Here is a 72,089-nt window from a genome sequence, read left to right as displayed (position 1 = left end):
ACAAGAGAACTGTGCTTCCTACACAAACCGGGCATATCTAGGTCAACTCAGTATTGGAAACTAAGTAAAACAGGAGCTTCTCTTCAGTCCAATACACTGTATTTGCTGGGAACAGACGCGAGTGCTATTTGCACTGTTTATGGCCAGAATAGCACAATAGTGGTGTTCTTACCCTGAATTAACACTTAATGCTAGAACTTGAAACTGAATGTGATTCGACTCCGTTTAGGAAGTTGTTTTGAACCCTTGTATGCTATACAAGAAAAACACTCTGCTTTTGAGAAACAGGCACTCTTGCACTCTACTGTGTTTCGTATAGGGCCAGTACAGTGAGCTAGCTCAGAACAAAACAACTGTGCTTCCTACACAAACGAGGCATATCTAGGTCAACTCAGTATTGGAAACTAAGTAAAACAGGAGCTTCTCTTCAGTCCAATACACTGTACCTGCTGGGAACAGACGCGAATTCCATTTGCACTAGTATGACCAGAATAGCAAAAGAGTAGTGTTCTTACCCTAAATTCAAACTTGCTGCTGGAACTTGAAACTGAATGTGATTCAACTCTGTTTAGGAATCTTAATTGAACCCTAGTTTGCCATACAGGAAAAATACTCTTTTTTGAGAAAAGGGCATTCTTGCACTATACTGTGTTTCCTATAGGGCCAGTAGAGTGAGATAGCTCAAAACAAAAGAACTGTGCTTCCTACACAAACGGGGCATATCTAGTTCAACTCAGGATTGGAAACTAAGTAAAACAGGAGCTTCTCTTCAGTCCAATACACTGTATTTGCTGCGAAGAGACGCGAGTGCTATTTGCACTGTTTATGGCCAGAATAGCACAATCATGGTGTTCTTACCCTGAATTAACACTTAATGCTAGAACTTGAACCTGAATGTGATTCAACTACGTTTAGGAAGTTGTATAGAACCCTAGTTGGCCTTACAAGAAAAACACACTGCTTTTGAGAAATCGGCACTCTTGCACTCTCTTGTGTTTCCTATAGGGCTAGTACAGTGAGCTAGGTCAGAACAAGAGAACTGTGCTTCCTACACAAACGAGGCATATCTAGACAACTCAGTATTGGAAACTAAGTAAAACAGGAGCTTCTCTTCTGTCCAATACACTGTACTTCCTGGGAACAGACGCGAAATCTATTTGTACTAGTATGGCCAGAATAGCACAAGAGTGGTGTTCTTACCCTAAATTCAAACATGCTGCTAGAACTTGAAACTTAATGTGATTCAATTCTGTTTAGGAATCTTAATTGAACCCTAGTTGGCCTCACAAGAAAAACACTCTGCTTTTGAGAAACAGGCACTCTTGCACTCTCTTGTGTTTCCTATAGGGCCAGTACAGTGAGCTAGCTCAGAACAAAAGAACTGTGCTTCCTACACAAACGGGGCATACCTAGTTCAACTCAGTATTGGAAACTAAGTAAAACAGGAGCTTCTCTTCAGTCCAATACACTGTACTTGCTGGGAACAGACGCGAATTCTATTTGCACTAGTATGGCCAGAGTAGCACAAGAGTGGTGTTCTTACCCTAAATTCAAACATGCTGCTAGAACTTGAAACTGAATGTGATTCAACTCTGTTTAGGAATCGTAATTGAACCCTAGTTGGCCTTACAAGAAAAACACTCTGCTTCTGAGAAACAGGCACTCTTGCACTCTCTTGTGTTTCCTATAGGGCCAGTACAGTGAGCTAGCTCAGAAGAAAAGAACTGTGGTTCCTACACAAACGGGGCATATCTAGGTCAACTCAGTATTGGAAACTAAGTAAAACAGGAGCTTCTCTTCAGTCCAATACACTGTACTTGCAGGGGAACAGAAGCGAATTCTATTTGCACTAGTATGGCCAGAATAGCACAAGAGTGGTGTTCTTACCCTAAATTCAAACTTGCTGCTAGAACTTGAAACTGAATGTGATTCAACTCTCTTTAGGAATCTTAATTGAACCCTAGTTTGCCATACAAGAAAAGCACTCTGCTTTTGAAAAAGGGCATTCTTGCACTATACTGTGTTTCCTATAGGGCCAGTACAGTGAGCTAGCTCAGAACAAAAGAACTGTGCTTCCTACACAAACGGGGCATATCTAGTTCAACTCAGTATTGGAAACTAAGTAAAACAGGAGCTTCTCTTCAGTCCAATACACTGTATTTGCTGGAAACAGACGCGAGTGCTATTTGCACTGTGTATGGCCAGAATAGCACAATAGTGGTGTTCTTACCCTGAACTAACACTTAATGCTAGAACTTGAATCTGAATGTGATTCAACTCCGTTTAGGAATTTGTAATGAACCCTAGTTGGCCTTACAAGAAAAACACACTGCTTTTGAGAAACAGGCACTCTTGCACTCTCTTGAGTTTCCAATAGGGCCAGTACAGTGAGCTAGCTCAGAACAAAAGAACTGTGCTTCCTACACAAACGAGGCATATCTAGGTCAACTCAGTATTGGAAACTAAGTAAAACAGGAGCTTCTCTTCATTCCAATACACTGTTCTTGCTGGGAACAGACGCGAATTCTATTTGCACTACTATGGCCAGAATAGCACAAGAGTGGTGTTCTTACCCTAAATTCAAACTTGCTGCTAGAACTTGAAACTAATGTGATTCAACTCTGTTTAGGAATCTTAATTGAACCCTAGTTTGCCATACAAGAAAAGCACTCTGCTTTTGAGAAAAGGGCATTCTTGCACTATACTGTGTTTCCTATAGGGCCAGTACAGTGAGATAGCTCAAAACAAACGAACTGTGCTTCCTACACAAACGGGACATATCTAGTTCAACTCAGAATTGGAAACTAAGTAAAACAGGAGCTTCTCTTCTGTCCAATACACTGCATTTGCTGGGAACAGACGCGAGTGCTATATCCACTGTATATGGCCAGAATAGCACAATAGTGGTGTTCTTACCCTGAATTAACACTTAATGCTAGAACTTGACTGAATGTGATTCAACTCCGTTTAGGAAGTTGTATTGAACCCTAGTTGGCCTTACAAGAAAAACACACTGCTTTTGAGAAACAGGCACTCTTGCACTCTCTTGTGTTTCCTATAGGGCCAGTACAGTGAGCTAGCTCAGAACAAAAGAACTGTGCTTCCTACACAAACGGGGCATATCTAGATCAACTCAGTATTGGAAACTAAGTAAAACAGGAGCTTCTCTTCAGTCCAATACACTGTACTAGCTGGGAACAGACGCAAAATCTATTTGCACTAGTATGGCCAGAATAGCACAATAGTGGTGTTCTTACCCTAAATTCAAACATGCTGCTAGAACTTGAAACTGAATGTGATTCAACTCTGTTTAGGAATCTTAATTGAACCATAATTGGCCTTACAAGAAAAAGACTCTGCTTTTGAGAAACAGGCACTCTTGCACTCTCTTCTGTTTCCTATAGGTCTAGTACAGTGAGCTAGCTCAGAACAAAAGAACTGTGCTTCCTACGCAAACGAGGCATATCTAGGTCAACTCAGTATTGGAAACTAAGTAAAACAGGAGCTTCTCTTCAGTCCAATACACTGTTCTTGCTGGGAACAGACGCGAATTCTATTTGCACTAGTATGGCCAGAATAGCACAAGAGTGGTGTTCTTACCCTAAATTCAAACATGCTGCTAGAACTTGAAACTAATGTGATTCAACTCTGTTTAGGAATCTTAATTGAACCCTAGTTGGCCTTACAAGAAAAACACTCTGCTTTTGAGAAACAGGCACTCTTGCACTCTCTTGTGTTTCCTATAGGGCCAGTACAGTGAGCTAGCTCAGAACAAAAGAACTGTGCTTCCTACACAAACGGGGCATATCTAGTTCAACTCAGTATTGGAAACTAAGTAAAACAGGAGCTTCTCTTCAGTCCAATACACTGTACCTGCTGGGAACAGTCGCGAATTCTATTTGCACTACTATGGCCAGAATAGCACAAGAGTGGTGTTCTTACCCTAAATTCAAACTTGCTGCTGGAACTTGAAACTGAATGGGATTCAACTCTGTTTAGGAATCTTAATTGAACCCTAGTTTGCCATACAAGAAAAACACACTTCTTTTGAGAAAAGGGCATTCTTGCACTATACTGTGTTTCCTATAGGGCCAGTACAGTGAGATAGCTCAAAACAAAAGAACTGTGCTTCCTACACAAACGGGGCATATCTAGTTCAACTCAGGATTGGAAACTATGTAAAACAGGAGCTTCTCTTCAGTCCAATACACTGTATTTGCTGGGAACAGACGCGAGTGCTATTTGCACTGTGCATGGCCCGAATAGCACAATAGTGGTGTTCTTACCCTGAATTAACACTTAATGCTAGAACTTGAAACTGAATGTGATTCAACTCCGTTTAGGAAGTTGTATTGAACCCTAGTTGGCCTTACAAGAAAAACACACTGCTTTTGAGAAACAGGCACTCTTGCACTCTCTTGTGTTTCCTCTAGGGCCAGTACAGTGAGCTAGCTCAGAACAAAAGAACTGTGCTTCCTACACAAACGGGGCATATCTAGTTCAACTCAGTATTGGAAACTAAGTAAAACAGGAGCTTCTCTTCTGTCCAATACACTGTACTTGCTGGAAACAGACGCGAAATCTATTTGAACTAGTATGGCCAGAATAGCACAAGAGTGGTGTTCTTACCCTAAATTCAAACATGCTGCTAGAACTTGAAACTGAATGTGATTCAACTCTGTTTAGGAATCGTAATTGAACCCTAGTTGGCCTTACAAGAAAAACACTCTGCTTCTGAGAAACAGGCACTCTTGCACTCTCTTGTGTTTCCTATAGGGCCAGTACAGTGAGCTAGCTCAGAAGAAAAGAACTGTGGTTCCTACACAAACGGGGCATATCTAGGTCAACTCAGTATTGGAAACTAAGTAAAACAGGAGCTTCTCTTCAGTCCAATACACTGTACTTGCAGGGGAACAGAAGCGAATTCTATTTGCACTAGTATGGCCAGAATAGCACAAGAGTGGTGTTCTTACCCTAAATTCAAACTTGCTGCTAGAACTTGAAACTGAATGTGATTCAACTCTCTTTAGGAATCTTAATTGAACCCTAGTTTGCCATACAAGAAAAGCACTCTGCTTTTGAAAAAGGGCATTCTTGCACTATACTGTGTTTCCTATAGGGCCAGTACAGTGAGCTAGCTCAGAACAAAAGAACTGTGCTTCCTACACAAACGGGGCATATCTAGTTCAACTCAGTATTGGAAACTAAGTAAAACAGGAGCTTCTCTTCAGTCCAATACACTGTACCTGCTGGGAACAGACGCGAATTCTATTTGCACTACTATGGCCAGAATAGCACAAGAGTGGTGTTCTTACCCTGAATTAACACTTAATGCTAGAACTTGAAACTGAATGTGATTCAACTCCGTTTAGGAAGTTGTATTGAACCCTAGTTGGCCTTACAAGAAAAACACACTGCTTTTGAGAAACAGGCACTCTTGCACTCTCTTGTGTTTCCTCTAGGGCCAGTACAGTGAGATAGCTCAGAACAAAAGAACTGTGCTTCCTACACAAACGGGGCATATCTAGTTCAACTCAGTATTGGAAACTAAGTAAAACAGGAGCTTCTCTTCTGTCCAATACACTGTACTTGCTGGAAACAGACGCGAAATCTATTTGAACTAGTATGGCCAGAATAGCACAACAGTGGTGTTCTTACCCTAAATTCAAACATGCTGCTAGAACTTGAAACTTAATGTGATTCAACTCTGTTTAGGAATCTTAATTGAACCCTAGTTGGCCTTACAAGAAAAACACTCTGCTTTTGAGAAACAGGCAACTTGCACTCTCTTGTGTTTCCTATAGGGCCAGTACAGTGAGCTAGCTCAGAACAAAAGAACTGTGCTTCCTACACAAACGGGGCATATCTAGTTCAACTCAGTATTGGAAACTAAGTAAAACAGGAGCTTCTCTTCAGTCCAATACACTGTACTTGCTGCGAACAGACGCGAAATCTATTTGCACTAGTATGGCCAGAATAGCACAAGAGTGGTGTTCTTACCCTAAATTCAAACATGCTGCTAGAACTTGAAACTGAATGTGATTCAACTCTGTTTAGGAATCTTAATTGAACCCTAGTTGGCCTTAAAAGAAAAACACTCTGCTTTTGAGAAACAGGCACTCTTGCACTCTCTTGTGTTTCCTATAGGGCCAGTACAGTGAACTAGCTCATAACAAAAGAACTGTGCTTCCTACACAAACGGGGCATATCTAGTTCAACTCAGTATTGGAAACTAAGTAAAAGAGGAGCTTCTCTTCAGTCAAATACACTGTACTTGCTGGGAACAGACGCGAATTCTATTTGCACTAGTATGGCCAGAGTAGCACAAGAGTGGTGTTCTTACCCTAAATTCAAACATGCTGCTAGAACTTGAAACTGAATGTGATTCAACTCTGTTTAGGAATCGTAATTGAACCCTAGTTGGCCTTACAAGAAAAACACTCTGCTTCTGAGAAACAGGCACTCTTGCACTCTCTTGTGTTTCCTATAGGGCCAGTACAGTGAGCTAGCTCAGAAGAAAAGAACTGTGGTTCCTACACAAACGGGGCATATCTAGGTCAACTTAGTATTGGAAACTAAGTAAAACAGGAGCTTCTCTTCAGTCCAATACACTGTACTTGCAGGGGAACAGAAGCGAATTCTATTTGCACTAGTATGGCCAGAATAGCACAAGAGTGGTGTTCTTACCCTAAATTCAAACTTGCTGCTAGAACTTGAAACTGAATGTGATTCAACTCTCTTTAGGAATCTTAATTGAACCCAAGTTTGCCATACAAGAAAAGCACTCTGCTTTTGAAAAAGGGCATTCTTGCACTATACTGTGTTTCCTATAGGGCCAGTACAGTGAGCTAGCTCAGAACAAAAGAACTGTGCTTCCTACACAAACGGGGCATATCTAGTTCAACTCAGTATTGGAAACTAAGTAAAACAGGAGCTTCTCTTCAGTCCAATACACTGTACTTGCTGGGAACAGACGCGAATTCTATTTGCACTAGTATGGCCACAATAGCACAAGAGTGGTGTTCTTACCCTAAATTCAAACTTGCTGACAGAACTTGAAACTGAATGTGATTGAACTCTGTTTAGGAATCTTAATTGAACCCTAGTTTGCCATACAAGAAAAACACTCTGCTTTTGAGAAAAGGGCATTCTTGCACTATACTGTGTTTCCTATAGGGCCAGTACAGTGAGATAGCTCAAAACAAAAGAACTGTGCTTCCTACTCAAACGGGACATATCTAGTTCAACTCAGGATTGGAAACTAAGTAAAACAGGAGCTTCTCATCAGTCCAATACACTGTAGTTGCTGGGAACAGACGCGAGTGCTATTTGCACTGTGTATTGCCAGAATAGCACAATAGGGGTGTTCCTACCCTGAATTAACACTTAATGCTAGAACTTGAAACTGAATGTGATTCGACTCCGTTTAGGAAGTTGTATTGAACCCTAGTTGGCCTTACAAGAAAAACACTCTGCTTTTGAGAAACAGGCACTCTTGCACTCTCTTGTGTTTCCTATAGGGCCAGTACAGTGAGCTAGCTCAGAACAAAAGAACTCTGCTTCCTACACAAACGGGGCATATCTAGTTCAACTCAGTATTGGAAACTAAGTAAAACAGGAGCTTCTCTTCAGTCCAATACACTGTTCTTGCTGGGAACAGACGCGAATTCTATTTGCACTAGTATGGCCAGAATATCACAAGAGTGGTGTTCTTACCCTCAATTCAAATTTGCTGCTGGAACTTGAAACTGAATGTGATTCAACTCTGTTTAGGAATCTTAATTGAACCCTAGTTTGCAATACAAGAAAAACACTCTTCTTTTGAGAAAAGGGCATTCTTGCACTATACTGTGTTTCCGATAGGGCCAGTAGAGTGAGATAGCTCAAAACAAAAGAACTGTGCTTCCTACACAAACGGGGCATATCTAGTACAACTCAGGATTGGAAACTAAGTAAAACAGGAGCTTCTCTTCAGTCCAATACACTGTATTTGCTGGGAACAGACGCGAGTGCTATTTGCACTGTATATGGCCAGAATAGCACAATAGTGGTGTTCTTACCCTGAATAAACACTTAATGCTAGAACTTGAAACTGAATGTGATTCAACTCCGTTTAAGAAATTGTAATGAACCCTAGTTGGCCTTACAAGAAAAACACACTGCTTTTGAGAAACAGGCACTCTTGCACTCTCTTGTGTTTCCAATGGGCCAGTACAGTGAGCTAGCTCAGAACAAAAGAACTGTGCTTCCTACACAAACTGGGCATATCTAGTTCAACTCAGTATTGGAAACTAAGTAAAACAGGAGCTTCTCTTCAGTCCAATACACTGTACTTGCTGGGAACAGACGCGAAATCTCTTTGCAATAGTATTGCCAGAATAGCACACGAGTAGAGTTCTTCCCCTAAATTCAGACATGCTGCTAGAACTTGAAACTGAATGTGATTCAACTCTGTTTAGGAATCTTAATTGAACCCTAGTTGGCCTTACAAGAAAAACACTCTGCTTTTGAAAAACAGGCACTCTTGTACTCTCTTGTGTTTCCTATAGGGCCAGTACAGTGAGCTAGCTCAGAACAAAAGAACTGTGCTTCCTACACAAACGGGGCATATCTAGTTCAACTCAGTATTGGAAACTAAGTAAAACAGGAGCTTCTCTTCAGTCCAATACACTGTACTTGCTGGGAACAGACGCGAATTCTATTTGCACTAGTATGGCCAGAATAGCACAAGAGTGGTGTTCTTACCCTAAATTCAAACATGCTGCTAGAAATTGAAACTGAATGTGATTCAACTCTGTTTAGGAATCTTAATTGAACCCTAGTTGGCCTTACAAGAAAAACACTCTGCTTCTGAGAAACAGGCACTCTTGCACTCTCTTGTGTTTCCTATAGGGCCAGTACAGTGAGCTAGCTCAGAACAAAAGAACTGTGCTTCCTACACAAACGGGGCATATCTAGTTCAACTCAGTATTGGAAACTAAGTAAAACAGGAGCTTCTCTTCAGTCCAATACACTGTACCTGCTGGGAACAGACGCGAATTCTATTTGCACTAGTATGGCCAGAATAGCACAAGAGTGGTGTTCTTACCCTAAATTCAAACTTGCTGCTGGAACTTGAAACTGAATGTGATTCAACTCTGTTTAGGAATCTTAATTGAACCCTAGTTTGCCATACAAGAAAAACACTCTTCTTTTGAGAAAAGGGCATTCTTGCACTATACTGAGTTTCCTATAGGGCCAGTACAGTGAGATAGCTCAAAACAAAAGAACTGTGCTTCCTACACAAACAGGGCATTCCTAGTTCAACTCAGGATTGGAAACTAAGTAAAACAGGAGCTTCTCATCAGTACAATACACTGTATTTGCTGGGAACAGACGCGAGTGCTATTTGCACTGTGTATGGCCAGAATAGCACAATAGTGGTGTTCTTACCCTGAATTAACACTTAATGCTAGAACTTGAAACTCAATGTGATTCAACTCCGTTTAGGAAGTTGTATTGAACCCTAGTTGGCCTTACAAGAAAAACACACTGCTTTTGAGAAACAGGCACTCTTGCACTCTCTGGTGTTTCCTATAGGGCCAGTACAGTGAGCTAGCTCAGAACAAAAGAACTGTGCTTCCTACACAAACGGGGCATATCTAGTTCTACTCAGTATTGGAAACTAAGTAAAACAGGAGCTTCTCTTCAGTCCAATACACTGTACTTGCTGGGAACAGACGCGAGTGCTATTTGTATTGTGTATGGCCAGAATAGAACAACAGTGGTGTTCTTACGCTGAATTAACACTTAATGCTAGAACTTGAAACTGAATATGATTCAACTCCGTTTAGGAAGTTGTATTGAACCCTTCTTTGCTATACAAAAAACACTCTGCTTCTGAGAAACAGGCACTCTTGCACTCTCTTGTGTTTCCTATAGGGCCAGTACAGTGAGCCAGCTCAGAACAAAAGAACTGTGCTTCCTACACAAACGGGGCATATCTAGGTCAACTCAGTATTGGAAACTAAGTAAAACAGGAGCTTCTCTTCAGTCCAATACACTGTACTTGAAGGGGAACAGAAGCGAATTCTATTTGCACTAGTATGGCCAGAATAGCACAAGAGTGGTGTTCTTACCCTAAATTCAAACTTGCTGCTAGAACTTGAAACTGAATGTGATTCAACTCTGTTTAGGAATCTTAATTGAACCCTAGTTTGCCATACAAGAAAAGCACTCTGCTTTTGAGAAAAGGGCATTCTTGCACTATACTGTGTTTCCTATAGGGCCAGTAGAGTGAGATAGCTCAAAACAAAAGAACTGTGCTTCCTACACAAACGGGGCATATCTAGTTCAACTCAGGATTGGAAACTAAGTAAAACAGGAGCTTCTCTTCAGTCCAATACACTGTATTTGCTGGGAACAGACGCGAGTGCGATTTGAACTGTGTTTGGCCAGAATAGCACAATAGTTGTGTTCTTACCCTGAATTAACACTTAATGCTAGAACTTGAAACTGAATGTGATTCGACTCCGTTTAGGAAGTTGTATTCAAACCTAGTTGGCCTTACAAGAAAAACATTCTGCTTTTGAGTACAGGCACTCTTGCACTCTCTTGTGTTTTCAATAGGGCCAGTACAAGGAGCTATCTCAGAACAAAAGAACTGTGCTTCCTACACAAACTGGGCATATCTAGTTCAACTCAGTATTGGAAACTAAGTAAAACAGGAGCTTCTCTTCAGTCCAATACACTGTACTTGCTGGGAACAGACGCGAATTCTATTTGCACTAGTATGGCCAGAATAGCACAAGAGTGGTGTTCTTACCCTAAATTCAAACTTGCTGCCAGAACTTGAAACTGAATGTGATTGAACTCTGTTTAGGAATCTTAATTGAACCCTAGTTTGCCATACAAGAAAAACACTCTGCTTTTGAGAAAAGGGCATTCTTGCACTATACTGTGTTTCCTATAGGGCCAGTACAGTGAGATAGCTCAGAACAAAAGAACTGTGCTTCCTACACAAACGGGGCACATCTAGTTCAACTCAGGATTGAAAACCAAGTAAAACAGGAGCTTCTCTTCTGTCCAATACACTGTATTTGCTGGGAACAGACGCGAGTGCTATTTGTACTGTGTATGGCCAGAATAGCACAATAGTGGTGTTCTTACCCTGAATTAACACTTAATGCTAGAACTTGAAACTGAATATGATTAAACTCCGTTTAGGAAGTTGTATTGAACCCTTGTTTGCTATACAAGAAAAACACTCTACTTTTGAGAAACAGGCACTCTTACACTCTACTGTGTTTCCTATAGGGCCAGTACAGTGAGCTAGCTCAGAACAAAAGAACTGTGCTTCCTACACAAACGGGGCATAATTAGTTCAACTCAGTCTTGGAAACTAAGTAAAACAGGAGCTTCTCTTCAGTCCAATACACTGTACTTGCTGGGAACAGACGCGAATTCTATTTGCACTAGTATGGCCAGAATAGCACAAGAGTGGTGTCCTTACCCTAAATTCAAACTTGCTGCTAGAACTTGAAACTGAATGTGATTCAACTCTGTTTAGGAATCTTAATTGAACCCTAGTTTGCCATACAAGAAAAGCACTCTGCTTTTGAGAAAAGGGCATTCTTGCACTATACTGTGTTTCCTATAGGGCCAGTACAGTGAGATAGCTCAAAACAAAAGAACTGTGCTTCCTACACAAACGGGGCATATCTAGTTCAACTCAGGATTGGAAACTAAGTAAAACAGGAGCTTCTCTTCAGTCCAATACACTGTATATGCTGGGAACAGACGCGAGTGCGATTTGAACTGTGTTTGCCCAGAATAGCACAATAGTTGTGTTCTTACCCTGAATTAACACTTAATGCTAGAACTTGAAACTGAATGTGATTCGACTCCGTTTAGGAAGTTGTATTCAAACCTAGTTGGCCTTACAAGAAAAACACTCTGCTTTTGAGAAACAGGCACTCTTGCACTCTCTTGTGTTTTCTATCGGGCCAGTACAAGGAGCTATCTCAGAACAAAAGAACTGTGCTTCCTACACAAACGGGGCATATCTAGTTCAACTAAGTATTGGAAACTAAGTAAAACAGGAGCTTCTCTTCAGTCCAATACACTGTACTTGCTGGGAACAGATGCGAATTCTATTTGCACTAGTATGGCCAGAATAGCACAAGAGTGGTGTTCTTACCCTAAATTCAAACTTGCTGCCAGAACTTGAAACTGAATGTGATTCAACTCTATTTAGGAATCTTAATTGAACCCTAGTTTGCCATACAAGAAAAGCACTCTGCTTTTGAGAAAAGGGCATTCTTGCACTATACTGTGTTTCCTATAGGGCCAGTAGAGTGAGATAGCTCAAAACAAAAGAACTGTGCTTCCTACACAAACGGGGCATATCTAGTTCAACTCAGGATTGGAAACTAAGTAAAACAGGAGCTTCTCTTCAGTCCAATACACTGTATTTGCTGGGAACAGACGCGAGTGCGATTTGAACTGTGTTTGGCCAGAATAGCACAATAGTTGTGTTCTTACCCTGAATTAACACTTAATGCTAGAACTTGAAACTGAATGTGATTCGACTCCGTTTAGGAAGTTGTATTCAAACCTAGTTGGCCTTACAAGAAAAACATTCTGCTTTTGAGTACAGGCACTCTTGCACTCTCTTGTGTTTTCAATAGGGCCAGTACAAGGAGCTATCTCAGAACAAAAGAACTGTGCTTCCTACACAAACTGGGCATATCTAGTTCAACTCAGTATTGGAAACTAAGTAAAACAGGAGCTTCTCTTCAGTCCAATACACTGTACTTGCTGGGAACAGACGCGAATTCTATTTGCACTAGTATGGCCAGAATAGCACAAGAGTGGTGTTCTTACCCTAAATTCAAACTTGCTGCCAGAACTTGAAACTGAATGTGATTGAACTCTGTTTAGGAATCTTAATTGAACCCTAGTTTGCCATACAAGAAAAACACTCTGCTTTTGAGAAAAGGGCATTCTTGCACTATACTGTGTTTCCTATAGGGCCAGTACAGTGAGATAGCTCAGAACAAAAGAACTGTGCTTCCTACACAAACGGGGCACATCTAGTTCAACTCAGGATTGAAAACCAAGTAAAACAGGAGCTTCTCTTCTGTCCAATACACTGTATTTGCTGGGAACAGACGCGAGTGCTATTTGTACTGTGTATGGCCAGAATAGCACAATAGTGGTGTTCTTACCCTGAATTAACACTTAATGCTAGAACTTGAAACTGAATATGATTAAACTCCGTTTAGGAAGTTGTATTGAACCCTTGTTTGCTATACAAGAAAAACACTCTACTTTTGAGAAACAGGCACTCTTACACTCTACTGTGTTTCCTATAGGGCCAGTACAGTGAGCTAGCTCAGAACAAAAGAACTGTGCTTCCTACACAAACGGGGCATAATTAGTTCAACTCAGTCTTGGAAACTAAGTAAAACAGGAGCTTCTCTTCAGTCCAATACACTGTACTTGCTGGGAACAGACGCGAATTCTATTTGCACTAGTATGGCCAGAATAGCACAAGAGTGGTGTCCTTACCCTAAATTCAAACTTGCTGCTAGAACTTGAAACTGAATGTGATTCAACTCTGTTTAGGAATCTTAATTGAACCCTAGTTTGCCATACAAGAAAAGCACTCTGCTTTTGAGAAAAGGGCATTCTTGCACTATACTGTGTTTCCTATAGGGCCAGTACAGTGAGATAGCTCAAAACAAAAGAACTGTGCTTCCTACACAAACGGGGCATATCTAGTTCAACTCAGGATTGGAAACTAAGTAAAACAGGAGCTTCTCTTCAGTCCAATACACTGTATATGCTGGGAACAGACGCGAGTGCGATTTGAACTGTGTTTGCCCAGAATAGCACAATAGTTGTGTTCTTACCCTGAATTAACACTTAATGCTAGAACTTGAAACTGAATGTGATTCGACTCCGTTTAGGAAGTTGTATTCAAACCTAGTTGGCCTTACAAGAAAAACACTCTGCTTTTGAGAAACAGGCACTCTTGCACTCTCTTGTGTTTTCTATCGGGCCAGTACAAGGAGCTATCTCAGAACAAAAGAACTGTGCTTCCTACACAAACGGGGCATATCTAGTTCAACTAAGTATTGGAAACTAAGTAAAACAGGAGCTTCTCTTCAGTCCAATACACTGTACTTGCTGGGAACAGATGCGAATTCTATTTGCACTAGTATGGCCAGAATAGCACAAGAGTGGTGTTCTTACCCTAAATTCAAACTTGCTGCCAGAACTTGAAACTGAATGTGATTCAACTCTATTTAGGAATCTTAATTGAACCCTAGTTTGCCATACAAGAAAAACACTCTGCTTTTGAGAAAAGGGCATTCTTGCACTATACTGTGTTTCCTATAGGGCCAGTACAGTGAGATAGCTCAGAACAAAAGAACTGTGCTTCCTACACAAACGGGGCATATCTAGTTCAACTCAGGATTGGAAACCAAGTAAAACAGGAGCTTCTCTTCAGTCCAATACACTGTATTTGCTGGGAACAGACGCGAGTGCTATTTGTACTGTGTATGGCCAGAATAGCACAATAGGGGTGTTCTTACCCTGAATTAACACTTAATGCTAGAACTTGAAAATGAATATGATTCAACTCCATTTAGGAAGTTGTATTGAACCCTTCTTTGCTATACAAGAAAAACACTCTACTTTTGAGAAACAGGCACTCTTGCACTCTACTGTGTTTCCTATAGGGCCAGTACAGGAGCTAGCTCAGAACAAAAGAACTGTGCTTCCTACACAAACGGGGCATATCTAGGTCAACTCAGTATTGGAAACTAAGTAAAACAGGAGCTTCTCTTCAGTCCAATACACTGTACTTGCAGGGGAACAGAAGCGAATTCTATTTGCACTAGTATGGCCAGAATAGCACAACAGTGGTGTTCTTACCCTAAATTCAAACTTGCTGCTAGAACTTGAAACTTAATGTGATTCAACTCTGTTTAGGAATCTTAATTGAACCCTAGTTTGCCATACAAGAAAAGCACTCTGCTTTTGCAAAAGGGCATTCTTGCACTATATTGTGTTTCCTATAGGGCCAGTACAGTGAGATAGCTCAAAACAAAAGAACTGTGCTTCCTACACAAACGGGGCATATCTAGTTCAACTCAGTATTGGAAACTAAGTAAAACAGGAGCTTCTCTTCAGTCCAATACACTGTACCTGCTGGGAACAGACGCGAATTCTATTTGCACTAGTATGGCCAGAATAGCACAAGAGTGGTGTTCTTACCCTAAATTCAAACTTGCTGCTGGAACTTGAAACTGAATGTGATTCAACTCTGTTTAGGAATCTTAATTGAACCCTAGTTTGCCATACAAGAAAAACACTCTTCTTTTGAGAAAAGGGCATTCTTGCACTATACTGTGTTTCCTATAGGGCCAGTACAGTGAGATAGCTCAAAACAAAAGAACTGTGCTTCCTACACAAACAGGGCATTCCTAGTTCAACTCAGGATTGGAAACTAAGTAAAACAGGAGCTTCTCTTCAGTCCAATACACTGTATTTGCTGGGAACAGACGCGAGTGCTATTTGCACTGTGTATGGCCAGAATAGCACAATAGTGGTGTTCTTACCCTGAATTAACACTTAATACTAGAACTTGAAACTGAATGTGATTCAACTCCGTTTAGGAAGTTGTATTGAACCCTAGTTGGCCTTACAAGAAAAACACACTGCTTTTGAGAAACAGGCACTCTTGCACTCTCTGGTGTTTCCTATAGGGCCAGTACAGTGAGCTAGCTCAGAACAAAAGAACTGTGCTTCCTACACAAACGGGGCATATCTAGTTCAACTCAGTATTGGAAACTAAGTAAAACAGGAGCTTCTCTTCAGTCCAATACACTGTACTTGCTGGGAACAGACGCGAGTGCTATTTGTATTGTGTATGGCCAGAATAGAACAACAGTGGTGTTCTTACCCTGAATTAACACTTAATGCTAGAACTTGAAACTGAATATGATTCAACTCCGTTTAGGAAGTTGTATTGAACCCTTGTTTGCTATACAAGAAAAACACTCTGCTTCTGAGAAACAGGCACTCTTGCACTCTCTTGTGTTTCCTATAGGGCCAGTACAGTGAGCCAGCTCAGAACAAAAGAACTGTGCTTCCTACACAAACGGGGCATATCTAGGTCAACTCAGTATTGGAAACTAAGTAAAACAGGAGCTTCTCTTCAGTCCAATACACTGTACTTGAAGGGGAACAGAAGCGAATTCTATTTGCACTAGTATGGCCAGAATAGCACAAGAGTGGTGTTCTTACCCTAAATTCAAACTTGCTGCTAGAACTTGAAACTGAATGTGATTCAACTCTGTTTAGGAATCTTAATTGAACCCTAGTTTGCCATACAAGAAATGCACTCTGCTTTTGAGAAAAGGGCATTCTTGCACTATACTGTGTTTCCTATAGGGCCAGTAGAGTGAGATAGCTCAAAACAAAAGAACTGTGCTTCCTACACAAACGGGGCATATCTAGTTCAACTCAGGATTGGAAACTAAGTAAAACAGGAGCTTCTCTTCAGTCCAATACACTGTATATGCTGGGAACAGACGCGAGTGCGATTTGAACTGTGTTTGCCCAGAATAGCACAATAGTTGTGTTCTTACCCTGAATTAACACTTAATGCTAGAACTTGAAACTGAATGTGATTCGACTCCATTTAGGAAGTTGTATTCAAACCTAGTTGGCCTTACAAGAAAAACACTCTGCTTTTGAGAAACAGGCACTCTTGCACTCTCTTGTGTTTTCTATCGGGCCAGTACAAGGAGCTATCTCAGAACAAAAGAACTGTGCTTCCTACACAAACGGGGCATATCTAGTTCAACTCAGTATTGGAAACTAAGTAAAACAGGAGCTTCTCTTCAGTCCAATACACTGTACTTGCTGGGAACAGATGCGAATTCTATTTGCACTAGTATGGCCAGAATAGCACAAGAGTGGTGTTCTTACCCTAAATTCAAACTTGCTGCCAGAACTTGAAACTGAATGTGATTCAACTCTATTTAGGAATCTTAATTGAACCCTAGTTTGCCATACAAGAAAAACACTCTGCTTTTGAGAAAAGGGCATTCTTGCACTATACTGTGTTTCCTATAGGGCCAGTACAGTGAGATAGCTCAGAACAAAAGAACTGTGCTTCCTACACAAACGGGGCATATCTAGTTCAACTCAGGATTGGAAACCAAGTAAAACAGGAGCTTCTCTTCAGTCCAATACACTGTATTGGCTGGGAGAGACGCGAGTGCTATTTGTACTGTGTATGGCCAGAATAGCACAATAGGGGTGTTCTTAACCTGAATTAACACTTAATGCTAGAACTTGAAAATGAATATGATTCAACTCCATTTAGGAAGTTGTATTGAACCCTTCTTTGCTATACAAGAAAAACAGTCTACTTTTGAGAAACAGGCACTCTTGCACTCTACTGTGTTTCCTATAGGGCCAGTACAGGAGCTAGCTCAGAACAAAAGAACTGTGCTTCCTACACAAACGGGGCATATCTAGGTCAACTCAGTATTGGAAACTAAGTAAAACAGGAGCTTCTCTTCAGTCCAATACACTGTACTTGCTGGGAACAGAAGCGAATTCTATTTGCACTAGTATGGCCAGAATAGCACAAGAGTGGTGTTCTTACCCTAAATTCAAACTTGCTGCTAGAACTTGAAACTTAATGTGATTCAACTCTGTTTAGGAATCTTAATTGAACCCTAGTTTGCCATACAAGAAAAACACTGTTCTTTTGAGAAAAGGGCATTCTTGCACTATACTGTGTTTCCGATAGGGCCAGTACAGTGAGATAGCTCAAAACAAAAGAACTGTGCTTCCTACACAAACGGGGCATATCTAGTTCAACTCAGGATTGGAAACTAAGTAAAACAGGAGCTTCTCTTCAGTCCAATACACTGTATTTGCTTGGAACAGACGCGAGTGCTATTTGCACTGTCTATGGCCAGAATAGCACAATAGTGGTGTTCTTACCCTGAATTAACACTTAATACTAGAACTTGAAACTGAATGTGATTCAACTCCGTTTAGGAAGTTGTATTGAACCCTAGTTGGCCTTACAAGAAAAACACACTGCTTTTGAGAAACAGGCACTCTTGCACTCTCTTGTGTTTCCTATAGGGCCAGTACAGTAAGCTAGCTCAGAACAAAAGAACTGTGCTTCCTACACAAACGGGGCATATCTAGTTCAACTCAGTATTGGAAACTAAGTAAAACAGGAGCTTCTCTTCAGTCCAATAAACTTTACTTTCTGGGAACAGACGCGAATTCTATTTGCACTAGTATGGCCAGAATAGCACAATAATGGTGTTCTTACCCTGAATTAACACTTAATGCTAGAACTTGAAACTCAGTGTGAATCAACTCCGTTTAGGAAGTTGTATTGAACCCCAGTCGGCCTTACAAGAAAAACACTCTGCTTTTGAGAAACAGGCACTCTTGCACTCTACTGTGTTTCCTATGGGGCCAGTACTGTGAGCTAGCTCAGAACAAGAGAACTGTGCTTCCTACACAAACGGGTCATATCTAGGTCAACTCAGTATTGGAAACTAAGTAAAACAGGAGCTTCTCTTCAGTCCAATACACTGTACTTGCTGGGAACAGACGCGAATTCTATTTGCACTAGTATGGCCAGAATAGCACAAGAGTGGTGTTCTTACCCTAAATTCAAACTTGCTGCCAGAACTTGAAACTGAATGTGATTCAACTCTGTTTAGGAATCTTAATTGAACCCTAGTTTGCCATACAAGAAAAACACTCTGCTTTTGAGAAAAGGGCATTCGTGCTCTATACTGTGTTTCCTATATGGCCAGTACAGTGAGATAGCTCAGAACAAAAGAACTGTGCTTCCTACACAAACGGGGCATATCTAGTTCAACTCAGTATTGGAAACTAAGTAAAACAGGAGCTTCTCTTCAGTCCAATAAACTGTACTTGCTGGGAACAGACGCGAATTCTATTTGCACTAGTATGGCCAGAATAGCACAAGAGTGGTGTTCTTACCCTAAATTCAAACTTGCTGCCAGAACTTGAAACTGAATGTGATTCAACTCTGTTTAGGAATCTTAACTGAACCCTAGTTTGCCATACAAGAAAAACACTCTGCTTTTGAGAAAAGGGCATTCTTGCACTATACTGTGTTTCCTATAGGGCCAGTACAGTGAGATAGCTCAGAACAAAAGAACTGTGCTTCCTACACAAACGGGGCATATCTAGTTCAACTCAGTATTGGAAACTAAGTAAAACAGGAGCTTCTCTTCAGTCCAATACACTGTATTTGCTGGGAACAACGCGAGTGCTATTTGTACTGTGTATGGCCAGAATAGCACAATAGTGGTGTTCTTACACTGAATTAACACTTAATGCTAGAACTTGAAACTGAATGTGATTCGAATACGTTTAGGAAGTTGTATTGAACCCTAGTTGGCCTTACAAGAAAAACACTCTGCTTTTGAGAAAAGGGCATTCTTGCACTATACTGTGCTTCCTATAGGGCCAGTACAGTGAGATAGCTCAGAACAAAAGAACTGTTCATCCTACACAAACGGGGCATATCTAGTTCAACTCAGGATTGGAAACCAAGTAAAACAGGAGCTTCTCTTCAGTCCAATACACTGTATTTGCTTCGAACAGATGCGAGTGCTATTTGTACTGTGTATGGCCAGAGTAGCACAATAGTGGTGTTCTTACCCTGAATTAACACTTAATGCTAGAACTTGAAACTGAATGTGATTCAACTCTGTTTAGGAATCTTAATTGAACCCTAGTTTGCCATACAAGAAAAACACTCTTCTTTTGAGAAAAGAGCATTCTTGCACTATACTGTGTTTCCTATAGGGCCAGTACAGTGAGATAGCTCAAAACAAAAGAACTGTGCTTCCTACACAAACGGGGCATATCTAGTTCAACTCAGTATTGGAAACTAAGTAAAACAGGAGCTTCTCTTCAGTCCAATACACTGTATTTGCTGGGAACAGACGCGAGTGCTATTTGCACTGTTTATGGCCAGAATAGCACAATAGTGGTGTTCTTACCCTGAATTAACACTTAATGCTAGAACTTGAAACTCAATGTGAATCAACTCCGTTTAGGAAGTTGTATTGAACCCCAGTCGGCCTTACAAGAAAAACACTCTGCTTTTGAGAAACAGGCACTCTTGCACTCTACTGTGTTTCCTATAGGGCCAGTACAGTGAGCTAGTTCAGAACAAGAGAACTGTGCTTCCTACACAAACGGGGCATATCTAGTTCAACTCAGTATTGGAAACTAAGTAAAACAGGAGCTTCTCTTCAGTCCAATACACTGTACTTGCTGGGAACAGACGCGAAATCTATTTGCACTAGTATGGCCAGAATAGCACAAGAGTGGTGTTCTTACCCTAAATTCAAACATGCTGCTAGAACTTGAAACTTAATGTGATTCAACTCTGTTTAGGAATCTTAATTGAACACTAGATGGCCTTACAAGAAAAACACTCTGCTTCTGAGAAACAGGCACTCTTGCACTCTCTTGTGTTTCCTATAGGGCCAAGACAGTGAGCTAGCTCAGAACAAAAGAACTGTGCTTCCTACACAAACAGGGCATATCTAGGTCAACTCAGTATTGGAAACTAAGTAAAACAGGAGCTTCCCTTCAGTCCAATACACTGTACTTGCGGGGGAACAGAAGCGAATTCTATTTGCACTAGTATGGCCAGAATAGCACAAGAGTGATGTTCTTACCCTAAATTCAAACTTGCTGCTAGAACTTGAAAATGAATGTATTTCAACTCTGTGTAGGAATCTTAATTGAACCCTAGTTTGCCATACAAGAAAAACACTCTGCTTTTGAGAAAAGGGCATTCTTGCACTATACTGTGTTTCCTATAGGGCCAGTACAGTGAGATAGCTCAAAACAAAAGAACTGTGCTTCCTACACAAACGGGGCATATCTAGTTCAACTCAGGATTGGAAACCAAGTAAAACAGGAGCTTCTCTTCAGTCCAATACACTGTATTTGCTGGGAACAGACGCGAGTGCTATTTGCACTGTTTATGCCCAGAATAGCAGAATAGTGGTGTTCTTACCCTGATTTAACACTTAATGCTAGAACTTGAAACTCAATGTGAATCAACTCCGTTTAGGAAGTTGTATTGAACCCCAGTCGGCCTTACAAGAAAAACACTCTGCTTTTGAGAAACAGGCACTCTTGCACTCTACTGTGTTTCCTATAGGGCCAGTACAGTGAGCTATCTCAGAACAAGAGAACTGTGCTTCCTACACAAACGGGGCATATCTAGTTCAACTCAGTATTGGAAACTAAGTAAAACAGGAGCTTCTCTTCAGTCCAATACACTGTACTTGCTGGGAACAGACGCGAATTCTATTTGCACTAGTATGGCCAGAATAGCACAAGAGTGGTGTTCTTACCCTAAATTCAAACTTGCTGCCAGAACTTGAAACTGAATGTGATTCAACTCTGTTTAGGAATCTTAATTGAACCCTAGTTTGCCATACAAGAAAAACACTCTGCTTTTGAGAAAAGGGCATTCTTGCACTATACTGTGTTTCCTATAGGGCCAGTACAGTGAGATAGCTCAGAACAAAAGAACTGTGCTTCCTACACAAACGGGGCATATCTAGTTCAACTCAGGATTGGAAACCAAGTAAAACAGGAGCTTCTCTACAGTCCAATACACTGTATTTGCTGAAAACAGACGCGAGTGCTATTTGCACTATTTATGGCCAGAATAGCACAATAGTGGTGTTCTTAACCTGAATTAACACTTAATGCTAGAACTTGAAACTGAATATGATTCAACTCCGTTTAGGAAGTTGTATTGAACCCTTGTATGCTATACAAGAAAAACACTCTACTTTTGAGAAACTGGCACTCTTGTACTCTACTGTGTTTCCTATAGGGCCAGTACAGTGAGCTAGCTCAGAACAAAAGAACTGTGCTTCCTACACAAACGGGGCATATCTAAGTCAACTCAGTATTGGAAACTAAGTAAAACAGGAGCTTCTCTTCAGTCCAATACACTGTTCTTGCTGGGAACAGACGCGAATTCTATTTGCACTAGTATGGCCAGAATAGCACAAGAGTGGTGTTCTTACACTAAATTCAAACTTGCTGCTAGAACCTGAAACTGAATGTGATTCAACTCTGTTTAGGAATCTTAATTGAACCCTAGTTTGCCATACAAGAAAAGCACTCTGCTTTTGAGAAAAGGGCATTCTTGCACTATACTGTGTTTCCTATAGGGCCAGTAGAGTGAGATAGCTCAAAACAAAAGAACTGTGCTTCCTACACAAACGGGGCTTATCTAGTTCAACTCAGGATTGGAAACTAAGTAAAACAGGAGCTTCTCTTCAGTCCAATACACTGTATTTGCTGGGAACAGACGCCAATTCTATTTGAACTAGTATGGCCAGAATAGCACAATAGTGGTGTTCTTACCTGAATTAACACTTAATACTAGAACTTGATCTGAAAGTGATTCAACTCCGTTTAGGAAGTTGTATTGAACCCTAGTTGGCCTTACAAGAAAAACACACTGCTTTTGAGAAACAGGCACTCTTGCACTCGCTTGTGTTTCCTATAGGGCCAGTACAGTAAGCTAGCTCAGAACAAAAGAACTGTGCTTACTACACAAACGGGGCATATCTAGTTCAACTCAGTATTGGAAACTAAGTAAAACAGGAGCTTCTCTTCAGTCCAATACACTGTACTTGCTGGGAACAGACGCTAAATCTATTTGCACTAGTATGGCCAGAGTAGCACAAGAGTGGTGTTCTTACCCTAAATTCAAACATGCTGCTAGAACTTGAAACTGAATGTGATTCACCTCTGTTTAGGAATCTTAATTGAACCCTAGTTGGCCTTACAAGAAAAACACTCTGCTTCTGAGGAAGAGGCACTCTTGCACTCTCTTGTGTTTCCTATAGGGCCAGTACAGTGAGCTAGCTCAGAACAAAAGAACTGTGCTTCCTACACAAACGGGGCATATCTAGGTCCACTCAGTATTGGAAACTAAGTAAAACAGGAGCTTCCCTTCAGTCCAATACACTGTACTTGCTGGGAACAGACGCGAATTCTATTTGCACTAGTATGGCCAGAATAGCACAAGAGTGGTGTTCTTAACCTAAATTCAAACATGCTGCTAGAACTTGAAACTTAATGTGATTCAACTCTGTTTAGGAATCTTAATTGAACCCTAGTTTGCCATACAAGAAAAGCACTCTGATTTTGAGAAAAGGGCATTCTTGCACTATACTGTGTTTCCTATAGGGCCAGTACAGTGAGATAGCTCAAAACAAAAGAACTGTGCTTCCTACACAAACGGGACATATCTAGTTCAACTCATGATTGGAAACTAAGTAAAACAGGAGCTTCTCTTCAGTCCAATACACTGTATTTGCTGGGAACAGACGCGAGTGCTATTTGTATTGTGTATGGCCAGAATAGCACAATAGTGGTGTTCTTTCCCTGAATTAACACTTAATGCTAGAACTTGAAACTCAGTGTGAATCAACTCCGTTTAGGAAGTTGTATTGAACCCCAGTCGGCCTTACAAGAAAAACACTCTGCTTTTGAGAAACAGGCACTCTTGCACTCTACTGTGTTTCCTATAGGGCCAGTACTGTGATCTAGCTCAGAACAAGAGAACTGTGCTTCCTACACAAACGGGGCATATCTAGGTCAACTCAGTATTGGAAACTAAGTAAAACAGGAGCTTCTCTTCAGTCCAATACACTGTACTTGCTGGGAACAGACGCGAATTCTATTTGCACTAGTATGGCCAGAATAGCACAAGAGTGGTGTTCTTACCCTAAATTCAAACTTGCTGCCAGAACTTGAAACTGAATGTGATTCAACTCTGTTTAGGAATCTTAATTGAACCCTAGTTTGCCATACAAGAAAAACACTCTTCTTTTGAGAAAAGGGCATTCTTGCACTATACTGTGTTTCCTATAGGGCCAGTACAGTGAGATAGCTGAAAACAAAAGAACTGTGCTTCCTACACAAACGGGACATATCTAGTTCAACTCAGGATTGGAAACTAAGTAAAACAGGAGCTTCTCTTCAGTCCAATACACTGTATTTGCTAGGAACAGACGCGAGTGCAATTTGCACTGTGTATGGCCAGAATAGCACAATAGTTGTGTTCTTACCCTGAATTAACACTTAATGCTAGAACTTGAAACTGAATGTGATTCGACTACGTTTAGGAAGTTGTATTGAACCCTAGTTGGCCTTACAAGAAAAACACTCTGCTTTTGAGAAACAGGCACTCTTGCACTCGCTTGTGTTTCCTATAGGGCAAGTACAGTAAGCTAGCTCAGAACAAGAGAACTGTGCTTCCTACACAAACGGGGCATATCTAGTTCAACTCAGTATTGGAAACTAAGTAAAACAGGAGCTTCTCTTCAGTCCAATACACTGTACTTGCTGGGAACAGACGCGAATTCTTTTTGAACTAGTATGGCCAGAATAGCACAAGAGAAGTGTTCTTACCCTAAATTCAAACATGCTGCTACAACTTGAAACTGAATGTGATTCAACTCTGTTTAGGAATCTTAATTGAACCCTAGTTGGCCTTACAAGAAAAACACTCTGCTTCTGAGAAACAGGCACTCTTGCACTCTCTTGTGTTTCCTATAGGGCCAGTACAGTGAGCTAGCTCAGAACAAAAGAACTGTGCTTCCTACACAAACAGGGCAAATCTAGGTCAACTCAGTATTGGAAACTAAGTAAAACAGGAGCTTCCCTTCAGTCCAATACACTGTACTTGCAGGGGAACAGAAGCGAATTCTATTTGCACTAGTATGGCCAGAATAGCACAAGAGTGGTGTTCTTACCCTAAATTCAAACTTGCTGCTAGAACTTGAAACTGAATGTATTTCAACTCTGTTTAGGAATCTTAATTGAACCCTAGTTTGCCATACAAGAAAAACACTCTGCCTTTGAGAAAAGAGCATTCTTGCACTATACTGTGTTTCCTACAGGGCCAGTAGAGTGAGATAGCTCAAAACAAAAGAACTGTGCTTCCTACACAAACGGGGCATATCTAGTTCAACTCAGGATTGGAAACTAAGTAAAACAGGAGCTTCTCTTCAGTCCAATACACTGTATTTGCTGGGAACAGACGCGAGTGCTATTTGTATTGTGTATGGCCAGAATAGCACAATAGTGGTGTTCTTACCCTGAATTAACACTTAATGCTAGAACTTGAAACTGAATGTGATTCGACTCCGTTTAGGAAGTTGTATTGAAACCTAGTTGGCCTTACAAGAAAAACACTCTGCTTTTGAGAAACAGGCACTCTTGCTCTCTACTGTGTTTCCTATAGGGCCAGTACAGTGAGCTATCTCAGAACAAAAGAACTGTGCTTCCTACACAAACGGGGCATATCTAGTTCAACTCAGTATTGGAAACTAAGTAAAACAGGAGCTTCTCTTCAGTCCAATAAACTGTACTTGCTGGGAACAGACGCGAATTCTATTTGCACTAGTATGGCCAGAATAGCACAAGAGTGGTGTTCTTACCCTAAATTCAAACTTGCTGCCAGAACTTGAAACTGAATGTGATTCAACTCTGTTTAGGAATCTTAATTGAACCCTAGTTTGCCATACAAGAAAAACACTCTGCTTTTGAGAAAAGGGCATTCGTGCACTATACTGTGTTTCCAATAGGGCCAGTACAGTGAGATAGCTCAGAACAAAAGAACTGTGCTTCCTACACAAACGGGGCATATCTAGTTCAACTCAGTATTGGAAACTAAGTAAAACAGGAGCTTCTCTTCAGTCCAATACACTGTATTTGCTGGGAACAGACGCGAGTGCTCTTTGTACTGTGTATGGCCAGAATAGCACAATAGTGGTGTTCTTACCCTGAATTAACACTTAATGCTAGAACTTGAAACTGAATATGATTCAACTCCGTTTAGGAAGTTGTATTGAACCCTTGTTTGCTATACAAGAAAAACACTCTACTTTTGAGAAACAGGCACTCTTGCACTCTACTGTGTTTCCTATAGGGCCAGTACAGTGAGCTAGCTCAGAACAAAAGAACTGTGCTTCCTACACAAACGGGGCATATCTAGGTCAACTCAGTATTGGAAACTAAGTAAAACAGGAGCTTCTCTTCAGTCCAATACACTGCACTTGCTGGGAACAGACACGAATTCTATTTGCACTAGTATGGCCAGAACAGCACAAAGTGGTGTTCTTACCCTAAATTCAAACTTGCTGCTAGAACTTGAAACTGAATGTGATTCAACTCTGTTTAGGAATCTTAATTGAACCCTAGTTTGCCATACAAGAAAAGCACTCTGCTTTTGAGAAAAGGGCATTCTTGCACTATACTGTGTTTCCTATAGGGCCAGTACAGTGAGATAGCTCAAAACAAAAGAACTGTGCTTCCTACACAAACGGGACATATCTAGTTCACCTCAGGATTGGAAACTAAGTAAAACAGGAGCTTCTCTTCAGTCCAATACACTGTATTTGCTGGGAACAGACAAGAGTGCTATTTGCACTGTGTATGGCCAGAATAGCACAGTAGTTGTGTTCTTACCCTGAATTAACACTTAATGCTAGAACTTGAAACTGAATGTGATTCGACTACGTTTAGGAAGTTGTATTGAACCCTAGTTGGCCTTACAAGAAAAACACTCTGCTTTTAAAAAACAGGCACTCTTGCACTCTCTTGTTTTTCCTATAGGGCCAGTACAGTGAGCTAGCTCAGAACAAAAGAACTGTGCTTCCTACACAAACGGGGCATATCTAGTTCAACTCAGTATTGGAAACTAAGTAAAACAGGAGCTTCTCTTCAGTCCAATACACTGTACCTGCTGGGAACAGACGCGAATTCTATTTGCACTAGTATGGCCAGAATAGCACAAGAGTGGTGTTCTTGCCCTAATTTCAAACTTGCTGCCAGAACTTGAAACTGAATGTGATTCAACTCTGTTTAGGAATCTTAATTGAACCCTAGTTTGCCATACAAGAAAAACACTCTGCTTTTGAGAAAAGGGCATTCTTGCACTATACTGTGTTTCCTATAGGGCCAGTACAGTGAGATAGCTCAGAACAAAAGAACTGTGCTTCCTACACAAACGGGGCATATCTAGTTCAACTCAGGATTGGAAACCAAGTAAAACAGGAGCTTCTCTTCAGTCCAATACACTGTATTTGCTGAAAACAGACGCGAGTGCTATTTGTACTATTTATGGCCAGAATAGCACAATAGTGGTGTTCTTAACCTGAATTAACACTTAATGCTAGAACTTGAAACTGAATATGATTCAACTCCGTTTAGGAAGTTGTATTGAACCCTTGTTTGCGATACAAGAAAAACACTCTACTTTTGAGAAACTGGCACTCTTGCACTCTACTGTGTTTCCTATAGGGCCAGTACAGTGAGCTAGCTCAGAACAAAAGAACTGTGCTTCCTACACAAACGGGGCATATCTAAGTCAACTCAGTATTGGAAACTAAGTAAAACAGGAGCTTCTCTTCAGTCCAATACACTGTTCTTGCTGGGAACAGACGCGAATTCTATTTGCACTAGTATGGCCAGAATAGCACAAGAGTGGTGTTCTTACCTGAATTAACACTTAATACTAGAACTTGAAACTGAAAGTGATTCAACTCCGTTTAGGAAGTTGTATTGAACCCTAGTTGGCCTTACAAGAAAAACACACTGCTTTTGACAAACAGGCACTCTTGCACTCGCTTGTGTTTCCTATAGGGCCAGTACAGTAAGCTAGCTCAGAACAAAAGAACTGTGCTTAATACACAAACGGGGCATATCTAGTTCAACTCAGTATTGGAAACTAAGTAAAACAGGAGCTTCTCTTCAGTCCAATACACTGTACTTGCTGGGAACAGACGCGAAATCTATTTGCACTAGTATGGCCAGAGTAGCACAAGAGTGGTGTTCTTACCCTAAATTCAAACATGCTGCTAGAACTTGAAACTGAATGTGATTCACCTCTGTTTAGGAATCTTAATTGAACCCTAGTTGGCCTTACAAGAAAAACACTCTGCTTCTGAGGAAGAGGCACTCTTGCACTCTCTTGTGTTTCCTATAGGGCCAGTACAGTGAGCTAGCTCAGAACAAAAGAACTGTGCTTCCTACACAAACGGGGCATATCTAGGTCCACTCAGTATTGGAAACTAAGTAAAACAGGAGCTTCCCTTCAGTCCAATACACTGTACTTGCAGGGGAACAGAAGCGAATTCTATTTGCACTAGTATGGCCAGAATAGCACAAGAGTGGTGTTCTTACCCTAAATTCAAACTTGCTGCTAGAACTTGAAACTGAATGTATTTCAACTCTGTTTAGGAATCTTAATTGAACCCTAGTTTGCCATACAAGAAAAGCACTCTGCTTTTGAGAAAAGGGCATTCTTGCACTATACTGTGTTTCCAATAGGGCCAGTATAGTGAGATAGCTCAAAACAAAAGAACTGTGCTTCCTACTCAAACGGGGCTTATCTAGTTCAACTCAGGATTGGAAACTAAGTAAAACAGGAGCTTCTCTTCAGTCCAGTACACTGTATTTGCTGGGAACAGACGCGAGTGCTATTTGAACTGTGTATGGCCAGAATAGCACAATAGTTGTGTTCTTACCCTGAATTAACACTTAATGCTAGAACTTGAAACTGAATGTGATTCGACTCCGTTTAGGAAGTTGTATTGAACCCTAGTTGGCCTTACAAGAAAAACACTCTGCTTTTGAGAAACAGGCACTCTTGCTCTCTACTGTGTTTCCTATAGGGCCAGTACAGTGAGCTATCTCAGAACAAAAGAACTGTGCTTCCTACACAAACGGGGAATATCTAGTTCAACTCAGTATTGGAAACTAAGTAAAACAGGAGCTTCTCTTCAGTCCAATAAACTGTACTTGCTGGGAACAGACGCGAATTCTATTTGCACTAGTATGGCCAGAATAGCACAAGAGTGGTGTTCTTACCCTAAATTCAAACATGCTGCTAGAAATTGAAACTGAATGTGATTCAACTCTGTTTAGGAATCTTAATTGAACCCTAGTTTGCCATACAAGAAAAACACTCTGCTTTTGAGAAAAGGGCATTCTTGCACTATACTGTGTTTCCTATAGGGCCAGTACAGTGAGATAGCTCAGAACAAAAGAACTGTGCTTCCTACACAAACGGGGCATATCTAGTTCAACTCAGGATTGGAAACCAAGTAAAACAGGAGCTTCTCTTCAGTCCAATACACTGTATTGGCTGGGAACAGACGCGAGTGCTATTTGTACTGTGTATGGCCAGAATAGCACAATAGTGGTGTTCTTACCCTGAATTAACACTTAATGCTAGAACTTGAAACTGAATATGATTCAACTCCATTTAGGAAGTTGTATTGAACCCTTCTTTGCTATACAAGAAAAACACTCTACTTTTGAGAAACAGGCACTCTTGCACTCTACTGTGTTTCCTATAGGGCCAGTACAGGAGCTAGCTCAGAACAAAAGAACTGTGCTTCCTACACAAACGGGGCATATCTAGGTCAACTCAGTATTGGAAACTAAGTAAAACAGGAGCTTCTCTTCAGTCCAATACACTGTACTTGCTGGGAACAGAAGCGAATTCTATTTGCACTAGTATGGCCAGAATAGCACAAGAGTGGTGTTCTTACCCTAAATTCAAACTTGCTGCTAGAACTTGAAACTTAATGTGATTCAACTCTGTTTAGGAATCTTAATTGAACCCTAGTTTGCCATACAAGAAAAACACTCTTCTTTTGAGAAAAGGGCATTCTTGCACTATACTGTGTTTCCTATAGGGCCAGTACAGTGAGATAGCTCAAAACAAAAGAACTGTGCTTCCTACACAAACGGGGCATATCTAGTTCAACTCAGGATTGGAAACTAAGTAAAACAGGAGCTTCTCTTCAGTCCAATACACTGTATTTGCTTGGAACAGACGCGAGTGCTATTTGCACTGTGTATGGCCAGAATAGCACAATAGTGGTGTTCTTACCTGAATTAACACTTAATACTAGAACTTGAAACTGAAAGTGATTCAACTCCGTTTAGGAAGTTGTATTGAACCCTAGTTGGCCTTACAAGAAAAACACACTGCTTTTGAGAAACAGGCACTCTTGCACTCGCTTATGTTTCCTATAGGGCCAGTACAGTAAGCTAGCTCAGAAAAAAAGAACTGTGCTTACTACACAAACGGGGCATATCTAGTTCAACTCAGTATTGGAAACTAAGTAAAACAGGAGCTTCTCTTCAGTACAATACACTGTACTTGCTGGGAACAGACGCGAAATCTATTTGCACTTATATGGCCAGAGTAGCACAAGAGTGGTGTTCTTACCCTAAATTCAAACATGCTGCTAGAACTTGAAACTGAATGTGATTCACCTCTGTTTAGGAATCTTAATTGAACCCTAGTTGGCCTTACAAGAAAAACACTCTGCTTCTGAGGAAGAGGCACTCTTGCACTCTCTTGTGTTTCCTATAGGGCCAGTACAGTGAGCTAGCTCAGAACAAAAGAACTGTGCTTCCTACACAAACGGGGCATATCTAGGTCCACTCAGTATTGGAAACTAAGTAAAACAGGAGCTTCCCTTCAGTCCAATACACTGTACTTGCAGGGGAACAGAAGCGAATTCTATTTGCACTAGTATGGCCAGAATAGCACAAGAGTGGTGTTCTTACCCTAAATTCAAACTTGCTGCTAGAACTTGAAACTGAATGTATTTCAACTCTGTTTAGGAATCTTAATTGAACCCTAGTTTGCCATACAAGAAAAGCACTCTGCTTTTGAGAAAAGGGCATTCTTGCACTATACTGTGTTTCCAATAGGGCCAGTATAGTGAGATAGCTCAAAACAAAAGAACTGTGCTTCCTACTCAAACGGGGCTTATCTAGTTCAACTCAGGATTGGAAACTAAGTAAAACAGGAGCTTCTCTTCAGTCCAGTACACTGTATTTGCTGGGAACAGACGCGAGTGCTATTTGAACTGTGTATGGCCAGAATAGCACAATAGTTGTGTTCTTACCCTGAATTAACACTTAATGCTAGAACTTGAAACTGAATGTGATTCGACTCCGTTTAGGAAGTTGTATTGACACCTAGTTGGCCTTACAAGAAAAACACTCTGCTTTTGAGAAACAGGCACTCTTGCACTTGCTTGTGTTTCCTATAGGGCAAGTACAGTGAGCTATCTCAGAACAAGAGAACTGTGCTTCCTACACAAACGGGGCATATCTAGTTCAACTCAGTATTGGAAACTAAGTAAAACAGGAGCTTCTCTTCAGTCCAATAAACTGTACTTGCTGGGAACAGACGCGAATTCTATTTGCACTAGTATGGCCAGAATAGCACAGGAGTGGTGTTCTTACCCTAAATTCAAACTTGCTGCCAGAACTTGAAACTGAATGTGATTCAACTCTGTTTAGGAATCTTAATTGAACCCTAGTTTGTCATACAAGAAAAACACTCTGCTTTTGAGAAAAGGGCATTCGTGCACTATACTGTGTTTCCTATATGGCCAGTACAGTGAGATAGCTCAGAACAAAAGAACTGTGCTTCCTACACAAACGGGGCATATCTAGTTCAACTCAGTATTGGAAACTAAGTAAAACAGGAGCTTCTCTTCAGTCCAATAAACTGTACTTGCTGGGAACAGACGCGAATTCTATTTGCACTAGTATGGCCAGAATAGCACAAGAGTGGTGTTCTTACCCTAAATTCAAACTTGCTGCCCAAACTTGAAACTGAATGTGATTCATCTCTGTTTAGGAATCTTAACTGAACCCTAGTTTGCCATACAAGAAAAACACTCTGCTTTTGAGAAAAGGGCATTCGTGCACTATACTGTGTTTCCTATAGGGCCAGTACAGTGAGATAGCTCAGAACAAAAGAACTGTGCTTCCTACACAAACGGGGCATATCTAGTTCAACTCAGTATTGGAAACTAAGTAAAACAGGAGCTTCTCTTCAGTCCAATACACTGTATTTGCTGGGAACAACGCGAGTGCTATTTGTACTGTGTATGGCCAGAATAGCACAATAGTGGTGTTCTTACCCTGAATTAACACTTAATGCTAGAACTTGAAAATGAATATGATTCAACTCCGTTTAGGAAGTTGTATTGAACCCTTGTTTGCTATACAAGAAAAACACTCTACTTTTGAGAAACAGGCACTCTTGCACTCTACTGTGTTTCCTATAGGGCCAGTACAGTGAGCTAGCTCAGAACAAAAGAACTGTGCTTCCTACACAAACGGGGCATATCTAGGTCAACTCAGTATTGGAAACTAAGTAAAACAGGAGCTTCTCTTCAGTCCAATACACTGTACTTGCTGGGAACAGACGCGAATTCTATTTGCACTAGTGTGGCCAGAATAGCACAAAGTGGTGTTCTTACCCTAAATTCAAACTTGCTGCTAGAACTTGAAACTGAATGTGATTCAACTCTGTTTAGGAATCTTAATTGAACCCTAGTTTGCCATACAAGAAAAGCCCTCTGCTTTTGAGAAAAGGGCATTCTTGCACTATACTGTGTTTCCTATAGGGCCAGTACAGTGAGATAGCTCAAAACAAAAGAACTGTGCTTCCTACACAAACGGGACATATCTAGTTCAACTCAGGATTGGAAACCAAGTAAAACAGGAGCTTCTCTTCAGTCCAATACACTGTATTTGCTGGGAACAGACGCGAGTGCTATTTGCACTGTGTATGGCCAGATTAGCACAGTAGTTGTGTTCTTATCCTGAATTAACACTTAATGCTAGAACTTGAAACTGAATGTGATTCGAATACGTTTAGGAAGTTGTATTGAACCCTAGTCGGCCTTACAAGAAAAACACTCTGCTTTTGAGAAACAGGCACTCTTGCACTCTCTTGTTTTTCCTATAGGGCCAGTACAGTGAGATAGCTCAGAACAAAAGAACTGTGCTTCCTACACAAACGGGGCATATCTAGGTCAACTCAGTATTGGAAACTAAGTAAAACAGGAGCTTCTCTTCAGTCCAATACACTGTACCTGCTGGGAACAGACACGAATTCTATTTTCACTAGTATGGTCAGAATAGCACAAGAGTTGTGTTCTTACCCTAAATTCAAACTTGCTGCCAGTACTTGAAACTGAATGTGATTCAACTCTGTTTAGGAATCTTAATTGAACCCTAGTTTGCCATACAAGAAAAACACTCTGCTTTTGAGAAAAGGGCATTCTTGCACTATACTGTGTTTCCTATAGGGCCAGTACAGTAAGATAGCTCAGAACAAAAGAACTGTGCTTCCTACACAAACGGGGCATATCTAGTTCAACTCAGTATTGGAAACTAAGTAAAACAGGAGCTTCTCTTCAGTCCAATACACTGTACCTGCTGGGAACAGACACGAATTCTATTTGCACTAGTATGGTCAGAATAGCACAAGAGTGGTGTTCTTACCCTAAATTCAAACTTGCTGCCAGAACTTGAAACTGAATGTGATTCAACTCTGTTTAGGAATCTTAATTGAACCCTAATTTGCCATACAAGAAAAACACTCTGCTTTTGAGAAAAGGGCATTCTTGCACTATACTGTGCTTCCTATAGGGCCAGTACAGTGAGATAGCTCAGAACAAAAGAACTGTTCATCCTACACAAACGGGGCATATCTAGTTCAACTCAGGATTGGAAACCAAGTAAAACAGGAGCTTCTCTTCAGTCCAATACACTGTATTTGCTTCGAACAGATGCGAGTGCTATTTGTACTGTGTAGGCCAGAGTACCACAATAGTGGTGTTCTTACCCTGAATTAACACTTAATGCTAGAACTTGAAACTGAATGTGATTCAACTCTGTTTAGGAATCTTAATTGAACCCTAGTTTGCCATACAAGAAAAACACTCTGCTTTTGAGAAAAGGGCATTCTTGCACTATACTGTGTTTCCTATAGGGCCAGTACAGTGAGATAGCTCAGAACAAAAGAACTGTGCTTCCTACACAAACGGGGCATATCTAGTTCAACTCAGGATTGGAAACCAAGTAAAACAGGAGCTTCTCTACAGTCCAATACACTGTATTTGCTGAAAACAGACGCGAGTGCTATTTGCACTATTTATGGCCAGAATAGCACAATAGTGGTGTTCTTAACCTGAATTAACACTTAATGCTAGAACTTGAAACTGAATATGATTCAACTCCGTTTAGGAAGTTGTATTGAACCCTTGTATGCTATACAAGAAAAACACTCTACTTTTGAGAAACTGGCACTCTTGCATTCTAATGTGTTTCCTATAGGGCCAGTACAGTGAGCTAGCTCAGAACAAAAGAACTGTGCTTCCTACACAAACGGGGCATATCTAAGTCAACTCAGTATTGGAAACTAAGTAAAACAGGAGCTTCTCTTCAGTCCAATACACTGTCCTTGCTGGGAACAGACGCGAATTCTATTTGCACTAGTATGGCCAGAATAGCACAAGAGTGGTGTTCTTACACTAAATTCAAACTTGCTGCTAGAACCTGAAACTGAATGTGATTCAACTCTGTTTAGGAATCTTAATTGAACCCTAGTTTGCCATACAAGAAAAGCACTCTGCTTTTGAGAAAAGGGCATTCTTGCACTATACTGTGTTTCCTATAGGGCCAGTAGAGTGAGATAGCTCAAAACAAAAGAACTGTGCTTCCTACACAAACGGGGCTTATCTAGTTCAACTCAGGATTGGAAACTAAGTAAAACAGGAGCTTCTCTTCAGTCCAATACACTGTATTTGCTGGGAACAGACGCGAGTGCTATTTGCACTGTGTATGGCCAGAATAGCACAATAGTGGTGTTCTTACCTGAATTAACACTTAATACTAGAACTTGAAACTGAAAGTGATTCAACTCCGTTTAGGAAGTTGTATTGAACCCTAGTTGGCCTTACAAGAAAAACACACTGCTTTTGAGAAACAGGCACTCTTGCACTCGCTTGTGTTTCCTATAGGGCCAGTACAGTAAGCTAGCTCAGAACAAAAGAACTGTGCTTACTACACAAACGGGGCATATCTAGTTCAACTCAGTATTGGAAACTAAGTAAAACAGGAGCTTCTCTTCAGTCCAATACACTGTACTTGCTGGGAACAGACCCTAAATCTATTTGCACTAGTATGGCCAGAGTAGCACAAGAGTGGTGTTCTTACCCTAAATTCAAACATGCTGCTAGAACTTGAAACTGAATGTGATTCACCTCTGTTTAGGAATCTTAATTGAACCCTAGTTGGCCTTACAAGAAAAACACTCTGCTTCTGAGGAAGAGGCACTCTTGCACTCTCTTGTGTTTCCTATAGGGCCAGTACAGTGAGCTAGCTCAGAACAAAAGAACTGTGCTTCCTACACAAACGGGGCATATCTAGGTCCACTCAGTATTGGAAACTAAGTAAAACAGGAGCTTCCCTTCAGTCCAATACACTGTACTTGCTGGGAACAGACGCGAATTCTATTTGCACTAGTATGGCCAGAATAGCACAAGAGTGGTGTTCTTAACCTAAATTCAAACATGCTGCTAGAACTTGAAACTTAATGTGATTCAACTCTGTTTAGGAATCTTAATTGAACCCTAGTTTGCCATACAAGAAAAGCACTCTGCTTTTGAGAAAAGGGCATTCTTGCACTATACTGTGTTTCCTATAGGGCCAGTACAGTGAGATAGCTCAAAACAAAAGAACTGTGCTTCCTATACAAACGGGACATATCTAGTTCAACTCATGATTGGAAACTAAGTAAAACAGGAGCTTCTCTTCAGTCCAATACACTGTATTTGCTGGGAACAGACGCGAGTGCTATTTGTATTGTGTATGGCCAGAATAGCACAATAGTGGTGTTCTTTCCCTGAATTAACACTTAATGCTAGAACTTGAAACTCAGTGTGAATCAACTCCGTTTAGGAAGTTGTATTGAACCCCAGTCGGCCTTACAAGAAAAACACTCTGCTTTTGAGAAACAGGCACTCTTGCACTCTACTGTGTTTCCTATAGGGCCAGTACTGTGATCTAGCTCAGAACAAGAGAACTGTGCTTCCTACACAAACGGGGCATATCTAGGTCAACTCAGTATTGGAAACTAAGTAAAACAGGAGCTTCTCTTCAGTCCAATACACTGTACTTGCTGGGAACAGACGCGAATTCTATTTGCACTAGTATGGCCAGAATAGCACAAGAGTGGTGTTCTTACCCTAAATTCAAACTTGCTGCCAGAACTTGAAACTGAATGTGATTCAACTCTGTTTAGGAATCTTAATTGAACCCTAGTTTGCCATACAAGAAAAACACTCTTCTTTTGAGAAAAGGGCATTCTTGCACTATACTGTGTTTCCTATAGGGCCAGTACAGTGAGATAGCTGAAAACAAAAGAACTATGCTTCCTACACAAACGGGACATATCTAGTTCAACTCAGGATTGGAAACTAAGTAAAACAGGAGCTTCTCTTCAGTCCAATACACTGTATTTGCTAGGAACAGACGCGAGTGCAATTTGCACTGTGTATGGCCAGAATAGCACAATAGTTGTGTCCTTACCCTGAATTAACACTTAATGCTAGAACTTGAAACTGAATGTGATTCGACTACGTTTAGGAAGTTGTATTGAACCCTAGTTGGCCTTACAAGAAAAACACTCTGCTTTTGAGAAACAGGCACTCTTGCACTCGCTTGTGTTTCCTATAGGGCAAGTACAGTAAGCTAGCTCAGAACAAGAGAACTGTGCTTCCTACACAAACGGGGCATATCTAGTTCAACTCAGTATTGGAAACTAAGTAAAACAGGAGCTTCTCTTCAGTCCAATACACTGTACTTGCTGGGAACAGACGCGAATTCTTTTTGCACTAGTATGGCCAGAATAGCACAAGAGAAGTGTTCTTACCCTAAATTCAAACATGCTGCTACAACTTGAAACTGAATGTGATTCAACTCTGTTTAGGAATCTTAATTGAACCCTAGTTGGCCTTACAAGGAAAACACTCTGCTTCTGAGAAACAGGCACTCTTGCACTCTCTTGTGTTTCCTATAGGGCCAGTACAGTGAGCTAGCTCAGAACAAAATAACTGTGCTTCCTACACAAACAGGGCAAATCTAGGTCAACTCAGTATTGGAAACTAAGTAAAACAGGAGCTTCCCTTCAGTCCAATACACTGTACTTGCAGGGGAACAGAAGCGAATTCTATTTGCACTAGTATGGCCAGAATAGCACAAGAGTGGTGTTCTTACCCTAAATTCAAACTTGCTGCTAGAACTTGAAACTGAATGTATTTCAACTCTGTTTAGGAATCTTAATTGAACCCTAGTTTGCCATACAAGAAAAACACTCTGCTTTTGAGAAAAGAGCATTCTTGCACTATACTGTGTTTCCTACAGGGCCAGTAGAGTGAGATAGCTCAAAACAAAAGAACTGTGCTTCCTACACAAACGGGGCATATCTAGTTCAACTCAGGATTGGAAACTAAGTAAAACAGGAGCTTCTCTTCAGTCCAATACACTGTATTTGCTGGGAACAGACGCGAGTGCTATTTGTATTGTGTATGGCCAGAATAGCACAATAGTGGTGTTCTTACCCTGAATTAACACTTAATGCTAGAACTTGAAACTGAATGTGATTCGACTCCGTTTAGGAAGTTGTATTGAAACCTAGTTGGCCTTACAAGAAAAACACTCTGCTTTTGAGAAACAGGCACTCTTGCTCTCTACTGTGTTTCCTATAGGGCCAGTACAGTGAGCTATCTCAGAACAAAAGAACTGTGCTTCCTACACAAACGGGGCATATCTAGTTCAACTCAGTATTGGAAACTAAGTAAAACAGGAGCTTCTCTTCAGTCCAATAAACTGTACTTGCTGGGAACAGACGCGAATTCTATTTGCACTAGTATGGCCAGAATAGCACAAGAGTGGTGTTCTTACCCTAAATTCAAACTTGCTGCCAGAACTTGAAACTGAATGTGATTCAACTCTGTTTAGGAATCTTAATTGAACCCTAGTTTGCCATACAAGAAAAACACTCTGCTTTTGAGAAAAGGGCATTCGTGCACTATACTGTGTTTCCAAAAGGGCCAGTACAATGAGATAGCTCAGAACAAAAGAACTGTGCTTCCTACACAAACGGGGCATATCTAGTTCAACTCAGTATTGGAAACTAAGTAAAACAGGAGCTTCTCTTCAGTCCAATACACTGTATTTGCTGGGAACAGACGCGAGTGCTCTTTGTACTGTGTATGGCCAGAATAGCACAATAGTGGTGTTCTTACCCTGAATTAACACTTAATGCTAGAACTTGAAACTGAATATGATTCAACTCCGTTTAGGAAGTTGTATTGAACCCTTGTTTGCTATACAAGAAAAACACTCTACTTTTGAGAAACAGGCACTCTTGCACTCTACTGTGTTTCCTATAGGGCCAGTACAGTGAGCTAGCTCAGAACAAAAGAACTGTGCTTCCTACACAAACGGGGCATATCTAGGTCAACTCAGTATTGGAAACTAAGTAAAACAGGAGCTTCTCTTCAGTCCAATACACTGTACTTGCTGGGAACAGACACGAATTCTATTTGCACTAGTATGGCCAGAACAGCACAAAGTGGTGTTCTTACCCTAAATTCAAACTTGCTGCTAGAACTTGAAACTGAATGTGATTCAACTCTGTTTAGGAATCTTAATTGAACCCTAGTTTGCCATACAAGAAAAGCACTCTGCTTTTGAGAAAAGGGCATTCTTGCACTATACAGTGTTTCCTATAGGGCCAGTACAGTGAGATAGCTCAAAACAAAAGAACTGTGCTTCCTACACAAACGGGACATATCTAGTTCAACTCAGGATTGGAAACTAAGTAAAACAGGAGCTTCTCTTCAGTCCAATACACTGTATTTGCTGGGAACAGACAAGAGTGCTATTTGCACTGTGTATGGCCAGAATAGCACAGTAGTTGTGTTCTTACCCTGAATTAACACTTAATGCTAGAACTTGAAACTGAATGTGATTCGACTACGTTTAGGAAGTTGTATTGAACCCTAGTTGGCCTTACAAGAAAAACACTCTGCTTTTAAAAAACAGGCACTCTTGCACTCTCTTGTTTTTCCTATAGGGCCAGTACAGTGAGCTAGCTCAGAACAAAAGAACTGTGCTTCCTACACAAACGGGGCATATCTAGTTCAACTCAGTATTGGAAACTAAGTAAAACAGGAGCTTCTCTTCAGTCCAATACACTGTACCTGCTGGGAACAGACACGAATTCTATTTGCACTAGTATGGTCAGAATAGCACAAGAGTGGTGTTCTTACCCTAAATTCAAACTTGCTGCCAGAACTTGAAACTGAATGTGATTCAACTCTGTTTAGGAATCTTAATTGAACCCTAATTTGCCATACAAGAAAAACACTCTGCTTTTGAGAAAAGGGCATTCTTGCACTATACTGTGCTTCCTATAGGGCCAGTACAGTGAGATAGCTCAGAACAAAAGAACTGTTCATCCTACCCAACCGGGCATATCTAGTTCAACTCAGGATTGGAAACCAAGTAAAACAGGAGCTTCTCTTCAGTCCAATACACTGTACTTGCTGGGAACAGACGCGAATTCTATTTGCACTAGTATGGCCAGAATAGCACAAGAGTGGTGTTCTTACCCTAAATTCAAACTTGCTGCCAGAACTTGAAACTGAATGTGATTCAACTCTGTTTAGGAATCTTAATTGAACCCTAGTTTGCCATACAAGAAAAACACTCTGCTTTTGAGAAAAGGGCATTCTTGCTCTATACTGTGTTTCCTATAGGGCCAGTACAGTGAGATAGCTCAGAACAAAAGAACTGTGCTTCCTACACAAACGGGGCATATCTAGTTCAACTCAGGATTGGAAACCAAGTAAAACAGGAGCTTCTCTTCAGTCCAATACACTGTATTTGCTGAAAACAGACGCGAGTGCTATTTGTACTATTTATGGCCAGAATAGCACAATAGTGGTGTTCTTAACCTGAATTAACACTTAATGCTAGAACTTGAAACTGAATATGATTCAACTCCTTTTAGGAAGTTGTATTGAACCCTTGTTTGCTATACAAGAAAAACACTCTACTTTTGAGAAACTGGCACTCTTGCACTCTACTGTGTTTCCTATAGGGCCAGTACAGTGAGCTAGCTCAGAACAAAAGAACTGTGCTTCCTACACAAACGGGGCATATCTAAGTCAACTCAGTATTGGAAACTAAGTAAAACAGGAGCTTCTCTTCAGTCCAATACACTGTTCTTGCTGGGAACAGACGCGAATTCTATTTGCACTAGTATGGCCAGAATAGCACAAGAGTGGTGTTCTTACCTGAATTAACACTTAATACTAGAACTTGAAACTGAATGTGATTCAACTCCGTTTAGGAAGTTGTATTGAACCGTAGTTGGCCTTACAAGAAAAACACACTGCTTTTGAGAAACAGGCACTCTTGCACTCTCTTGTGTTTCCTATAGGGCCAGTACAGTAAGCTAGCTCAGAACAAAAGAACTGTGCTTCCTACACAAACGGGGCATATCTAGTTCAACTCAGTATTGGAAACTAAGTAAAACAGGAGCTTCTCTTCAGTCCAATACACTTTACTTGCTGGGAACAGAAGCGAATTCTATTTGCACTAGTATGGCCAGAATAGCACAATAATGGTGTTCTTAACCTGAATTAACACTTAATGCTAGAACTTGAAACTCAATGTGAATCAACTCCGTTTAGGAAGTTGTATTGAACCCCAGTCGGCATTACAAGAAAAACACTCTGCTTTTGAGAAACAGGCACTCTTGCACTCTACTGTGTTTCCTATAGGGCCAGTACTGTGAGCTAGCTCAGAACAAGAGAACTGTGCTTCCTACACAAACGGGGCATATCTAGGTCAACTCAGTATTGGAAACTAAGTAAAACAGGAGCTTCTCTTCAGTCCAATACACTGTACTTGCTGGGAACAGACGCGAATTCTATTTGCACTAGTATGGCCAGAATAGCACAAGAGTGGTGTTCTTACCCTAAATTCAAACTTGCTGCCAGAACTTGAAACTGAATGTGATTCAACTCTGTTTAGGAATCTTAATTGAACCCTAGTTTGCCATACAAGAAAAACACTCTTCTTTTGAGAAAAGGGCATTCTTGCACTATACTGTGTTTCCTATAGGGCCAGTACAGTGAGATAGCTCAAAACAAAAGAACTGTGCTTCCTACACAAACGGGGCATATCTAGTTCAACTCAGTATTGGAAACTAAGTAAAACAGGAGCTTCTCTTCAGTCCAATACACTGTATTTGCTGGGAACAGACGCGAGTGCTATTTGCACTGTTTATGGCCAGAATAGCACAATAGTGGTGTTCTTACCCTGAATTAACACTTAATGCTAGAACTTGAAACTCAATGTGAATCAACTCCGTTTAGGAAGTTGTATTGAACCCCAGTCGGCCTTACAAGAAAAACACTCTGCTTTTGAGAAACAGGCACTCTTGCACTCTACTGTGTTTCCTATAGGGCCAGTACAGTGAGCTAGCTCAGAACAAGAGAACTGTGCTTCCTACACAAACGGGGCATATCTAGTTCAACTCAGGATTGGAAACTAAGTAAAACAGGAGCTTCTCTTCAGTCCAATACACTGTATTTGCTGGGAACAGACGCGAGTGCTATTTGCACTCTTTATGGCCAGAACAGCACAATAGTGGTGTTCTTACCCTGAATTAACACTTAATGCTAGAACTTGAAACTCAGTGTGAATCAACTCCGTTTAGGAAGTTGTATTGAACCCCAGTCGGCCTTACAAGAAAAACACTCTGCTTTTGAGAAACAGGCACTCTTGCTCTCTACTGTGTTTCCTATAGGGCCAGTACAGTGAGCTAGCTCAGAACAAGAGAACTGTGCTTCCTACACAAACGGGGCATATCTAGTTCAACTCAGTATTGGAAACTAAGTGAAACAGGAGCTTCTCTTCAGTCCAATACACTGTACTGGCTGGGAACAGACGCGAATTCTATTTGCACTAGTATGGCCAGAATAGCACAAGAGTGGTGTTCTTACCCTAAATTCAAACATGCTGCTAGAACTTGAAACTGAATGTGATTCACCTCTGTTTAGGAATCTTAATTGAACCCTAGTTGGCCTTACAAGAAAAACACTCTGCTTCTGAGAAACAGGCACTCTTGCACTCTCTTGTGTTTCCTATAGGGCCAGTACAGTGAGCTAGCTCAGGACAAAAGAACTGTGCTTCCTACACAAACGGGGCATATCTAGTTCAACTCAGTATTGGAAACTAAGTAAAACAGGAGCTTCTCTTCAGTCCAATACACTGTACCTGCTGGGAACAGACACGAATTCTATTTGCACTAGTATGGCCAGAATAGCACAAGATTCGTGTTCTTACCCTAAATTCAAACTTGCTGCTAGAACTTGAAACTGAATGTGATTCAACTCTGTTGAGGAATCTTAATTGAACCCTAATTTGCCATACAAGAAAAACACTCTTCTTTTGAGAAAAGGGCATTCTTGCACTATACTGTGTTTCCTATAGGGCCAGTACAGTGAGATACCTCAAAACAAAAGAACTGTGCTTCCTACACAAACGGGGCATATCTAGTTCAACTCGGTATTGGAAACTAAGTAAAACAGGAGCTTCTCTTCAGTCCAATACACTGTATTTGCTGGGAACAGACGCGAGTGCTATTTGCACTGTTTATGCCCAGAATAGCACAATAGTGGTGTTCTTACCCTGAATTAACACTTAATGCTAGAACTTGAAACTCAATGTGAATCAACTCCGTTTAGGAAGTTGTATTGAACCCCAGTCGGCCTTACAACAAAAACACTCTGCTTTTGAGAAACAGGCACTCTTGCACTCTACTGTGTTTCCTATAGGGCCAGTACAGTAAGCTAGCTCAGAACAAGAGAACTGTGCTTCCTACACAAACGGGGCATATCTAGTTCAACTCAGGATTGGAAACTAAGTAAAACAGGAGCTTCTCTTCAGTCCAATACACTGTATTTGCTGGGAACAGACGCGAGTGCTATTTGCACTGTTTATGGCCAGAACAGCACAATAGTGGTGTTCTTACCCTGAATTAACACTTAATGCTAGAACTTGAAACTCAGTGTGAATCAACTCCGTTTAGGAAGTTGTATTGAACCCCAGTCGGCCTTACAAGAAAAACACTCTGCTTTTGAGAAACAGGCACTCTTGCACTCTACTGTGTTTCCTATAGGGCCAGTACAGTGAGCTAGCTCAGAACAAGAGAACTGTGCTTCCTACACAAACGGGGCATATCTAGTTCAACTCAGTATTGGAAACTAAGTAAAACAGGAGCTTCTCTTCAGTCCAATACACTTTACTTGCTGGGAACAGACGTGAATTCTACTTGCACTAGTATGGCCAGAATAGCACAAGAGTGGTGTTCTTACCCTAAATTCAAACATGCTGCTAGAACTTGAAACTGAATGTGATTCACCTCTGTTTAGGAATCTTAATTGAACCCTAGTTAACCTTACAAGAAATACACTCTGCTTCTGAGAAACAGGCACTCTTGTACTCTACTGTGTTTCCTATAGGGCCACTACAGTGAGCTAGCTCAGAACAAGAGAACTGTGCTTCCTACACAAACGGGGCATATCTAGTTCAACTCAGTATTGGAAACTAAGTAAAACAGGAGCTTCTCTTCAGTCCAATACACTGTATTCGCTGGGAACAGACGTGAATTCTATTTGCAGTAGTATGGCCAGAATAGCACAAGAGTGGTGTTCTTACCCTAAATTCAAACTTGCTGCCAGAACTTGAAACTGAATGTGATTCAACTCTGTTTAGGAATCTTAATTGAACCCTAGTTTGCCATACCAGAAAAACACTCTGCTTTTGAGAAATGGGCATTCTTGCACTATACTGTATTTCCTATAGGGCCAGTACAGTGAGATAGCTCAGAACAAGAGAACTGTGCTTCCTACACAAACGGGGCATATCTAGTTCAACTCAGTATTGGAAACTAAGTAAAACAGGAGCTTCTCTTCAGTCCAATACAGTGTATTTGTTGGGAACAGACGCGAGTGCTATTTGCACTGTTTATGGCCAGAATAGCACAATAGTGGTGTTCTTACCCTGAATTAACACTTAATGCTAGAACTTGAAACTCAGTGTGAATCAACTCCGTTTAGGAAGTTGTATTGAACCCCAGTCGGCCTTACAACAAAAACACTCTGCTTTTGAGAAACAGGCACTCTTGCACTCTACTGTGTTTCCTATAGGGCCAGTACAGTGAGCTAGCTCAGAACAAGAGAACTGTGCTCCCTACACAAACGGGGCATATCTAGTTCAACTCAGTATTGGAAACTAAGTAAAACAGGAGCTTCTCTTCAGTCCAATACACTGTACTTGCTGGGAACAGACGTGAATTCTATTTGCACTAGCATGGCCAGAATAGCACAAGAGTGGTGTTCTTACCCTAAATTCAAACATCCTGCTAGAACTTGAAACTGAATGTGATTCACCTCTGTTTAGGAATTTTAATTGAACCCTAGTTAGCCTTACAAGAAATACACTCTGCTTCTGAGAAACAGGCACTCTTGCACTCTCTTGTGTTTCCTATAGGGCCAGTACAGTGAGCTAGCTCAGAACAAAAGAACTGTGCTTACTACACAAACAGGGCTTATCTAGGTCAACTCAGTATTGGAAACTAAGTAAAACAGGAGCTTCCCTTCAGTCCAATACACTGTACTTGCAGGGGAACAGAAGCGAATTCTCTTTGCACTAGTATGGCCAGAATAGCACAAGAGTGGTGTTCTTACCCTAAATTCAAACTTGCTGCCAGAACGTGAAACTGAATGTATTTCAACTCTCTTTAGGAATCTTAATTGAACCCTAGTTTGCCATACAAGAAAAGCACTCTGCTTTTGAGAAAAGGGCATTCTTGCACTATACTGTGTTTCCTATAGGGCCAGTACAGTGAGTTTCTCAAAACAAAAGAACTGTGCTTCCTACACAAACAGGGCTTATCTAGTTCAACTCAGGATTGGAAACTAAGTAAAACAGGAGCTTCTCTTCAGTCCAATACACTGTATTTGCTGGGAACAGACGCGAGTGCTATTTGAACTGTGTATGGCCAGAATAGCACAATAGTTGTGTTCTTACCCTGAATTAACACTTAATGCTAGAACTTGAAACTGAATGTGATTCGACTCCATTTAGGAAGTTGTATTGAAACCTAGTTGGCCTTACAAGAAAAACACTCTGATTTTGAGAAACAGGCACTCTTGCACTCTCTTGTGTTTCCTATAGGGCCAGTACAGTGAGCTAGCTCAGCACAAAAGAACTGTGCTTCCTACACAAACGGGGCATATCTAGTTCAACTCAGTATTGGAAACTAAGTAAAACAGGAGCTTCTTTTCAGTCCAATACACTGTACTTGCTGGGAACAGACACGAATTCTATTTGCACTAATATGGCCAGAATAGCACAAGAGTGGTGTTCTTACCCTAAATTCAAACTTGCTGCCAGAACTTGAAACTGAATGTGATTCAACTCTGTTTATGAATCTTAATTGAACCCTAGTTTGCCATACAAAAAAAAACACTCTGCTTTTGAGAAAAGGGCATTCTTGCACTATACTGTGTTTCCTATAGGGCAAGTACAGTGAGATAGCTCAGAACAAAAGAACTGTGCTTCCTACACAAACAGGGCATATCTAGTTCAACTCAGGATTGGAAACCAAGTAAAACAGGAGCTTCTCTTCAGTCCAATACACTGTATTTGCTGGGAACAGACGCGAGTGCTATTTGAATTGTGTATGGCCAGAATAGCACAATAGTTGTGTTCTTACCCTGAATTAACATTTAATGCTAGAACTTGAAACTGAATGTGATTCGACTCCGTTTAGGAAGTTGTATTGAACCCTAGTTGGCCTTACAAGAAAAACACTCTGCTTTTGAGAAACAGGCACTCTTGCACTATCTTGTTTTTCCTATAGGGCCAGTACAGTGAGCTAGCTCAGAACAAAAGAACTGTGCTTCCTACACAAACGGGGCTTATCTAGCTCAACTCAGTATTGGAAACTAAGTAAAACAGGAGCTTCTCTTCAGTCCAATACACTGTACCTGCTGGGAACAGACACGAATTATATTTGCACTAGTATGGCCAGAATAGCACAAGAGTGATGTTCTTACCCTAAATTCAAACTTGCTGCTAGAACTTGAAACTGAATGTGATTCAACTCTGTTTAGGAATCTTAATTGAACCCTAGCTTGCCATACAAGAAAAACACTCTTCTTTTGAGAAAAGGGCATTCTTGCACTATACTGTGTTTCCTATAGGGCCAGTAAGTGAGATAGCTCAAAACAAAAGAACTGTGCTTCCTACACAAACGGGGCATATCTAGTTCAACTGAGGATTGGAAACTAAGTAAAACAGGAGCTTCTCTTCAGTCCAATACATTGTATTTGCTGGGAACAGACGCGAGTGCTATTTGCACTGTTTATGGCCAGAATAGCACAATAGTGGTGTTCTTACCCTAAATTAACACTTAATGCTAGAACTTAAAACTGAATGTGAATCAACTCCGTTTAGGAAGTTATATTTACCCCAGTCGGCCTAACAAGAAAAACACTCTGCTTTTGAGAAACAGGCACTCTTGCACTCTCTTGTGTTTCCTATAGGGCCAGTACAGTGAGCTATCTCAGAACAAGAGAACTGTGCTTCCTACACAAACGGGGCATATCTAGTTCAACTCAGTATTGGAAACTAAGTAAAACAGGAGCTTCTCTTCAGTCCAATACACTGTACTTGCTGGGAACAGAGGCGAAATCTATTTGCACTAGTATGGCCAGAATAGCACAAGAGTGGTGTTGTTACCCTAAATTCAAACATGCTGCTGGAACTTGAAACTGAATGTGATTCAACTCTGTTTAGGAATCTTAATTGAACCCTAGTTGGCCTTACAAGAAAAACACTCTGCTTTTGAGAAACAGGCACTCATGCACTCGCTTGTGTTTCCTATAGGGCAAGTACAGTGAGCTAGCTCAGAACAAAAGAACTGTGCTTCCTACACAAACGGAGCATATCTAGTTCAACTCAGTATTGGAAACTAAGTAAAACAGGAGCTTCTCTTCAGTCCAATACACTGTACTTGCTGGGAACAGACGCGAATTCTATTTGCACTAGTATGGCCAGAATAGCACAAGAGTGGTGTTCTTAACTTAAATTCAAACATGCTGCTAGAAATTGAAACTTAATGTGATTCAACTCTGTTTAGGAATCTTAATTGAACCCTAGTTGGCCTTACAAAAAGAATACTCTGCTTCTGAGAAACAGGCACTCCTGCACTCTCTTGTGTTTCCTATAGGGCCAGTACAGTGAGCTAGCTCAGAACAAAAGAACTGTGCTTCCTACACAAACAGGGCATATGTAGGTCAACTCAGTATTGGAAAGTAAGTAAAACAGGAGCTTCTCTTCAGTCCAATGCACTGTACCTGCTGGGAACAGACACGAATTCTATTTGCACTAGTATGGCCAGAATAGCACAAGAGTGGTGTTCTTACCCTAAATTCAAACTTGCTGCTAGAACTTGAAACTGAATGTGATTCAACTCTGTTTAGGAATCTTAATTGAACCCTAGTTTGCCATACAAGAAAAACACTCTTCTTTTGAGAAAAGGGCATTCTTGCACTATACTGTGTTTCCTATAGGGCCAGTACACTGAGATAGCTCAAAACAAAAGAACTGTGCTTCCTACACAAACGGGGCATATCTAGTTCAACTCAGTATTGGAAACTAAGTAAAACAGGAGCTTCTCTTCAGTCCAATACACTGTATTTGCTGGGAACAGACGCGAGTGCTATTTGCACTGTTTATGGCCAGAATAGCACAATAGTGGTGTTCTTACCCTGAATTAACAGTTAATGCTAGAACTTGAAACTGAATGTGAATCAACTCCGTTTAGGAAGTTGTATTGAACCCCAGTCGGCCTTACAAGAAAAACACTCTGCTTTTGAGAAACAGGCACTCTTGCACTCTAATGTGTTTCCTATAGAGCCAGCACAGTGAGCTAGCTCAGAACAAGAGAACTGTGCTTCCTACACAAACGGGGCATATCTAGTTCAACTCAGAATTGGAAACTAAGTAAAACAGGAGCTTCTCTTCAGTCCAATACACTGTACTTACACTGTATTTGCTGGAAACAGACGCGAATTCTATTTGCACTAGTATGGCCAGAATAGCACAAGAGTGGTGTTCTTACCCTAAATTCAAACATGCTGCTAGAACTTGAAACTGAATGTGATTCAACTCTGTTTAGGAATCTTAATTGAACCCTAGTTGGCCTTACAAGAAAAACACTCTGCTTCTGAGAAACAGGCACTCTTGCACTCTCTTGTCTTTCCTATATGGCCAGTACAGTGAGCTAGCTCAGAACAAAAGAACTGTGCTTCCTACACAAACAGGGCATATCTAGGTCAACTCAGTATTGGAAACTAAGTAAAACAGGAGCTTCCCTTCAGTCCATTACACTGTACTTGCAGGGGAACAGAAGCGAATTCTATTTGCACTAGTATGGCCAGAATAGCACAAGAGTGGTGTTCTTACCCTAAATTCAAACTTGCTGCTCAAACTTGAAACTGAATGTATTTCAACTTTGTTTAGGAATCTTAATTGAACCCTAGTTTGCCATACAAGAAAAAAACTCTGCTTTTGAGAAAAGAGCATTCTTGCACTATACTGTGTTTCCTATAGGGCCAGTACATTGAGATAGCTCAAAACAAAAGAACTGTGCTTCCTACACAAACGGGGCATATCTAGTTCAACTCAGGATTGGAAACTAAGTAAAACAGGAGCATCTCTTCAGTCCAATACACTGTATTTGCTGGGAACAGACACGAGTGTAATTTGAACTGTGTATGGCCAGAATAGCACAAGAGATGTGTTCTTACCCTGAATTAACACTTAATGCTAGAACTTGAAACTGAATGTGATTCGACTCCGTTTAGGAAGTTGTATAGAAACCTAGTTGGCCTTACAAGAAAAACACTCTGCTTTTGAGAAACAGGCACTCTTGCACTCTTTTGTGTTTCCTATAGGGCCAGTACAGTGAGCTAGCTCAGAACAAAAGAACTGTGCTTCCTACACAAACGGGGCATATCTAGTTCAACTCAGTATTGGAAACTAAGTAAAACAGGAGCTTCTCTTCAGTCCAATACACTGTACTTGCTGGGAACAGACGCGAATTCTATTTGCACTAGTATGGCCAGAATAGCACAAGAGTGGTGTTCTTACCCTAAATTCAAACATGCTGCTAGAACTTGAAACTGAATGTGATTCAACTCTGTTTAGGAATCTTAATTGAACCCTAGTTGGCCTTACAAGAAAAACACTCTGCTTCTGAGAAACAGGCACTCTTGCACTCTCTTGTGTTTCCTATAGGGCCAGTACAGTGAGCTAGCTCAGAACAAAAGAACTGTGCTTCTTACACAAACAGGACATATCTAGTTCAACTCAGGATTGGAAACTAAGTAAAACAGGAGCTTCTCTTCAGTCCAATACACTGTATTTGCTGGGAACAGACGCGAGTGCTATTTGAACTGTGTATGGCCAGAATAGCACAATAGTTGTCTTCTTACCCTGAATTAACACTTAATGCTAGAACTTGAAACTGAATGTGATTCGACTCCATTTAGGAAGTTGTATGGACACCTAGTTGGCCTTACAAGAAAAACACTCTGCTTTTGAAAAACAGGCACTCTTGCACTCTCTTTTGTTTCCTATAGGGCCAGTACAGTGAGCTAGCTCAGAACAAAAGAACTGTGCTTCCTACACAAACGGGGCATATCTAGGTCAACTCAGTATTGGAATCTAAGTAAAACAGGAGCTTCTCTTCAGTCCAATACACTGTATTTGCTGGGAACAGACGCGAGTGCTATTTGAACTGTGTATGGCCAGAATAGCACAATAGTTGTGTTCTTACCCTGAATTAACACTTAATGCTAGAACTTGAAACTGAATGTGATTCGACTCCATTTAGGAAGTTGTATTGAAACCTAGTTGGCCTTACAAGGAAAACACTCTGCTTTTGAGAAACAGGCACTCTTGCACTCTCTTGTGTTTCCTATAGGGCCAGTACAGTGAGCTATCTCAGAACAAAAGAACTGTGCTTCCTACACAAACGGGGCATATCTAGGTCAACTCAGTATTGGAAACTAAGTAAAACAGGAGCTTCTCTTCAGTCCAATACACTGTACTTGCTGGGAACAGACGCGAATTCTATTTGCACTAGTATGGCCAGAATAGCACAAGAGTGGTGTTCTTACCCTAAATTCAAACTTGCTGCCAGAACTTGAAACTGAATGTGATTCAACTCTGTTTAGGAATCTTAATTGAACCCTAGTTTGCCATACAAGAAAAACACTCTGCTTTTGAGAAAAGGGCATTCTTGCACTATACTGTGTTTCCTATAGGGCCAGTACAGTGAGATAGCTCAGAACAAAAGAACTGTGCTTCCTACACAAACGGGGCATATCTAGTTCAACTCAGGATTGGAAACCAAGTAAAACAGGAGCTTCTCTTCAGTCCAATACACTGTATTTGCTGGAACAGACGTGAGTGCTATTTGTAGTGTGTATGGCGACAATAGCACAATAGTGGTGTTCTTACCCTGAATTAACACTTAATGCTAGAACTTGAAACTGAATATGATTCAACACCGTTTAGGAAGTTGTATTGAACCCTTGTTTGCTATACAAGAAAAACACTCTACTTTTGAGAAACAGGCACTCTTGCACTCTAATGTGTTTCCTATAGGGCCAGTACAGGGAGCTTGCTCAGAACAAAAGAACTGTGCTTCCTACACAAACGGGGCATATCTAGGTCAACTCAGTATTGGAAACTAAGTAAAACAGGAGCTTCTCTTCAGTCCAATACACTGTACTTGCAGGGGAACAGAAGCGAATTCTATTTCCACTAGTATGGCCAGAATAGCACAAGAGTGGTGTTCTTACCCTAAATTCAAACTTGCTGCTACAACTTGAAACTGAATGTATTTCAACTCTGTTTAGGAATCTTAATTGAACCCTAGTTTGCCATACAAGAAAAGCACTCTGCTTTTGAGAAAAGGGCATTCTTGCACTATACTGTGTTTCCTATAGGGCCAGTAAGTGAGATAGCTCAAAACAAGAGAACTGTGCTTCCTACACAAACGGGGCATATCTAGTTCAACTGAGGATTGGAAACTAAGTAAAACAGGAGCTTCTCTTCAGTCCAATACACTGTATTTGCTGGGAACAGACGCGAGTGCTATTTGCACTGTTTATGGCCAGAATAGCACAATAGTGGTGTTCTTACCCTAAATTAACACTTAATGCTAGAACTTAAAACTGAATGTGAATCAACTCCGTTTAGGAAGTTGTATTTACCCCAGTCGGCCTAACAAGAAAAACACTCTGCTTTTGAGAAACAGGCACTCTTGCACTCTAATGTGTTTCCTATAGGGCCAGTACAGTGAGCTAGCTCAGAACAAGAGAACTGTGCTTCCTACACAAACGGGGCATATCTAGTTCAACTCAGTATTGGAAACTAAGTAAAACAGGAGCTTCTCTTCAGTCCAATACACTGTATTTGCTGGGAACAGAGGCAAAATCTATTTGCACTGTTTATGGCCAGAATAGCACAAGAGTGGTGTTCTTACCCTAAATTCAAACATGCTGCTAGAACTTGAAACTGAATGTGATTCAACTCTGTTTAGGAATCTTAATTGAACCCTAGTTGGCCTTACAAGAAAAACACTCTGCTTTTGAGAAACAGGCACTCTTGCACTCGCTTGTGTTTCCTATAGGGCAAGTACAGTGAGCTAGCTCAGAACAAAAGAACTGTGCTTCCTACACAAACGGGGCATATCTAGTTCAACTCAGTATTGGAAACTAAGTAAAACAGGAGCTTCTCTTCAGTCCAATACACTGTACTTGCTGGGAACAGACGCGAATTCTATTTGCACTAGTATGGCCAGAATAGCACAAGAGTGGTGTTCTTACCCTAAATTCAAACATGCTGCTAGAACTTGAAACTTAATGTGATTCAACTCTGTTTAGGAATCTTAATTGAACCCTAGTTGGCCTTACAAAAAGAACTCTCTGCTTCTGAGAAAAAGGCACTCTTGCACTCTCTTGTGTTTCCTATAGGGCCAGTACAGTGAGCTAGCTGAGAACAAAAGAACTGTGCTTCCTACACAAACAGGGCATATGTAGGTCAACTCAGTATTGGAAAGTAAGTAAAACAGGAGCTTCTCTTCAGTCCAATGCACTGTACCTGCTGGGAACAGACACGAATTCTATTTGCACTAGTATGGCCAGAATAGCACAAGAGTGGTGTTCTTACCCTAAATTCAAACTTGCTGCTAGAACTTGAAAATGAATGTGATTCAACTCTGTATAGGAATCTTAATTGAACCCTAGTTTGCAATACAAGAAAAACACTCTTCTTTTGAGAAAAGGGCATTCTTGCACTATACTGTGTTTCCTATAGGGCCAGTACACTGAGATAGCTCAAAACAAAAGAACTGTGCTTCCTACACAAACGGGGCATATCTAGTTCAACTCAGTATTGGAAACTAAGTAAAACAGGAGCTTCTCTTCAGTCCAATACACTTTATTTGCTGGGAACAGACGCGAGTGCTATTTGCACTGTTTATGGCCAGAATAGCACAATAGTGGTGTTCTTACCCTGAATTAAGAGTTAATGCTAGAACTTGAAACTGAATGTGAATCAACTCCGTTTAGGAAGTTGTATTGAACCCCATTTGGCCTTACAAGAAAAACACTCTCCTTTTGAGAAACAGGCACTCTTGCACTCTACTGTGTTTCCTATAGGGCCAGTACAGTGATCTAGCTCAGAACAAGAGAACTGTGCTCCCTACACAAACGGGGCATATCTAGTTCAACTCAGTATTGGAAACTAAGTAAAACAGGAGCTTCTCTTCAGTCCAATACACTGTACTTGCTGGGAACAGACGTGAATTCTATTTGCACTAGCATGGCCAGAATAGCACAAGAGTGGTGTTCTTACCCTAAATTCAAACATCCTGCTAGAACTTGAAACTGAATGTGATTCACCTCTGTTTAGGAATTTTAATTGAACCCTAGTTAGCCTTACAAGAAATACACTCTGCTTCTGAGAAACAGGCACTCTTGCACTCTCTTGTGTTTCCTATAGGGCCAGTACAGTGAGCTAGCTCAGAACAAAAGAACTGTGCTTACTACACAAACAGGGCTTATTTAGGTCAACTCAGTATTGGAAACTAAGTAAAACAGGAGCTTCCCTTCAGTCCAATACACTGTACTTGCAGGGGAACAGAAGCGAATTCTCTTTGCACTAGTATGGCCAGAATAGCACAAGAGTGGTGTTCTTACCCTAAATTCAAACTTGCTGCCAGAACGTGAAACTGAATGTATTTCAACTCTGTTTAGGAATCTTAATTGAACCCTAGTTTGCCATACAAGAAAAGCACTCTGCTTTTGAGAAAAGGGCATTCTTGCACTATACTGTGTTTCCTATAGGGCCAGTACAGTGAGTTTCTCAAAACAAAAGAACTGTGCTTCCTACACAAACAGGGCTTATCTAGTTCAACTCAGGATTGGAAACTAAGTAAAACAGGAGCTTCTCTTCAGTCCAATACACTGTATTTGCTGGGAACAGACGCGAGTGCTATTTGAACTGTGTATGGCCAGAATAGCACAATAGTTGTGTTCTTACCCTGAATTAACACTTAATGCTAGAACTTGAAACTGAATGTGATTCGACTCCATTTAGGAAGTTGTATTGAAACCTAGTTGGCCTTACAAGAAAAACACTCTGATTTTGAGAAACAGGCACTCTTGCACTCTCTTGTGTTTCCTATAGGGCCAGTACAGTGAGCTAGCTCAGCACAAAAGAACTGTGCTTCCTACACAAACGGGGCATATCTAGTTCAACTCAGTATTGGAAACTAAGTAAAACAGGAGCTTCTTTTCAGTCCAATACACTGTACTTGCTGGGAACAGACACGAATTCTATTTGCACTAATATGGCCAGAATAGCACAAGAGTGGTGTTCTTACCCTAAATTCAAACTTGCTGCCAGAACTTGAAACTGAATGTGATTCAACTCTGTTTATGAATCTTAATTGAACCCTAGTTTGCCATACAAAAAAAAACACTCTGCTTTTGAGAAAAGGGCATTCTTGCACTATACTGTGTTTCCTATAGGGCAAGTACAGTGAGATAGCTCAGAACAAAAGAACTGTGCTTCCTACACAAACAGGGCATATCTAGTTCAACTCAGGATTGGAAACCAAGTAAGACAGGAGCTTCTCTTCAGTCAAATACACTGTATTTGCTGGGAACAGACGCGAGTGCTATTTGAATTGTGTATGGCCAGAATAGCACAATAGTTGTGTTCTTACCCTGAATTAACATTTAATGCTAGAACTTGAAACTGAATGTGATTCGACTCCGTTTAGGAAGTTGTATTGAACCCTAGTTGGCCTTACAAGAAAAACACTCTGCTTTTGAGAAACAGGCACTCTTGCACTATCTTGTTTTTCCTATAGGGCCAGTACAGTGAGCTAGCTCAGAACAAAAGAACTGTGCTTCCTACACAAACGGGGCTTATCTAGCTCAACTCAGTATTGGAAACTAAGTAAAACAGGAGCTTCTCTTCAGTCCAATACACTGTACCTGCTGGGAACAGACACGAATTATATTTGCACTAGTATGGCCAGAATAGCACAAGAGTGATGTTCTTACCCTAAATTCAAACTTGCTGCTAGAACTTGAAACTGAATGTGATTCAACTCTGTTTAGGAATCTTAATTGAACCCTAGTTTGCCATACAAGAAAAACACTCTTCTTTTGAGAAAAGGGCATTCTTGCACTATACTGTGTTTCCTATAGGGCCAGTAAGTGAGATAGCTCAAAACAAAAGAACTGTGCTTCCTACACAAACGGGGCATATCTAGTTCAACTGAGGATTGGAAACTAAGTAAAACAGGAGCTTCTCTTCAGTCCAATACATTGTATTTGCTGGGAACAGACGCGAGTGCTATTTGCACTGTTTATGGCCAGAATAGCACAATAGTGGTGTTCTTACCCTAAATTAACACTTAATGCTAGAACTTAAAACTGAATGTGAATCAACTCCGTTTAGGAAGTTATATTTACCCCAGTCGGCCTAACAAGAAAAACACTCTGCTTTTGAGAAACAGGCACTCTTGCACTCTCTTGTGTTTCCTATAGGGCCAGTACAGTGAGCTATCTCAGAACAAGAGAACTGTGCTTCCTACACAAACGGGGCATATCTAGTTCAACTCAGTATTGGAAACTAAGTAAAACAGGAGCTTCTCTTCAGTCCAATACACTGTACTTGCTGGGAACAGAGGCGAAATCTATTTGCACTAGTATGGCCAGAATAGCACAAGAGTGGTGTTGTTACCCTAAATTCAAACATGCTGCTGGAACTTGAAACTGAATGTGATTCAACTCTGTTTAGGAATCTTAATTGAACCCTAGTTGGCCTTACAAGAAAAACACTCTGCTTTTGAGAAACAGGCACTCATGCACTCGCTTGTGTTTCCTATAGGGCAAGTACAGTGAGCTAGCTCAGAACAAAAGAACTGTGCTTCCTACACAAACGGAGCATATCTAGTTCAACTCAGTATTGGAAACTAAGTAAAACAGGAGCTTCTCTTCAGTCCAATACACTGTACTTGCTGGGAACAGACGCGAATTCTATTTGCACTAGTATGGCCAGAATAGCACAAGAGTGGTGTTCTTAACTTAAATTCAAACATGCTGCTAGAAATTGAAACTTAATGTGATTCAACTCTGTTTAGGAATCTTAATTGAACCCTAGTTGGCCTTACAAAAAGAATACTCTGCTTCTGAGAAACAGGCACTCCTGCACTCTCTTGTGTTTCCTATAGGGCCAGTACAGTGAGCTAGCTCAGAACAAAAGAACTGTGCTTCCTACACAAACAGGGCATATGTAGGTCAACTCAGTATTGGAAAGTAAGTAAAACAGGAGCTTCTCTTCAGTCCAATGCACTGTACCTGCTGGGAACAGACACGAATTCTATTTGCACTAGTATGGCCAGAATAGCACAAGAGTGGTGTTCTTACCCTAAATTCAAACTTGCTGCTAGAACTTGAAACTGAATGTGATTCAACTCTGTTTAGGAATCTTAATTGAACCCTAGTTTGCCATACAAGAAAAACACTCTTCTTTTGAGAAAAGGGCATTCTTGCACTATACTGTGTTTCCTATAGGGCCAGTACACTGAGATAGCTCAAAACAAAAGAACTGTGCTTCCTACACAAACGGGGCATATCTAGTTCAACTCAGTATTGGAAACTAAGTAAAACAGGAGCTTCTCTTCAGTCCAATACACTGTATTTGCTGGGAACAGACGCGAGTGCTATTTGCACTGTTTATGGCCAGAATAGCACAATAGTGGTGTTCTTACCCTGAATTAACAGTTAATGCTAGAACTTGAAACTGAATGTGAATCAACTCCGTTTAGGAAGTTGTATTGAACCCCAGTCGGCCTTACAAGAAAAACACTCTGCTTTTGAGAAACAGGCACTCTTGCACTCTAATGTGTTTCCTATAGAGCCAGCACAGTGAGCTAGCTCAGAACAAGAGAACTGTGCTTCCTACACAAACGGGGCATATCTAGTTCAACTCAGAATTGGAAACTAAGTAAAACAGGAGCTTCTCTTCAGTCCAATACACTGTACTTACACTGTATTTGCTGGAAACAGACGCGAATTCTATTTGCACTAGTATGGCCAGAATAGCACAAGAGTGGTGTTCTTACCCTAAATTCAAACATGCTGCTAGAACTTGAAACTGAATGTGATTCAACTCTGTTTAGGAATCTTAATTGAACCCTAGTTGGCCTTACAAGAAAAACACTCTGCTTCTGAGAAACAGGCACTCTTGCACTCTCTTGTCTTTCCTATATGGCCAGTACAGTGAGCTAGCTCAGAACAAAAGAACTGTGCTTCCTACACAAACAGGGCATATCTAGGTCAACTCAGTATTGGAAACTAAGTAAAACAGGAGCTTCCCTTCAGTCCATTACACTGTACTTGCAGGGGAACAGAAGCGAATTCTATTTGCACTAGTATGGCCAGAATAGCACAAGAGTGGTGTTCTTACCCTAAATTCAAACTTGCTGCTCAAACTTGAAACTGAATGTATTTCAACTTTGTTTAGGAATCTTAATTGAACCCTAGTTTGCCATACAAGAAAAAAACTCTGCTTTTGAGAAAAGAGCATTCTTGCACTATACTGTGTTTCCTATAGGGCCAGTACATTGAGATAGCTCAAAACAAAAGAACTGTGCTTCCTACACAAACGGGGCATATCTAGTTCAACTCAGGATTGGAAACTAAGTAAAACAGGAGCATCTCTTCAGTCCAATACACTGTATTTGCTGGGAACAGACACGAGTGCTATTTGAACTGTGTATGGCCAGAATAGCACAAGAGATGTGTTCTTACCCTGAATTAACACTTAATGCTAGAACTTGAAACTGAATGTGATTCGACTCCGTTTAGGAAGTTGTATAGAAACCTAGTTGGCCTTACAAGAAAAACACTCTGCTTTTGAGAAACAGGCACTCTTGCACTCTTTTGTGTTTCCTATAGGGCCAGTACAGTGAGCTAGCTCAGAACAAAAGAACTGTGCTTCCTACACAAACGGGGCATATCTAGTTCAACTCAGTATTGGAAACTAAGTAAAACAGGAGCTTCTCTTCAGTCCAATACACTGTACTTGCTGGGAACAGACGCGAATTCTATTTGCACTAGTATGGCCAGAATAGCACAAGAGTGGTGTTCTTACCCTAAATTCAAACATGCTGCTAGAACTTGAAACTGAATGTGATTCAACTCTGTTTAGGAATCTTAATTGAACCCTAGTTGGCCTTACAAGAAAAACACTCTGCTTCTGAGAAACAGGCACTCTTGCACTCTCTTGTGTTTCCTATAGGGCCAGTACAGTGAGCTAGCTCAGAACAAAAGAACTGTGCTTCTTACACAAACAGGACATATCTAGTTCAACTCAGGATTGGAAACTAAGTAAAACAGGAGCTTCTCTTCAGTCCAATACACTGTATTTGCTGGGAACAGACGCGAGTGCTATTTGAACTGTGTATGGCCAGAATAGCACAATAGTTGTCTTCTTACCCTGAATTAACACTTAATGCTAGAACTTGAAACTGAATGTGATTCGACTCCATTTAGGAAGTTGTATGGACACCTAGTTGGCCTTACAAGAAAAACACTCTGCTTTTGAAAAACAGGCACTCTTGCACTCTCTTTTGTTTCCTATAGGGCCAGTACAGTGAGCTAGCTCAGAACAAAAGAACTGTGCTTCCTACACAAACGGGGCATATCTAGGTCAACTCAGTATTGGAATCTAAGTAAAACAGGAGCTTCTCTTCAGTCCAATACACTGTATTTGCTGGGAACAGACGCGAGTGCTATTTGAACTGTGTATGGCCAGAATAGCACAATAGTTGTGTTCTTACCCTGAATTAACACTTAATGCTAGAACTTGAAACTGAATGTGATTCGACTCCATTTAGGAAGTTGTATTGAAACCTAGTTGGCCTTACAAGAAAAACACTCTGCTTTTGAGAAACAGGCACTCTTGCACTCTCTTGTGTTTCCTATAGGGCCAGTACAGTGAGCTATCTCAGAACAAAAGAACTGTGCTTCCTACACAAACGGGGCATATCTAGGTCAACTCAGTATTGGAAACTAAGTAAAACAGGAGCTTCTCTTCAGTCCAATACACTGTACTTGCTGGGAACAGACGCGAATTCTATTTGCACTAGTATGGCCAGAATAGCACAAGAGTGGTGTTCTTACCCTAAATTCAAACTTGCTGCCAGAACTTGAAACTGAATGTGATTCAACTCTGTTTAGGAATCTTAATTGAACCCTAGTTTGCCATACAAGAAAAACACTCTGCTTTTGAGAAAAGGGCATTCTTGCACTATACTGTGTTTCCTATAGGGCCAGTACAGTGAGATAGCTCAGAACAAAAGAACTGTGCTTCCTACACAAACGGGGCATATCTAGTTCAACTCAGGATTGGAAACCAAGTAAAACAGGAGCTTCTCTTCAGTCCAATACACTGTATTTGCTGGAACAGACGTGAGTGCTATTTGTAGTGTGTATGGCGACAATAGCACAATAGTGGTGTTCTTACCCTGAATTAACACTTAATGCTAGAACTTGAAACTGAATATGATTCAACACCGTTTAGGAAGTTGTATTGAACCCTTGTTTGCTATACAAGAAAAACACTCTGCTTTTGAGAAACAGGCACTCTTGCACTCTAATGTGTTTCCTATAGGGCCAGTACAGGGAGCTTGCTCAGAACAAAAGAACTGTGCTTCCTACACAAACGGGGCATATCTAGGTCAACTCAGTATTGGAAACTAAGTAAAACAGGAGCTTCTCTTCAGTCCAATACACTGTACTTGCAGGGGAACAGAAGCGAATTCTATTTCCACTAGTATGGCCAGAATAGCACAAGAGTGGTGTTCTTACCCTAAATTCAAACTTGCTGCTACAACTTGAAACTGAATGTATTTCAACTCTGTTTAGGAATCTTAATTGAACCCTAGTTTGCCATACAAGAAAAGCACTCTGCTTTTGAGAAAAGGGCATTCTTGCACTATACTGTGTTTCCTATAGGGCCAGTAAGTGAGATAGCTCAAAACAAGAGAACTGTGCTTCCTACACAAACGGGGCATATCTAGTTCAACTGAGGATTGGAAACTAAGTAAAACAGGAGCTTCTCTTCAGTCCAATACACTGTATTTGCTGGGAACAGACGCGAGTGCTATTTGCACTGTTTATGGCCAGAATAGCACAATAGTGGTGTTCTTACCCTAAATTAACACTTAATGCTAGAACTTAAAACTGAATGTGAATCAACTCCGTTTAGGAAGTTGTATTTACCCCAGTCGGCCTAACAAGAAAAACACTCTGCTTTTGAGAAACAGGCACTCTTGCACTCTAATGTGTTTCCTATAGGGCCAGTACAGTGAGCTAGCTCAGAACAAGAGAACTGTGCTTCCTACACAAACGGGGCATATCTAGTTCAACTCAGTATTGGAAACTAAGTAAAACAGGAGCTTCTCTTCAGTCCAATACACTGTATTTGCTGGGAACAGAGGCAAAATCTATTTGCACTGTTTATGGCCAGAATAGCACAAGAGTGGTGTTCTTACCCTAAATTCAAACATGCTGCTAGAACTTGAAACTGAATGTGATTCAACTCTGTTTAGGAATCTTAATTGAACCCTAGTTGGCCTTACAAGAAAAACACTCTGCTTTTGAGAAACAGGCACTCTTGCACTCGCTTGTGTTTCCTATAGGGCAAGTACAGTGAGCTAGCTCAGAACAAAAGAACTGTGCTTCCTACACAAACGGGGCATATCTAGTTCAACTCAGTATTGGAAACTAAGTAAAACAGGAGCTTCTCTTCAGTCCAATACACTGTACTTGCTGGGAACAGACGCGAATTCTATTTGCACTAGTATGGCCAGAATAGCACAAGAGTGGTGTTCTTACCCTAAATTCAAACATGCTGCTAGAACTTGAAACTTAATGTGATTCAACTCTGTTTAGGAATCTTAATTGAACCCTAGTTGGCCTTACAAAAAGAACACTCTGCTTCTGAGAAAAAGGCACTCTTGCACTCTCTTGTGTTTCCTATAGGGCCAGTACAGTGAGCTAGCTGAGAACAAAAGAACTGTGCTTCCTACACAAACAGGGCATATGTAGGTCAACTCAGTATTGGAAAGTAAGTAAAACAGGAGCTTCTCTTCATTCCAATACACTGTACCTGCTGGGAACAGACACGAATTCTATTTGCACTAGTATGGCCAGAATAGCACAAGAGTGGTGTTCTTACCCTAAATTCAAACTTGCTGCTAGAACTTGAAAATGAATGTGATTCAACTCTGTATAGGAATCTTAATTGAACCCTAGTTTGCAATACAAGAAAAACACTCTTCTTTTGAGAAAAGGGCATTCTTGCACTATACTGTGTTTCCTATAGGGCCAGTACACTGAGATAGCTCAAAACAAAAGAACTGTGCTTCCTACACAAACGGGGCATATCTAGTTCAACTCAGTATTGGAAACTAAGTAAAACAGGAGCTTCTCTTCAGTCCAATACACTTTATTTGCTGGGAACAGACGCGAGTGCTATTTGCACTGTTTATGGCCAGAATAGCACAATAGTGGTGTTCTTACCCTGAATTAAGAGTTAATGCTAGAACTTGAAACTGAATGTGAATCAACTCCGTTTAGGAAGTTGTATTGAACCCCATTTGGCCTTACAAGAAAAACACTCTCCTTTTGAGAAACAGGCACTCTTGCACTCTAATGTGTTTCCTATAGAGCCAGCACAGTGAGCTAGCTCAGAACAAGAGAACTGTGCTTCCTACACAAACGGGGCATATCTAGTTCAACTCAGAATTGGAAACTAAGTAAAACAGGAGCTTCTCTTCAGTCCAATACACTGTAATTGCTGGGAACAGACGCGAATTCTATTTGCACTAGTATGGCCAGAATAGCACAAGAGTGGTGTTCTTACCCTAAATTCAAACATGCTGCTAGAACTTGAAACTGAATGTGATTCAACTCTGTTTAGGAATCTTAATTGAACCCTAGTTGGCCTTACAAGAAAAACACTCTGCTTCTGAGAAACAGGCACTCTTGCACTCTGTTGTCTTTCCTATATGGCCAGTACAGTGAGCTAGCTCAGAACAAAAGAACTGTGCTTCCTACACAAACGGGGCATATCTAGTTCAACTCAGTATTGGAAACTAAGTAAAACAGGAGCTTCTCTTCAGTCCAATACACTGTACTTGCTGGGAACAGACGCGAATTCTATTTGCACTAGTATGGCCAGAATACCACAAGAGTGGTGTTCTTACCCTAAATTCAAACTTGCTGCTCGAACTTGAAACTGAATGTATTTCATCTCTGTTTAGGAATCTTAATTGAACCCTAGTTTGCCATACAAGAAAAAACTCTGCTTTTGAGAAAAGAGCATTCTTGCACTATACTGTGTTTCCTATAGGGCCAGTACAGTGAGATAGTTCAAAACAAAAGAACTGTGCTTCCTACACAAACGGGGCATATCTAGTTCAACTCAGGATTGGAAACTAAGTAAAACAGGAGCTTCTCTTCAGTCCAATACACTGTATTTGATGGGAACAGACGCGAGTGCTATTTGAACTGTGTATGGCCAGAATAGCACAATAGTTGTGTTCTTACCCTGAATTAACACTTAATGCTAGAACTTGAAACTGAATGTGATTCGACTCCGTTTAGGAAGTTGTATAGAAACCTAGTTGGCCTTACAAGAAAAACACTCTGCTTTTGAGAAACAGGCACTGTTGCACTCTCTTTTGTTTCCTATAGGGCCAGTACAGTGAGCTATCTCAGAACAAAAGAACTGTGCTTCCTACACAAACGGGGCATATCTAGGTCAACTCAGTATTGGAAACTAAGTAAAACAGGAGCTTCTCTTCAGTCCAATACACTGTACTTGCTGGGAACAGACGCGAATTCTATTTGCACTAGTATGGCCAGAATAGCACAAGAGTGGTGTTCTTACCCTAAATTCAAACTTGCTGCCAGAACTTGAAACTGAATGTGATTCAACTCTGTTTAGGAATCTTAATTGAACCCTAGATTGCCATACAAGAAAAACACTCTGCTTTTGAGAAAAGGGCATTCTTGCACTATACTGTGTTTCCTATAGGGCCAGTACAGTGAGATAGCTCAGAACAAAAGAACTGTGCTTCCTACACAAACGGGGCATATCTAGTTCAACTCAGGATTGGAAACCAAGTAAAACAGGAGCTTCTCTTCAGTCCAATACACTGTATTTGCTGGAACAGACGCGAGTGCTATTTGTACTGTGTATGGCGCGAATAGCACAATAGTGGTGTTCTTACCCTGAATTAACACTTAATGCTAGAACTTGAAACTGAATATGATTCAACACCGTTTAGGAAGTTGTATTGAACCCTTGTTTGCTATACAAGAAAAACACTCTACTTTTGAGAAACAGGCACTCTTGCACTCTAATGTGTTTCCTATAGGGCCAGTACAGTGAGCTAGCTCAGAACAAAAGAACTGTGCTTCCTAAACAAACGGGGCATATCTAGGTCAACTCAGTATTGGAAACTAAGTAAAACAGGAGCTTCTCTTCAGTCCAATACACTGTACTTGCAGGGGAACAGAAGCGAATTCTATTTGCACTAGTATGGCCAGAATAGCACAAGACTGGTGTTCTTACCCTAAATTCAAACTTGCTGCTACAACTTGAAACTGAATGTATTTCAACTCTGTTTAGGAATCTTAATTGAACCCTAGTTTGCCATACAAGAAAAGCACTCTGCTTTTGAGAAAAGGGCATTCTTGCACTATACTGTGTTTCCTATAGGGCCAGTACAGTGAGCTAGCTCAGAACAAGAGAACTGTGCTTCCTACACAAACGGGGCATATCTAGTTCAACTCAGTATTGGAAACTAAGTAAAACAGGAGCTTCTCTTCAGTCCAATACACTGTACTTGCTGGGAACAAACGTGAATTCTATTTGCACTAGTATGGCCAGAATAGCATAAGAGTGGTGTTCTTACACTAAATTCAAACATGCTGCTAGAACTTGAAACTGAATGTGATTCGACTCCGTTTAGGAAGTTTTATTGAACCCCAGTCGGCCTTACAAGAAAAACACTCTGCTTCTGAGAAACAGGCACTCTTGCACTCTAATGTGTTTCCTATAGGGCCAGTACAGTGAGATAGCTCAGAACAAAAGAACTGTGCTTCCTACACAAACGGGGCATATCTAGGTCAACTCAGTATTGGAAACTAAGTAAAACAGGAGCTTCTCTTCAGTCCAATACACTGTATTTGCTGGGAACAGACGTGAGTGCTATTTGAACTGTGTATGGCCAGAATAGCACAATAGTTGTGTTCTTACCCTGAATTAACACTTAATGCTAGAATTTGAAACTGAATGTGATTCGACTCCATTTAGGAAGTTGTATTGAAACCTAGTTGGCCTTACAAGAAAAACACTCTGCTTTTGAGAAACAGGCACTCTTGCACTCTCTTGTGTTTCCTATAGGGCCAGTACAGTGAGCTATCTCAGAACAAAAGAACTGTGCTTCCTACACAAACGGGGCATATCTAGGTCAACTCAGTATTGGAAACTAAGTAAAACAGGAGCTTCTCTTCAGTTCAATACACTGTACTTGCTGGGAACAGACGCGAATTCTATTTGCACTAGTATGGCCAGAATAGCACAAGAGTGGTGTTCTTACCCTAAATTCAAACTTGCTGCCAGAACTTGAAACTGAATGTGATTCAACTCTGTTTAGGAATCTTAATTGAACCCTAGTTTGTCATACAAGAAAAACACTCTGCTTTTGAGAAAAGGGCATTCTTGCACTATACTGTGTTTCCTATAGGGCCAGTACAGTGAGAAGCTCAGAAAAAAAGAACTGTGCTTCCTACACAAACGGGGCATATCTAGTTCAACTCAGGATTGGAAACCAAGTAAAACAGGAGCTTCTCTTCAGTCCAATACACTGTATTTGCTGGGAACAGACGCGAGTGCTATTTGCACTGTTTATGGCCAGAATAGCACAATAGTGGTGTTCTTACCCTGAATTAACACTTAATGCTAGAACTTGAAACTGAATATGATTCAACTCCGTTTAGGAAGTTGTATTGAACCCTTGTTTGCTATACAAGAAAAACACTCTGCTTTTGAGAAAAGGGCATTCTTGCACTATACTGTGTTTCCTATAGGGCCAGTACAGTGAGATAGCTCAGAACAAAAGAACTGTGCTTCCTACACAAACGGGGCATATCTAGTTCAACTCAGTATTGGAAACTAAGTAAAACAGGAGCTTCTCCTCTTCAGTCCAATACACTGTACTTGCTGGGAACAAACGTGAATTCTATTTGCACTAGTATGGCCAGAATAGCATAAGAGTGGTGTTCTTACCCTAAATTCAAACATGCTGCTAGAACTTGAAACTGAATGTGATTCGACTCCGTTTAGGAAGTTTTATTGAACCCCAGTCGGCCTTACAAGAAAAACACTCTGCTTTTGAGAAACAGGCACTCTTGTACTCTACTGTGTTTCCTATAGGGCCAGTACAGTGAGCTAGCTCAGAACAAGAGAACTGTGCTTCCTACACAAACGGGGCATATCTAGTTCAACTCAGTATTGGAAACTAAGTAAAACAGGAGCTTCTCTTCAGTCCAATACACTGTATTTGCTGGGAACAGACGCGAGTGCTATTTGCACTGTTTATGGCCAGAATAGCACAATAGTGGTGTTCTTACCCTGAATTAACACTTAATGCTAGAACTTGAAACTGAATGTGATTCAACTCTGTTTAGGAATCTTAATTGAACCCTAGTTTGCCATACAAGAAAAACACTCTTCTTTTGATAAAAGGGCATTCTTGCACTATACTGTGTTTCCTATAGGGCCAGTACAGTGAGATAGCTCAAAAAAAAAGAACTGTGCTTCCTACACAAACGGGGCATATCTAGTTCAACTCAGGATTGGAAACTAAGTAAAACAGGAGCTTCATTCAGTCCAATACACTGTACTTGCTGGGAACAAACGTGAATTCTATTTGCACTAGTATGGCCAGAATAGCACAAGAGTGGTGTTCTTACCCTAAATTCAAACATGCTGCTAGAACTTGAAACTGAATGTGATTCACCTCTGTTTAGGAATCTTAATTGAACCCTAGTTGGCCTTACAAGAAAAACACTCTGCTTCTGAGAAACAGGCACTCTTGCACTCTCTTGTGTTTCCTATAGGGCCAGTACAGTGAGCTAGCTCAGAACAAGAGAACTGTGCTTCCTACACAAACGGGGCATATCTAGTTCAACTCAGTATTGGAAACTAAGTAAAACAGGAGCTTCTCTTCAGTCCAATACACTGTATTTGCTGGGAACAGACGCGAGTGCTATTTGTACTGTGTATGGCCAGAGTAGCACAATAGTGGTGTTCTTACCCTGAATTAACACTTAATGCTAGAACTTGAAACTGAATATGATTCAACTCCGTTTAGGAAGTGGTATTGAACCCTTGTTGGCTATACAAGAAAAACACTCTACTTTTGAGAAACAGGCACTCGTGCACTCTACTGTGTTTCCTACAGGGCCAGTACAGTGAGCTAGCTCAGAACAAAAGAACTGTGCTTCCTACACAAACGGGGCAAATCTAGGTCAACTCAGTATTGGAAACTAAGTAAAACAGGAGCTTCTCTTCAGTCCAATACACTGTACTTGCTGGGAACAGACGCGAATTCTATTTGCACTAGTATGGCCAGAATAGCACAAGAGTGGTGTTCTTACCCTAAATTCAAACTTGCTGCTAGAACTTGAAACTGAATGTATTTCAACTCTGTTTAGGAATCTTAATTGAAACCTAGTTTGCCATACAAGAAAAACACTCTGCTTTTGAGAAAATAGCATTCTTGCACTATACTGTGTTTCCTATAGGGCCAGTACAGTGAGATAGCTCAAAACAAAAGAACTGTGCTTCCTACACAAACGGGGCATATCTAGTTCAACTCAGGATTGGAAACTAAGTAAAACCGGAGCTTCTCTTCAGTCCAATACACTGTATTTGCTGGGAACAGAAGCGAGTGCTATTTGAACTGTGTATGGCCAGAATAGCACAAGAGTGGTGTTCTTACCCTAAATTCAAACTTCCTGCCAGAACTTGAAACTGAATGTGATTCAACTCTGTTTAGGAATCTTAATTGAACCCTAGTTGGCCTTACAAGAAAAACACTCTGCTTCTGAGAAACAGGCACTCTTGCACTCTCTTGTGTTTCCTATAGGGCCAGTACAGTGAGCTAGCTCAGAACAAAAGAACTGTGCTTCCTACACAAACGGGGCATATCTAGTTCAACTCAGTATTGGAAACTAAGTAAAACAGGAGCTTCTCTTCAGTCCAATACACTGTACTTGCTGGGAACAGACGCGAATTCTATTTGCACTAGTATGGCCAGAATAGCACAAGAGTGGTGTTCTTACCCTAAATTCAAACTTGCTGCCAGAACTTGAAACTGAATGTGATTCAACTCTGTTTAGGAATCTTAATTGAACCCTAGTTTGCCATACAAGAAAAACACTCTGCTTTTGACAAAAGGGCATTCTTGCACTATACTGTGTTTCCTATAGGGCCAGTACAGTGAGATAGCTCAGAACAAAAGAACTGTGCATCCTACACAAACGGGGCATATCTAGTTCAACTCAGGATTGGAAACCAAGTAAAACAGGAGCTTCTCTTCAGTCCAATACACTGTATTTGCTGGGAACAGACGCGAGTGCTATTTGTACTGTGTATGGCCAGAGTAGCACAATAGTGGTGTTCTTACCCTGAATTAACACTTAATGCTAGAACTTGAAACTGAATATGATTCAACTCCGTTTAGGAAGTTGTATTGAACCCTTGTTTGCTATAAGAGAAAAACCCTCTACTTTTGAGAAACAGGCACTCGTGCACTCTACTGTGTTTCCTACAGGGCCAGTAGAGTGAGCTAGCTCAGAACAAAAGAACTGTGCTTCCTACACAAACGGGGCATATCTAGGTCAACTCAGTATTGGAAACTAAGTAAAACAGGCGCTTCTCTTCAGTCCAATACACTGTACTTGCTGGGAACAGACGCGAATTCTATTTGCACTAGTATGGCCAGAATAGCACAAGAGTGGTGTTCTTACCCTAAATTCAAACTTGCTGCTAGAACTTGAAACTGAATGTGATTCAACTCTGTTTAGGAATCTTAATTGAACCCTAGTTTGCCATACAAGAAAAACACTCTTCTTTTGAGAAAAGGGCATTCTTGCACTATACTGTGTTTCCTATAGGGCCAGTACAGTGAGATAGCTCAAAACAAAAGAACTGTGCTTCCTACACAAACAGGGCATATCTAGTTCAACTCAGGATTGGAAACTAAGTAAAACAGGAGCTTCTCTTCAGTCCAATACACTGTACTTGCTGGGAACAGACGCGAATTCTATTTGCACTACTATGGCCAGAATAGCACAAGAGTGGTGTTCTTACCCTAAATTCAAACATGCTGCTAGAACTTGAAACTGAATGTGATTCACCTCTGTTTAGGAATCTTAATTGAACCCTAGTTGGCCTTACAAGAAAAACACTCTGCTTCTGAGAAACAGGCACTCTTGAACTCTCTTGTGTTTCCTATAGGGCCAGTACAGTGAGCTAGCTAAGAACAAAAGAACTGTGCTTCCTACACAAACGGGGCATATCTAGTTCAACTCAGTATTGGAAACTAAGTAAAACAGGAGCTTCTATTCAGTCCAATACACTGTACTTGCTGGGAACAGACGCGAATTCTATTTGCACTAGTATGGCCAGAATAGCACAAGAGTGGTGTTCTTACCCTAAATTCAAACTTGCTGCCAGAACTTGAAAGTGAATGTGATTCAACTCTGTTTAGGAATCTTAATTGAACCCTAGTTTGCCATACAAGAAAAACACTCTGCTTTTGACAAAAGGGCATTCTTGCACTATACTGTGTTTCCTATAGGGCCAGTACAGTGAGATAGCTCAGAACAAAACAACTGTGCATCCTACACAAACGGGGCATATCTAGTTCAACTCAGGATTGGAAACCAAGTAAAACAGGAGCTTCTCTTCAGTCCAATACACTGTATTTGCTGGGAACAGACGCGAGTGCTATTTGTACTGTGTATGGCCAGAGTAGCACAATAGTGGTGTTCTTACCCTGAATTAACACTTAATGCTAGAACTTGAAACTGAATATGATTCAACTCCGTTTAGGAAGTTGTATTGAACCCTTGTTTGCTATACAAGAAAAACACTCTACTTTTGAGAAACAGGCACTCTTGCACTCTACTGTTTCCTATAGGGCCAATACAGTGAGCTAGCTCAGAACAAAAGAACTATGCTTCCTACACAAACGGGGCATATCTAGGTCAACTCAGTATTGGAAACTAAGTAAAACAGGAGCTTCTCTTCAGTCCAATACACTGTACTTGCTGGGAACAGACGCGAATTCTATTTGCACTAGTATGGCCAGAATAGCATAAGAGTGGTGTTCTTACCCTAAATTCAAACTTGCTGCTAGAACTTGAAACTGAATGTGATTCAACTCTGTTTAGGAATCTTAATTGAACCCTAGTTTGCCATACAAGAAAAGCACTCTGCTTTTGAGAAAAGGGCATTCTTGCACTATAATGTGTTTCCTATAGGGCCAGTGCAGTGAGATATCTCAAAACAAAAGAACTGTGATTCCTACACAAACGGGACATATCTAGTTCAACTCAGGATTGGAAACTAAGTAAAACAGGAGCTTCTCTTCAGTCCAATACACTGTATTTGCTGGGAACAGACGCGAGTGCTATTTGCACTGTGTATGGCCAGAATAGCACAATAGTCGTGTTCTTACCCTGAATTAACACTTAATACTAGAACTTGAAACTGAATGTGATTCAACTCCGTTTAGGAAGTTGTATTCAACCCTAGTTGGCCTTACAAGAAAAACACACTGCTTTTGAGAAACAGGCATCCTGCACTCTCTTATGTTTCCTATAGGGCCAGTACAGTAAGGTAGCTCAGAACAAAAGAACTGTGCTTCCTACACAAACGGGGCATATCTAGTTCAACTCAGTATTGGAAACTAAGTAAAACAGGAGCTTCTCTTCAGTCCAATACACTGAACTTGCTGGGAACAGACGCGAAATCTATTTGCACTAGTATGGCCAGAATAGCACAAGAGTGGTGTTCTTACCCTAAATTCAAACATGCTGCTAGAACTTGAAACTGAATGTGATTCAACTATGTTTAGGAATCTTAATTGAACCCTAGTTGGCCTTACAAGAAAAACACTCTGATTTTGAGAAACAGGCACTCTTGCACTCTCTTGTATTTCCTATAGGGCAAGTACAGTGAGCTATCTCAGAACAAAAGAACTGTGCTTCCTACACAAACGGGGCATATCTAGTTCAACTCAGTATTGGAAACTAAGTAAAACAGGAGCTTCTCTTCAGTCCAATACACTGTACTTGCTGGGAACAGACGCGAATTCTATTTGCAGTAGTATGGCCAGAATAGCACAAGGGTGGTGTTCTTACCCTAAATTCAAACATGCTGCTAGAACTTGAAACAGAATGTGATTCAACTCTGTTTAGGAATCTTAATTGAACCCTAGTTGGCCTTACAAGAAAAACACTCTGCTTCTGAGAAACAGGCACTCTTGCACTCTCTTGTGTTTCCTATAGGGCCAGTACAGTGAGCTAGCTCAGAACAAAAGAACTGTGCTTCCTACACAAACGGGGCATATTTAGGTCAACTCAGTATTGGAAACTAAGTAAACCAGGAACTTCTCTTCAGTCCAATACACTGTACTTGAAGGGGAACAGAAACGAATTCTATTTGCACTAGTATGGCCAGAATAGCACAAGAGTGTTGTCTTACCCTAAATTCAAACTTGCTGCTAGAACTTGAAACTGAATGTGATTCAACTCTGTTTAGGAATCTTAATTGAACCCTAGTTTGCCATACAAGAAAAGCACTCTGCTTTTGAGAAAAGGGCATTCTTGCACTATACTGTGTTTCCTATAGGGCCAGTACAGTGAGATAGCTCAAAACAAAAGAACTGTGCTTCCTACACAAACGGGGCTTATCTAGTTCAACTCAGGATTGGAAACTAAGTAAAACAGGAGCTTCTCTTCAGTCCAATACACTGTATTTGCTGGGAACAGACACGAGTGCTATTTGAACTGTTTATGGCCAGAATAGCACAATAGTTGTGTTCTTACGCTGAATTAACAATGAATCCTAGAAATTGAAACTGAATGTGATTCGACTCCGTTTAGGAAGTTGTATTGAAACCTAGTTGGCCTTACAAGAAAAACACTCTGCTTTTGAGAAACAGGCACTCTTGCACTCTCTTGTGTTTCCTATAGAGCCAGTACAGTGAGCTATCTCAGAACAAAAGAACTGTGCTTCCTACACAAACGGGGCATATCTAGTTCAACACAGTATTGGAAACTAAGTAAAACAGGAGCTTCTCTTCAGTCCAATACGCTGTACTTGCTGGGAACAGACGCGAATTCTATTTGCACTAGTATGGCCAGAATAGCACAAGAGTGGTGTTCTTACCCTAAATTCAAACTTGCTGCCAGAACTTGAAACTGAATGTGATTCAACTCTGTTTAGGAATCTTAATTGAACCCTAGTTTGCCGTACAAGAAAAACACTCTGCTTTTGAGAAAAGGGCATTCTTGCACTATACTGTATTTCCTATAGGGCCAGTACAGTGAGCTAGCTCAGAACAAGAGAACTGTGCTTCCTACACAAACGGGTCATATCTAGTTCAACTCAGTATTGGAAACTCAGTAAAACAGGAGCTTCTCTTCAGTCCAATACACTGTATTTGCTGGGAACAGACGCGAGTGCTATTTGCACTGTTTATGGCCAGAATAGCACAATAGTGGTGTTCTTACCCTGAATTAACACTTAATGCTAGAACTTGAAACTCAATGTGAATCAACTCCGTTTAGGAAGTTGTATTGAACCCCAGTCAGCCTTACAAGAAAAACACTCTGCTTTTGAGAAACAGGCACTCTTGCACTCTACTGTGTTTCCTATAGGGCCAGTACAGTGAGCTAGCTCAGAACAAGAGAACTGTGCTTCCTACACAAACGGGGCATATCTAGTTCAACTCAGTATTGGAAACTAAGTAAAACAGGAGCTTCTCTTCAGTCCAATACACTGTATTTGCTGGGAACAGACGCGAGTGCTATTTGCACTGTTTATGGCCAGAATAGCACAAGAGTGGTGTTCTTACCCTGAATTAACACTTAATGCTAGAACTTGAAACTCAGTGTGAATCAACTCCGTTTAGGAAGTTGTATTGAACCCCAGTCGGCCTTACAAGAAAAACACTCTGCTTTTTAGAAACTGGCACTCTTGCACTCTACTGTGTTTCCTATAGGGCC

This window comes from Peromyscus maniculatus, chromosome 16, assembly GCF_049852395.1.
Source record: "Peromyscus maniculatus bairdii isolate BWxNUB_F1_BW_parent chromosome 16, HU_Pman_BW_mat_3.1, whole genome shotgun sequence".
In the NCBI taxonomy this organism is placed as follows: Eukaryota; Metazoa; Chordata; class Mammalia; order Rodentia; family Cricetidae; genus Peromyscus; species Peromyscus maniculatus.
Note: the sequence above shows the minus strand (reverse complement) of the source record.